Raw genomic sequence first — 71,534 nt, 5'->3', positions numbered from 1 at the left:
ATGTTCTGAAAGGTTTAAACATGCACCTGTTACCCAGCCCAGCCATTCCAAGCCTAGTCTTTATCAAGAGAGGTGAAACATATGTCCATCTAAAGCTTAGTGCATGTGTGTTCACAGCAGCTTTATTTTTAATGCCAACAGTCCACCGAGAGGACAATGAATAAATTGTGGTACCTCCGTAAAATGTAAAGTCACTTAGCAGAACAAAGCAAGGAGTTACCGTTCTACTCAATAGATTGGATGAATCTCAGAGGTTATGCCTCATGCAAAAAGGCAGACACACGAGCATCATACCACGTGATTCAAAGCATACATATTCAGCTGTAAAGACTGTGAGTCAACTATAGGGCAAATGGGTGGGAGGGATAACAAAGCACCAGGAGGGGTCTGAGGGGTGAGGACAGGTCCACTGACTTGACTGTGGTTCCCTAGGCATATATATGTGTCAAAACTTAGCTCATTGTGCAGTGAAGTGTGTGCCATTTATTCTGCACAAACCAACCCTAATAGACTTGTTTGAAGAAAAGGAAGAAGGGAGAGGGGGTGAGGAAGAGTACCCCAAATAGAGGGAGCAACTTGGGCAGAGGCCTGGCTGGAGAAGAAGGTCATGAAGTGGGGAGGGGAGACTTGGATGTTACTGTCCCTGTAGCCTGCTTTCAAAACATCCCATGCTTAGTGTCTTCAAGACTCCTGACTGTACCTGGCATGGCCATCTCCCCCTACACATGTTCAAATGAGCCCCATGGTAAGAGTTTGAAGATCTGGATACTGAGGCAGGCCCTGAAAGAGAAAGAGAAGGTGCCATCAGGGCTGAGGGAAATGAGCCCCAAACCTCCCTACAGTCCAGAGGAAGATCTGTGATGAGTCACAAAAGCCAGTGTGTGGACAAGTTGTTTGCAGACACGATTCTTTTGAATGGGCCATCAGATACACAGCTTAGATTGTCTGGCAGGGCTGTCTGCAGCCATTCAAAGTCTAAAGGCCACGGGGCTGGGGAGGCAGCTCAGTGGGTGAAGTGCACGCCCGGCAAGCATGAGGACCTTACTTCAAAGAGCTAGCACCCACGTAAAAAGCTGGGCATAGTGACACCCGTGTGCCATCCCAGTGCTGAGGAGGCAAAGACAGGCAAACCCTGGATCAGCAGGGCCAGTCAACATTGCTGAATTCATCCATGAGCTACAGGTTCAGTCAAACCCCTGTCTTAACACGTAAGATGGAGAGTGATCGAGGAAGAAACATGTCAAAATTTGGCCTGCAATGCACACATGGGCACGTGTTCCTGCAAACACACGTACACACACACACGTACACACTCACATAAAAGCAAAGTCCAAAGGCTGGAGGTGGAGGTAGAATTTGTGGCCAGCTCATTTACTTGGGATAAGAATAGCTTGAAGGGTCCAAGGAAAACAAACTTCCTAAAGCAAGCCCAAGAGGCTGGGTCAGCCTGTCATGTGCTGAACTGGACTCCTGCGAATTGGCTTTCGGGGAACCCACTTTTACAGCTCAGTCTGAAAACTGCAAAGCAATTTTCCACTTCTCCAGGGAAAGCAGGCAAGTGCTGGTGGGGTTTTCCCAGAGAGAGCAGATGTTGCTCACAGCCCAGTGCTGAAGCTGGAAGATGCTTTTGTAGGGCACGATGGCGTGTGGTCTGGAGCCAAGCAGAGGCTCAATCCCTCAAGGCAGAGAAGAAAAAGAGAGTGGGGCTGGAGGTGGTTCTTTGTGGATGCCTTCTGGGGAGACAAGATGGCATGGGCTTGAGAGGAGAATTCAGATTTGGATTAAGATGGAAGAAGAAATGTCCAGCCCGCACTGTGTGACATTCAGCTGCAAGCGTCGCTTGCTCTGAAACGACCCTCCTGACATTAAACTCGCCCTGGACAGGGTAAATACAAGGTGTTCACAAGCTTGCTGGTGCAGATGTTTGTGTGTTTTGTATGTATGGAGCTTTCCATCATGTTTGCGTATTACCTGTGTGTTTAAAACATGCAAACAAATGTAAACATTTTTCTTGCTGATTCAAAGATGAGGCTTTGCTTGGACAGTAGCTTAAAGGCAGATGGAGTCTCTTAAGATATGAGCCACAAAGTGTTCAGCCCTCAGCTGTTGGAGGCCACTCAGGAGCCCTGTGTGTTCCTACCAGGCCATGGGTTTTACTGGACACGGGCCAGGTGGAAAGGAATGGGAGAGCATTGCAAGGTGCCAGGCGCACCTGAGCAGCTGGACAGGTGTGACAGCTGCCCGGATTGCATGGAGCTGGCTGTGCCCACCCGTCCCCATCTCGCCTCCCAGTCCACTCTCCCCACCTTCCAGGCTAGCTCAGGTGTGGTGCATCTGCGGCCCGTTGGCAGCGCTCACGCCTGCAGTGCTAGAGAGCTGTCAGGTTAAAAGCTGGCTTGCTCGACTTGATCCCACATGCGAGCTGTTTTATTTCCCCTCTCTCCCTTACACAGCTTCGGTGTGCTTTTATAAATATTTCACTAGCCTTGCTAAAGTCTATTTCATCTCTCTCTTAAATTTATTAAATATAAATGCAGCGACAACTCTACCATAAGTCTCTCTTTGCTGTCAAAATCTCCGGCTCCTGAGGAAGTAAATAGAATTTGCTTTGTTTACCATGGGTAGCTTGGAATCCTATCTGCTTAACAGGTTCCTCCCAGGCCCCCCAAACCTCCCCATTTTTGTTGGAAAGGGCCTGTTTCATCTCTGCATAGGGTACAGGAACATGGTCCCATTTTGAAGATAAGCATGACAAAAGGACTTACTAGGGGCTCTTGTCTGAGATTTGGCCTGGGAGTACCTGTGTTGATCAACTCCTTCATAATCTTTTCCTTCAGCAACTATGGCTGCCTTTTATCACCAATCAGACTTGATCAACCCAAAGGCCCATCTGGGCAGAGTTCTGCCCTCACCTCTCTTTTGAAATAGAGGGCCCATTTGTCATAGCAGGAGACCTGGCCATAAAAGACACAGACCCCCTATGAAATGACACCCCTTCCTACCTCTCCACATATCTAGAGCCAAGAGAACAAGGAATGAGGCAGGAATTTCAGCCCCCCAAAACAATCCACAAAGCACCACCCCAAGCCCCCTGCTACTTCCTTTGTTTTTTGTTAATTACAAAATAAACACAACCCCGCTCACCGACTGTGGAAAGAGATGTCTGCCAGCTGGGGACCAGCAGGCACTGGGCACACTGTCATGCCTTCTGGCATTTGCCCTCTGTCCAACACATGCGATTTCACAGAGGATCCAGGGGGGTAGAGTGGGGTTGGAAGGACCTAGCTTGGGGAAGGCAAGCAAGTGAGGTCCTACTTTATTTGCCTATGAAGCTCTGAGAACGGTTTTCTTTTCTACAAAAGAATGGACTCTTTTTTTACATAAAAGTGGTGTATCTTGTTTGGCCAAGATGTGGGTGTAGAAAGTACTGAATTTCTATCATAAACAAACAAACAAACAAACAAACAAATAATAGAGCATAAGGTTTAGGCCCATATTCAGACTCCCAGAATCTTCTCTCACATTTGAAGATTCGGGGTGGTTGGTACAAAGGCTCAGTCATAAGAGGTGGTGTTAAATGTTTATGTTGAATGTGTAGAATCAGCTTCTGAGTACACCTAAGGGACCCAGGTTAGTGTCATTTGTTAGAGACCAAATCCCATGGCTCAGGGTCTCTCTGGGTCTCTGGGTCCAGTCTGTACATCCAGTGAGGACACTCTATGCCGGCCTCACTGTCCCATGAACACATGTGGATGTGAAAGGAAGCCCACGTTCTGGGCCAGCTGAAGATGGGAGCCCCCCCCCTTTCTAGGCCATGAATTATATTTGACTCAGCTCACACTGAGTACAATAGTTCAATAAAACAATTTTGCTTTAAAATATGAAAAAAAAATGTGTTTGTACTCTTGAAATGACTAATAATTTCGATTTTACAGTTTTCTTTCCATATTTTAGACTTACAACTCCTTAGAAAATGATTTCAAGCTGTTTAATGGTCGGGGGCAGGAGCATAGGGCTGTACATTGACTCCTGTGCTTAAGCTGGAAGAGCCACAGAGCAAGCTTCTGGGCCTCTTCCACCCACTGCCATCCTGAGCCCCAGCAGTCGGCTGGCAATGTAGGCGGCTGAGAGTCCCCAGAGGGAAGTGACAGGCTAGTGAAGGCTCCCTGTGTTAGTCACAGGACGGCTCTCTGGAACGGGGCTGCAGTTTCCCGTCACTGTTGGGAGTGGAGCTATTTCAGGACCACGATGGCTGTTTCCCTCTGGCTTGGCGAGGGTGGGAAGGAGGCAGGGAAGACAGCCACAGGAAGTCTTGCCGTCCTCCAGGTGTTGTCAAGGCAAACTTCTGATTCTGCTGCCCACTGCTGGCGGAACGTGTCTGTCAAGGTGGCATCACTCTTTGATAGGCATTTAGTTCACATTCTTCTTGGAATTAAAAACAGCAACAGGCGTGTTCCACACTTTTACTGCATTCTACCCACGGTTGGGGTGTGTCACTGTATACGGCGAGTTTTCCTGAAGTGAAAATAAAATAAAATTCCCGTTTTTGTTTTTTAGGATTTCATGGTTTCTGGGCAGTTAATATACCTTGTTCTTTGAGCAAATGTAAATCGAGGGAGTATAGCTATCTGCCTGCCTGCCTGCCTGCCTGCCTGTCTGCTCATTCTCCAACCCCTCTTGGCTGTGCTCCCGCAGCTGAGCCTGGGTGTGTTGAATGTACATGCCTCCTCCAGTGTTCTGTGCGAGGACTCTGCTCACCTGTGCATCACACCATTGGTCTGCAGGGCCCCCCGAGGATGGGTGTCTCCATAGCCCACCTAAGGCTGCAGAGCTGGGAGAAGCGAGCCTACTGTCCATGCTGTGGAAGGAGTCTCTGGGACTTGACTACAAGCCTAACTCTTTGGGCTGGCTCCTCCCATACCTCACACCACCAGCTGGCCAGCCTTGGGATTCCACCCCCCCCCACACACACACACACACCCAGAAGGCCTGGCAAGGCCCTGGTCAGCTTTTGCCCCACCTCCCAATCTGTGGCTGCAGTCAGGGTGCAGGTTCTCAATGACAGGAAGATTTGTTCTCAGGTGCCTAGAAACCCCGTTTGCTGCCCCCCACTGGGGTGGGTTCTTGGCATCAATTAGATCTCCTCCAACCTATACTCTGCAGATCCCCATGTTGGGTCAGCAGTGCCAGGTAATGAGGCTCTGATCCGGGAAACTTCATTTCATGTGGCTGGTCACCCAGCCACAGCTTCTTCCTGTTCTCTGTGCTCTCAGATCACGACACAGACACACAGCAAAGGGTTACCGGGGACTTGCCACGGGCAGGGGGAGGGCTCTAGATCCCCCGACTCAGGGATCACATTATATTTGTAAAGCATATGATTAAGGTGGTTCTCTGTATCAGGTAAGAGTGGTAGGGCTCAGGAATGTCTTCTGGGAGGCGGGAGACAAGAAACTGAGGCAGGCTGAGGTGGAGGTCCCCATGGTGCCATGTCTTCTGGAGCCTTGGTGTGCTCGTGGTCCTACAGAGACAGTCCACATTCGGGTGAGGAACCAAAGCCCGCTGACGTCACCCACCAGCTGTGGGCTCTTTCCTGGAGGGGGTGGTCAGATGTGAAGTGCTTTTTTTTTTTTTTTTTTTTTGGCAGAGGACAAGTTCCTGACATCTACTTATCCCAAAACAGCCACCAGTTCTTGACAAAGAGTATCTAGACTTGCAGACAAACCCTCCCTCCTTAGCATTTTTAACCTCTTACGTCCTGGCAGGATTTGTCTCCCACAGCAGAAAATGTGTAATTTTGCCATGCTGCAGCACTCTAAGTTAAGGAGGTCTCACATAGAGTTCTGACTTCTAATTTTCACTGAACACCGGGAAGTCTTGTCACTCGGGACTGGTTTGCTGTGGAGGCTGGCCTCTTTTATGCAGGATGTCCCCGTGACCCTCGGCTACTCACTTTTGTCTTTAATCTCAGTGCAGCCCCTGCTGGAACCTGATGTTTCTCCACCAAGCATTGGTGATTTCTCTACCAGCGCTGGGCTTTGTGCGTTCTGACCTTGCCCTTCCCTCTGTCTCCTTTCCCACAGCAGACTTTGAGGCAAACCTCAAGAATCACAGGACAAACTTCTCAATGAACCAATCGGCCTTTTGTTCTGGGATGCCCTACCATTCTGGCTGATTCTGAGGTCCCCTGCTCAGTCACTCTTCTGTTTCTCCAGGCGGCTGTGGGTTTGTGGGTGGTTTGCTATGGGGAGCCACCCCGACAGCAGGGTGGGGACTGTTGGCAGGCTTTTGAGCGAGTGCTTCCGAGGTAGCGGCTTCATCACGCGGTGGAGAGTGACCCATATTTCCTCACCTGATTTCCCTGCTGTAACTCAAATTGAGTTCATGTTATTCTAATGATATCAGTTGACCTTGAGAATTAGACCAAGAAGCCTGGGGTTATTCTTCCAGCTTCCACTGCAGATTCCGGCGATGTGTTTGAAAACACGCTCGGCTCCTCATTGCCCTCAGTGGGCGGGGGAAAATAGAAAACAAAGATTCTGACCTGCTCTTATTTCTAGAAAATGCATCAGGGCGGTTGCAGACGATGGGAGGTTTCCTCCCTCTCATTAGGTTCTGTGCCTGCCTGGTTCACAGCTGGGGTGTTCTTGGCATCCACACCGCCTGGCCCCTGTCTGCTCTGGCCTCTCCCTAAGGCTCCTCACTCACTTTCTATTCCTGTTGGTGAAGTCCAGGTCCCTCAGTCTGATGACGGTTCACACCTTGGTCCTTCTTGTCCTTGTAACCCCTGCCATGCACAGCACAGCATGGCTGACGGCCTGCTTCGCCCCCCACACTGTTACCCTTCATGCCTTCATTCCCTGGTTCTCAGAACCAGTCTCTCAGTTCTCATGTCTTTCCTGTTCAAGGCCATATCACTCTCCTCGTGCCCACAGATCTCCACATGCATTGTGGAGCTCAGGCTACTTTGGATGTTGAGGTTTGCAGCTGGGAAGGAGGCAACGGAGTGAGCTTCCATTGCAGGGGGGAGGGAGTAGACCAGAATACAGATGGCAAGTAGCAAGGAAGCTTCTATTGTGCAAGCCATGAGGAGCATAGCAGTGTGGAGTGGCTTAGGGAAAGAGCCCCGAAGAGCACGTTTAAGACTACGCTGCTAGAAAGGCAGTTAGTCCCTAAACTCTGCAGGAAAAGGGCTTAGATGTCCTCCTCGGTGCCAACCTGGAGTGGGCTCTGCGCAGCGTTCATGGCTTAGGGGAGCAGAAGTGCCAGCCAGAAAATGCCCAAGTGTAACGCTGGAGGTGATTCAGCGTAGATGGGTTCAAGTTCCCCTCAGGTGGCGGTGTGAGCTGGCAAGTCGTATGTTTCCTGTGCCTCAGCCTCCTTGTCTATAGACTGGGAAACCACCACTGTCAGAGCGGTTATAGTCATTCATTCACTGAATCCATGACCATGTCTACTCTCCCAAACCGAAACTGAGCGAAACACAGCTGCAAACAGCTTGCACTTGATCTCAGAACAGAGCAGAACAAAATAAAGAGTACAAAACTTGGGAGATGGAGCTGTCTGCCCACGGCCATGTATTGGGCACCCTGGCTGCTGAGAAAGTGAAAACCTTGTTTGGGGCTCCCCAACCTTCCATGCCAGGGAAGCGAAACCAGTGAGAGGAGTCCAGGTGCACCCCCTCCTGAGGGAACTCCAGCCCTCCAGGGAGAAGAGAGCATGTTAGCCAGACAGGCACAGTGCATGATAAGCCGGGCACAATGAGGCTTGAGCCTTCGCCCTTGCTGAGCGGGAATGCAGAATTAAGCATTCAGACCTGGAAACCGTGTCCCGGAGGAGTAAGCTCGGCTCATTTGGAAGACGCACCTCTTTCAGCACAAAAGAACAGGCAGACAGGCTGAAGGAGAGACTTCCTGTGGCAAAGGAGGGTCCTGGGATCACAGCAGGGAGGGATAGAGGAGATGAGAGGGAGATTGGAAGGGAGAGAGCGAAGAGGACAGAGAAGGAGGACCGAGACCCTGAGTGGGACCAACACACAGAAAGTATCCGAGAACAAAAGCCAACCCCTCCCCCGCCTCCACAGGAAGAGACAGTGGGGAAAATGGAAACGAAAGACCAGACAAATGAGTCCCGAGCCCAAGGGACATCCCGGCTGACCCCCTTCGCCTCCCACCATGTACTCGGAATGGTTCCTGGAAACACTCCCCCCTTTCATTGCCACATCTAGTACCTCAGCCAGCATTGCATGGACATGGGTGTGTGTGGACGGGGTACTTACACTCTCACACATCCAAACCCTCGCTCACAAATCACACGCTGACACATACACACATTCACTCCCACACACTCTCACATTCACCGCTCTTACCCGAGTCACTATCCAAGTGATACACACACATTCATATATATATATATATATTCATTCACATCTAAACATTTACTCACATAGTCACCTACAAATAAGCTTCCACACACATACGCTACAACACACATACGCTACAATCACATTTGACACATACACACAATTCACTCTTACACTGACACATATACACACGCTCACACACATTGAGACATGCGCACGCACACGCTCGTTCACATGCTCATGCATGCTCTCACACACATCCGTTCAACACACATACACACACTCCCACACGTCTGTTCGCCCAGTCGGCTTGCGCACATTAATGCGCACGCGCCACATTCCCACCCACTCATATACACTCTCACTCATGCACACCCCCATACGGATTTATAAACACGCTCCTGCGTACCAACACACATCAGCATAGGCACATGTATTCACATACATAATGCTCGCACACATGCTCATTCGCACGCACACGCACACATGCACGCACAAGCACACAATGTCCCAAGAAGCCACATGCAAACCTCTTTCTCCAGAACAGTGGTTCTCAACCTTCCTAATGCTGTGAGCCTTTAGCCTCATGTCGTGGTGAGCCCCAACCGTAAAATTATTCCACTGCTGCTTCATGACTGTAATTTTGCTACTGTTGTGAATCGTAATGTAACTATCTGACATAGAGGATATCTGATATGCGACCTCAGATGGGTCTCGGGCCTACTGCTTGAGAACCTCTGATGGAGAGCCTGAGGCACCTTCTCTTGGGAGTCATTCCCTCCGGTTCATCCAGTCTGCGTTTGGAAAGTTTGCTTTGAGTGTGGAGACAGGCTATTCCTTTGGAGCCTGGATTTTTCTGTGAGCCTTTGCTGCCCCCTGCCCTCTGGTGTGCGTCCTTGTCCTTGGTGGCTGTCCATGGGATGCTGCTGCCGCCACTGAGGCTATTTCTCCCTGGGAATGGTTGTGGCACATTTGGCTGGAAGCATGGTTCCTGGGAAACCCAGCACCTGGTCTAGGCAGAGAGAACAGATCTCATTCCCTGAAAGGTGAAGTTCGGGACCCTGCTCTCTCCTTTCCCTTCCAAGGCAAGTTCTGGTCCCCGGTGTGACCTCAGTGGTCCCCCAGTGGCCTGCTTTCTGATGCAGGCTATGACTCTGTAGGTAAGGAGCAGTGCTGGGCTGGCTCAGGGAAAGCGGGACACAGTGACTCGCCTTGCATGTAGTCTCAGCACTTTGCAGAAGTGCAGCTTTCCTCAGGCTTGGCTATGATGTCACCGTGACACAGCTGCCCCTGCTGGCCCATCTGCAGTGCAGCAAGCAGGCTCACAATGCCATTGCCCAGACAACCTTGTTCTGAGTGCCACACCTCGGAACAAATGCATCATAGTAACTTGTGTCTGTGAAAGAGTCTATCCTCAGTGTGCCTGTAGGACAGCCACACAGCCTTCCTTCCAGCTGCTGTGCTATGCTGGGGTTGCCTGGTGGTGGAGGATTGCTTGTCGTGTATCAGACCCTAGGCTCCATCCCCCGCACATGCACAGACACAGACACACACAGACATATATACACACAGAGAGACACAGACATACAGACACACAGAGAGACACAGACATACAGACACACACACACAGACATATGTACACACAGAGAGACACAGACATACAGACACACACACAGGCACACACAGACATATACACACACAGAAATACATACACACAATCAAGATGTGCTCATGATCTGAACCCATAAACCACTAACAGAATTTAAAAAGCTGCTTTCTGTTTGGAGAATAAGGGGGTTGAGTCCTAGGTAGGGTTACTCTTGGTGTGAAAGCAAAATCCTGGTCTTCAAAAAGTTTCTGCATCTAATTCCTTGGAAGGACCTTGACTCATGAGACAATTCCCTCTGTGATGTGGAGGCCTGTCTGCTTGGCCCTCAAATTGTTTTTCTTTTTCCTGTCACAAGCTCCTAAAGATCTCTTGATGCCCACACTGACCTGGAGTCTCTGTGGTAGTGATGAGCTGTCTTTTGTGTTAGGACTGAACTTAAACTTATGTTCTTTTTGCTATAGTTGGACTATGGTTTGGCTGCTCCAGGTCCATTGTACTTGGTGCCTTGGCCAGAGTGTTAGCAATGGGAGGTGCTATAACATTGGGTGGTGGGGTCTGGTGGGGATCCTGCCCTTGGGAGGAAGCTCTCCAGATGTGGCTCGCAGGCATTCCTACCATTGTGATCCACCACAGGGTGACCAGATGTTGGAGCTAAGTGGATGGAGGAACCTTACCCGTGAGCCTTCAAAACGGCTGAATAAATCTCCCTTCTTCCGGAGTCTCAGGCATCTCATTATGGAGACAAAACGCTGGTCCACACCCTCTTCTCATTTAACTGTGCCTCCACAGGGGTAAGAGACTGGTCTAAGTTGCTTGACAAAGCTTCCAGGGGCTTTGTGTCCGGCACACTGCGAAGTTCCTCTCTCCACCTCCCCTGCTCCACCTGGCTGGTCCCATGGCTGCTGATGCCTTACAGTGGCAGGCCGAACCCCTCAGCTCTTCCCTGCCCCCAGACCTTAGCCTGCTGTCCTAGCTTCCTTTCTGTTGCTGTGATAGATGCCACAAGCGAGAGCACCTTGGGAGGAAGGGTTCATTGCGGCTTGCACTCTACAGCCCCTCACCATGGGAAAACAGGGCAAGAGCTTGAGCTTGAGTCAGGAACCTGGAGGCAGGAGCTGAAATAGGAACCATGGTATGCTGCTCACTGGCTTGCTTCTCTTGGCTCTTACTCAGCTGGCTGTGTTAGACTATTTCACAGGACCACGTGCTCAGAGGTGGTACCTTCCACACAGATCAACAGTCAGAACAACTGGGCTGGAGAGAGAGATGGTTCAGTGGTTAAGAGCACTTGTTCTTGTAGAGGCTATGGGTTTGGTTCCCACACGGCAGCTAACTACTGTGACTCCAATTCCAGAGAATCCAACTGTTTTTTTCTGCCCCCTGTGGGCAGTAGGCTCTCAGATGGTGCTCACACACACATGCAGGCAAAACATTCATACATGTAAAGTGAATAAATCCAAAAAATAATATGTGGAGAGGGAGGGGGAGGGAAGAAATAACTGAGATCTTCATGCTTAGGTGGAGCTAAGTATGGCTTTATCATGTCTAACTATGATGTCATTGAAAAGAGCTGTGGGGGAGGGGAAGATATGATCAAAACATAGTGTACAGAATTATCAAAGAACTAATAACAATGAGGAAAAAGAATCTAAATCACTTGATGTGTTGGCTAGTTTTTATGTCAACTTTATACAACTATCTTAAGTGACGAAATGGCTGAATAGGATTGTTCTGTAGGCAAGTCTGTAGAGCATTTTCCTTGATGGGTGATTGACAGGAGTGGGCCCAGCTCACTGTAGGCAGTGCCGCCCTAGACAAGCAGTCCTGAAAGGTGTAAGAGAGCAGGCTGAGCAGGATGTGGGAGCCAGCCGGTATGCAGCACTCCTTCATAGACCTTGCCTCTGTCTGTCTCCAGATTCCTGCCCTGGCTTTCCTCAGTAAGAGACCATTATGTGGAACCATAAGCTGAAATAAACCCTTTCCTCCCCAAATGGCCTTTGGTCACGATGCTTTATCCCAGCAGTAGAAACCCAGCGAAGACACTTACCTGCTCTAGATCATGTTCTGTCGTCCTGGACCATCCCCGATGCCCATCACTCCAGCTCTCATGCTTGTCCTCACTGCTCATCCTGCTTGGCTCGCTTAGCTTCTTGTTTGTGCTCTTAAGCACCATGTGGTTAGGGCTCTTCCCTATTGCTGCTGTGTCCCCAGGGACAGAAAGAAGGGAACAGAAAAAAAAAAGAGCCAGGTACCTCGTAGCTGCACCTAGAACATTTACAGATAATAAACAAGGTCTGATTCGATAGGCTTGTGCCATCTGGAGGTGAGAGTGGGCTTTCCCTGCAGCAGTTGAGGTAATATCCCACTGAGCCCATTGTCTGCATCACCTTGAGGGATGATAAGTTCCTCAGAAGTGGGGACAGCAGTCATTTAGCTTAACACCCTAAGACCTCTTTAGAGTCAGGCACATTCTGGGGTGTGTGTCCCACTGAGAGGCTGGTGGTGAGTGAGATTCTCTCTTCGGGCACTGCCACTCAGCAGCCAGCTGCAGGCCTGTCACTGGGGTGACCAGGGGCATCTGACCAGAGAAGCTCCTTTGTAAGGCCCCGAGCCCCGACGGGAAGCAGACTAAGCACAGCAGTGCTCACTCTCCCGAGTTCCTACCATTGGAAGCAAATGTAGTGTGGGATTGGTGTGAGAAACATCTTGGGCCTGTTTCCTCTGGGGATACAAAGCGGGAGAATTCGATTTGTGCTACCTAGCAAATTAAAAAGAAAAAAAAAACAATTTCCAAATCAATAAACAAACAGGACAAAACAAATAAAAACACAAAGCAAAGGAAAACAAACAAGTCGAGATAAAACAAAACAAACCCCGGCGGGCAGTGTGCCCACAGAGCCTAGGACCAGGAGCACGGACATCAAGATGTCCTCAGGGTGGGTGGTCAGGGTTTGGCTTAGCTCCTCTGCATGTTATAAAGAATGCATGTGCTGCTGGCTATCTGAGGAAGGCTTTGTTTGAACACAGCATGCCCTGTAGTCCGCGGGGGCGGGGGTGGGCACACAGTCTCCTGAAATATTCCAAATCAAGTGTGCCATGGGCCAAGAGTGCCAGAGGTCAGGGAAGGCTTCCAATGGAGAGGAGGGAGCGGGCAGGAGGCAGCAGGGAGAGGAGCAGAACCAGGGAGGGCGTGTCCTTGTGGGGATATTCCAGTGGTGAGGAGCAGATGCTGGCCTTCCTCCTTTCTGTCACCTACACATCAAGTTCCTGGCTGCCTGAGTCCCACTGAGTGGTAAGCTTCTGGGGAAAGAATATAGTTCTCTCTGACAATGAATTCTGCATGTGAGGCACAAAGTGGGGTTCATAAAACATCGTGTATGGAGGAAGCAAAATTCACATCATGACGTTGCTGATCCAGGTGGAGCAGTGCAGATCAGCCACTCTGCCTGCTCCTGGCCTAGTTTGGAGGAGAGGGACGCAGAAGTGGCAGCGCCAGGCAGGTTCACACCTGGCCTGACAGGACTGATGAAACACTCTGGGGTCCAGACTGCTGTCAAGAGGCCACAGTGACCAGTCACTTTGGCCTTTGTGGGCCAGAGAACATCTGCTGTCCTCGAGGCAGCCCAAGCATGGCAAATGCTCTTGGAAATGGAAAATGGGGGCTTCTAGGAGAACCCTAGCTATGTGGCATATGGTGTGGGGTGCCCTGACCCCTCCCTGTTAGCTCTGTGATGTTAGCACTTCTCATACATCAGGAGCAGGGGGTCAGGTTATTCAGCAGAGGGTGTGAGCCCTTTCCTGAACTTGGAGCCAGCTCCTTCCTTTACAACCTGGGCTAAAAGTTAGGTACCCAAATTCCAGAAAAAGGATGGAATAAGGTAATCAACACCCGCACCAATCTACTGGTGACACTAGTCTTTAGCTGTCCACACTATGGGACCCCATGTATTATCCATGGGAAGAGTTGGAGAGCAAACCCCCTTCCCCCAGGCTGCCCCCTTTCTGTGCTGGCTCCCAGTCCATTTTTCAGAAGCTCTAAGCCCTCAGTGTGAGGAGTGAGTATGTGTGCGGGGGATAACAAGAGTCTACCTGCTGTGTTGTTGGCAGGATTAAGAGAGAAAAACCACTGTGCTGCCCAAGGCTAGAGACCTGCACTGACCTGTGTGGAAGGAGATGCAGCTTCAGGGTTCAAAGAACACGGCAGAGAGGGGCAAAGGCTTCTTGGGGGGGGGGGGCTCTGTGTGCTGTGTGTGGATACAGGGACCCGTGCTCTCCTGGTGCAGGGGTGCTTGGGATGTGCTCTGCTATGTTGATTCTGGGGTGCTCTGGGCCGCTTACCGACCTTGGGAACCATGATCTGAAGTATAGAAGGAGGAGAATGCAGAGCTGGAGCTCATGGTTCCCCGACTGAGCAAGACTCTGATGCTGGGTACAATACTTGATCCACCTGAGCTCAAACCACTTAGGCATCCGTTAAACAGCTGTGCCTCTTAGCTACTGTGTAGCAACTTCCAAGCCTGAGGGCTACTTGACCGAGAAATTGAATCCCATTCCAAGCCTGATATTCTTAATGATGACCCATCTGGCCACCTAATGCAAAGAGTCTAGAAGGAGGGAGGGACCTACTATGTAGCTGGCAATGTCTGCAGAGAGAACAAGCAAACACAGGGCAGAGACTGCAGGTGCCAAGCACTCTGCTGAGGGGCTCCCCACAGGAAGAAGGAGGGGCAAGGAGGAGTGTGGCCTGGGGGAAAGGCTTGGTGAAAGAGAAGTTTGATGATGGTCTTGCTTTCACATCTGATTTTGGCCAGACACATCTGTATGTTGGTATAATTGCCAGCTTTTGTGACTGTCATGAAGTACGTGAGCAAGCTACTTTTTTAAAAAGGCTAAGAAGTTTATTCTGCTGTGTGGTTCTAGAAGCTCAGCGTCCCAATGGCAGGGCAGGATCTTGCAAGGGTGCCCCTTTGGCTGCATTGCAACACGGCAGGACTATATGTGTCTTTATCTCTCTCTCTAGAATGCTCTGCCCTAATGACCTAAATCAATTTAACAACTCTTCAAAGCCCCTAAACATCACAGTGGGATTCTCTCTCTCTCTCTCTGTTTGGTTTTTCAAGGCAGAGTTTCTCTGTGTTGGCTTGGCTATCCTGGACTTGATTTGCAGACCAGGCTAGCCTTGAACTCACAGAGATTCCCACCTGCCTCTACCTCCCTGAGTGCTGGGATTAAAGGCGTGCGCCACCAAGCCTGTCTGGTTCCATTCTCTTAACTCCTTTACATCAGACCCTTCGAAACAAACTTCTGTGGGAATTTGGGGACAGCCACCTCAGATCCTAACATTGGAGCTGGCCAAAGATCTCCCTGTTTCTGCTCTCAGAGCCTAGAGAGCCCCTGCCCTCACTGTGGCAGGAGATGCTTGAGTGTGGTGTGGAACTGCTTCCTTGAGCTGTGCTCCCGGGGCCGTGGAGCCATGTGTACGTTCGTTCTGCTGCGAAATGTAAGTGTTCTAAATGAAACCACTTGGAGAGCACAGCCAAGTTTTGTGAGCTGGATGGGGAGGTAGATGCCTAAGGTCAAAGATAAAGGCAGCCAGGCCCCCTCTCCTAACCCAGGACCTTGCTCCCTGCAACATCGCAAACTGTAGTTCCCCTTTGTCAGTCCTCTGCAAGGGCACCAGGGTGGCCCACAGTCCCCACAAAGAGATGAAGGATATGAATATTTTATCTCCTCTCCATTCTTGTCAAAACCTATAATATTGCTTTCCATAAATCAATTTCACCCGAGCACGCTGTTCGGGGTACAGCATGACTTTATGCACTTAGTCTTTGATTTGGTCTCTGGCCTGCCTTATGAACAGCGGCCTCTCAGAGATCCTTCAGAGCTGGGACATTCTGATGGCGAGTGGCTTGGTGACTTCTTGTCAACTTCATTGCTTTTACATTAAAATAATCATTTCTGCTGGGGCAGCCGAGGGCTGAGCAATAGCTACTTAATTGCGCCCACCTTTTGGACCTCTTCTTGGAGATTGATTCCACGGCTTTCTTAGCATAATACACGGCAGGATGTGGAGAAGCAGAAAGCGGCAGCCCTCTTAGCCGGAGAAGCAAAGCCAATTGACGCGTTTCTCCTGTTAAATTTACTGGCGTTATTGAAAGGTCTTTGGGGAGTTGCTTGCTCATTAAATACACCAAATACAAAACCTCGCTTAATATAGTATTATCTTGGTAATATGGAAGATTCCCCCATGTGAGCTCAGAGAGATGGAATTGTCAGTGCTTTGGAGGCCCTTGCTACAGGAGGTTCAGCAGCAGCTCGGAGCAGCTGCATTTTGGGGCACCATACCCTGCCTCATCTAATCTAGTATGCCACCTTTAAATTGCCCACTCTGTCCCTGTCATGGTCCCTGTCAAATGTGCCATGCTATGGAGTATCACAGCTCGTAGAAATTGTAGAGGATGCTGTGTCAGATCTCCCCAACTTTTAGTGCTGCGAAATGGCTTAGAAATGGCCCCACAGACCTTGTAATTTCTGCAGAAGGTGGGCAGTGGGGGCAGGAGGTAGCTGAGAGTGTGTGGGAGTAGGGGAGATGACATTGTCTTTTTTTCTAACCCCCAAATGCCCAGGAGGGACTCTAACTTCAATGAACTTTTGGGGTATATGTGATCCTGGCTGATCCCTGGCACCCATGGGACACACGTGGGGCAACTAGGGCCAGAAGACCTGCCCTAGGGCAGGCATGCAGAGCCTGTGGTCCTTCCACTCTGACGTGACATGCCTGTCAAGACACTTGTTACGTTCTGGCTGCCAGTTCCTTTCTGAGTAAAATCAGGTTAGTAATGCCTTTCTCTCTGTTGTTAAGTTTGGCTCAAAAAAAATTCCATCCATTTCCTTAAAGAATATGGGTCAGTGAACTGCACAGGAAGTTTTGGATAATTTTAACAGACCAGAAATAGAAGGGAGGCCTGTCATGGAGGGGAGAAAGTGTGCTCGTAGTCAGTGGAAAGGGCATAGGAGTAGGAGGGGCTGCCATAAGAGACAGCCCTTTACAGCATCCCTTTACTGCTAAGCTCCACACCTCGGCCCACCCAACTCCAGCACCTTTCCTTCCTTCCAATTCCCCTTAGAAACCCATTTTTGTGTTTATAGGGCAACTCTGAAAGTGTCACCAGTCCATGGAACCTCCATACGATTCTTTCCCTGACCTCCTGGTCTGGGCAAATGTCTTAGGTTGAACAGAAGTCTATTCCCTACTCTTTTTCTCATTCCTTCCAGCATCCCACCTGCATACAGCATATCAAAACAGAGAAAGAAAGCAGTGCTTATAAGTCAGTGTGATTTGGGGGTGTTTGTTATCTTAGCAGAATGCTGACCGATGTACATTGGGACCAAGGTCCTATCTTACAAATACATTTCATTGAAAGCTGTGACAAATTTGTGAAAGGCAGGTCCTTGCTGATTGGCAGCATGTGTTGGAGGGAGCCAGTATGGTGGCAGCAACAAGAGCAAGGGAGGTGATATGCAAAGGGACAAGTTCTCCAGGGCCCTGTGGAAGTCCCCGGTGAGGAGAGGCTAGGACCAGGGAACATTGGAGGAACAAGAAGTTGAGAGGACCGAGGTAAGGGAGACAGCTGTGCTGTGAGGTTGGCAAGGAAGGTGAGGGTCATGGGCAACACTGAATATAAGGTTGCAGAGGCCCAGGAGATCTTCAGGCCCCAGGAGCCTTTGTTGGGCCTTATGGGGGTGGGAGATGGGGTAGGGGCTAGGGAAGATAGGTCAGGTTTGTACTAACACCAGCTACCTCTGATCATCTGCCATCAGATGAAAGATAGCAGGGTCCCCAACTCTGCATTGTTCTCACCCACTGAAGAAGCAGATCTTAACCTTTATCATGCTATAGACCCTTTGGCAGTTGCAGAGCAATGCTTTTAAAGGCAGAAATAAAAGAAAGAACACTGCATGGGAAGTACAGTTGCCTGAGTGTTTCTTTCGAATTTTGGTTTAGCAATGTGCTTCCTCGTGAGCACATTGCACAACACCTGTGTCGGGTCTGGTGAGGACTGTCATGTGAAAGCTGTGACACATGTTGTGCCATCTTGAGGGCTCTGTGATGCTTGTTGCCTGCACTCTTCATCTGAAAGAATGACAGATCTCCCTCAGGGGATAGTGAGAAGGAAGAGGGCCTTTTCTTGTTCATGTTGGTAGGCTGTGTAGCACCAAGCCTCAGTGTGTCATGTTGTTGTCTTGCAGGGTAGGAACCAAAAGCCATCTCATTTCAGAGACTGACACAAGCTTCCTCAACCCCAGGAGAGGTACAGGCTCCAAGCTGGAGCTCTGTTCTCCTGGCTCAGCTCTCAGACGTCCTGCATGCTTCCTCTCCCAGCTGCGAGTCTGTTGGGGCCCTGGCTCTGTTTGATCCCTCACCATCCTCCCTGCTTGTCCCCAGACACTGCTGTCAGCATCCTTCCAACCTGCAGTCACCACTTCTGGAGAGGCTTCTTGCCCTGTGACATGATTTGGGCCCGTAGGGAGCCCATTGAAGGAGCAGAGCAGCTTCTGGGAGTTAAAGGACAGACAGGCAAAAAACCCAGTTGCAAAACCATTCCCTGAACAGGCTTGGCTTTCCAGAAAACGGAGGTCATTTCTGACTTGTGGGAGCCCATCAGTGTAAACACATTCAGTGAAGACAAACAGCACAGACATTCAGCATAGACACACTCAGTCCGTGACCCCAGCTGTTCCTGATGATACTGGCAACTGGTCCCAGGAGACAGTCTAGCCCACAAAGGGCCCTAAGACTTCTGTGCCTCTGTCTTTGCACGTTTCGGATGAGCCCTTGTCTGAACCCTGTTATCTCCCTACTGGACTCTCAGGGGGCAATGACAGTCAGGTGAAGGCCCAGCCTCACCATGTACTAGCTTATACACTCAGAGCCTGTGAGAGCTCAGGCCCATCATATAAATTGTCTGTAGCCTAGGCTAGCCGGGATCTCTCAATGTTCCTGCTTCATCTTCCTTCGGTGTAGGTGTCATAGGAGTATGTTGCCACCATAACTGGCTCCCCACTTGATGTTTTGACGCCCCATCCATGTGTCCATACCAGGCTTGCTCCTACTCTGTCCAACCTATCCTGGGATTCAGGTAGTACTGAGACCCCTGAGAGTCCTTTCTTCCCTGCTGCCACTGAGGCTGGCTTTTTCCTGTACAGGGCCTTCCTCCCTGCTGCTCCTCTGCCAGTGTTTCCCACCTACCCCTTTCTAACTAGTCAGTGTCATTTCCTGACAGAGGCCTCTGGGCCTGAGCCACTTGCCCCAGCCCTTAGTTTCTCCCCCAAATTTGTCTTTGAATTGCACCCTGGGCCTTGCACTGGCATGTCTTCTTCCAGACAGTGTCCCATGAAGAGAAGGTCTCTGTCTTCTTCTGCAGTAGCTCGTGCCTGGTAACACAAAGGATGAATGTAAAACTGGGAATGAACCACTAGGCCTGATAACAGTGCTGGGCTTCTGGACCAAGCGGTTTCTGATGACCGACTGGCTAGAGACGAGTCAGATCATAAGAGGTAATTAAGCGTGACCTTTTCACTTAATCCTGTGACCCTGGTTGCTTCACTGTATGAGCCAGGTTGTGGTCACTTGCCACTGAAGGAGCTCTAATAGCTACAATGTATATAAATGCCAATAAGACCAGCTTGGGAGGACCTTCAGGAGGCGCTGCAAGTTTCTGAGTGGAGGAGGGGCTGGTAAAGAGCCCCACTCCACGGGAAATCTGGTTGTGCTTCTGGGAGGAGGCAGGAGCAAGGTGGCTCACAACCCCATGGGGAATTGCCTAGGAGACAAGAACCTGAACATCTACGAGTCCTGTGTTGGCTTCATGTCTGTGAGACAACAAACCCAAATGCCCAGCAGTGTGCCTTCCTTAAGCAAAACAGCCCTGTTCCTCCCTGCTGCCTTGCACAGGCAAGACGCTTCATTTAGCCACCCACCAGTTGCCTTTCATGATCTCACGTCATTAAGGGAATGCTTTGATGAGGCTGGGGCAGGGATGGGGAGACACAGTCTATCATCACAATTAACTCGTTAGGGACAACCAAGGCTCTTGTCTGCTGGGTGTTGGGTGGGTATGAACACAGGGCCAACTGTGAGGATGGGTATGGGGATCTGTTCCTTGCTCTTTGTGGTAAGTAGCCAGGCCTCAGGCTTTTGGGGTGGAGAGCACTGAGGGAGGATTTATGTGTGCACCAGGTAGTGTTCTCAAGGCCAAAGGCAGTCTGGTTGCTCCATGCTGAATGCCAGCCACCAGTCTCCTTGCTGTGGCCCAAGAAGCCATCAGCTCATCACTGGCTGGAGGAGCTCTCCAGCTCTGGGCTGTTGTCAGCACAGGTCACTTCCCTGGGCCTGGGTCCTTTGAGTTTGTAGCTCTGGATTCCACATCCTGGGTCATGCGTGTCATCGTTAGTGTTCTACCTCTAAATGTACCCACTCCTCAGTCTGTTGTGCAACTGTTCTCATGGCAGAGAGCTACTGGCCTCTCTGGTTTGGCTGTCATTCCTCTCTGCAGCCTCAGAAGCTCAGCATGGCACCCTTGCCCACCACAGGCCATGGACATCGGACAAATGTCCATAGTCAGGGATGATTAACATGTGTTCCTGGGTCCCAGCCCTGCTCCTCTCAGGGCTGTGCGTGGGTTACTGTTGGGGAAGGCTACTCTCTAGCCATGACCATTGCTATCTCCAGCTCATCCCCTGAGACTCTTTCATCCACTGGCTCAGCGAATTACTGAATTATCAGGATTGGGAGGGTCCGGAGGTTGGCTTCAGGAGCCTGCCTCCTGTCCAGCCAGTGCTAGCTTCTAGTTCACTCACTTGCCTTCTAATGTGCAGGTCTGAGGCCTGCAGAAAGCTCAGGCCTTATTCAGAGAGGGGACAGTGGTTGCTGGGGATGCCTTTCTCTCTTCTGCCTGACACCTTCTCCAGGAAGCCTCCTGGGAAGCAAGGGCAAGCCTACTCTTAGCTCTTCTGTCCCCAGTAGGCATGAGCCGTTCTCTGTCCCTAGCATCCACGCAATGCCGATTAGGGCAAACATGAAGGGCCAGGGTCCTCCTCTGTGGCAGTTGTCCTTTTTGTTGCTGAGACAGAAATACACCTGACAGATCAACAGAAGAGAGGACAAGATCACCTTGGCTCAGTTTCAGAAGTTTCCGTTCATGTTCTCTTGTCCCTGCGAGCTTGGGTGGGACATCATGGTGTTGGATGCATGCAGCAGCTTTGCTTTGTTATTGCATGGTGGACAGGGGGAGAAGGGAGGGGGGAGGGGCAGGATGGGGAGGAAGATTTGGTACCAGGTATATTTTTCAAGGCAGGTTCCCTGCAACCCACTTCCTCCAGCCAGGCCTGCCCACAGTGAAAAGTTTCCACCAACTTCTCCAAACAGCAGCACAAGCTGTGGGCACCAGTGCTCAACTCAAGAGCCTGTGGGCAACACTCAGAGGCAAACCGTAGCAGCTCCGTCATCCACAGCTGAGCAGAGGGGTAACTAACAGGGACCCTGGAGAGTTTTTCATCTCTAGTGTTAACAGTTCCCAATGCTCTGGTCTTCACTTTCTCTCCCCCTACTGGGTCCTCCTGCCTGGTCTCATTCCCGGCCTCATTGCCATCAGCATGGTGGTTCAGCAGAGCTGGAGAAGGTGCCAAGTCCATCCCATCACAGATGTGTGGCATGAACAGTATATTTGTGAGTGTGCACCCAGGAGGCTGGAGGTCAGTGTTGAGAATCTATCGCTCTCCACCTTCTTTTTTTGAGATAGAGTCTCACACTGAAGCTGGTGCTTGCCCATCTCACTAGATCTGCTGGCTGGTGAGTTCCAGGGATCCCCCATCTCTGTCTCCCAGAGCCAGGCTTACAAGAAGGTTATCACCACACCTCACCCAGCTTCTATGTGAGTGCTAGGGATCTGAACTCAAGCCTTTATGCTCGTGTGAAGCAAGTGCCTTGCCCAGAACCATCTCCCAGCACCCTCTTTTGTTTTCAAAGCACACCCACCTTCAAGGCCTGCCTGCTGCAGTTCCCCTCACGTGCCTGCATCCCTGCACCTCCAAACTTCCGTGGGGCCTCCCTCTGCGGCCTTTGCGCATGCTGTTCTCACTGCTAGTTCCAGGCCCTCCCCTAGCATGTCAGAAAGGCTGGAACATCTCTGATCCAGGGTCTCACTGGAATCTGGTGGAACCATTCTGGCTCATCTAGTCACAGGATGGCAGCTGAATATTTAGCTCTCTAATGAGAGAGGCTTTCGGTAGAGGCTCCGTGCAGGCTCACTGGTAATGAGGCTGTTCACCGAAGGGCCTCACCCTCCCAGCATACTCGTCACAGCGCTCCTGATCATCCGGGTATAACCCACTCTCAGCTTCTCCCAGGGGCTCGTGGCTCACTGACCCCTGCCTCCGCCCAGGGCAGCCTATTCGTGCTGGGGCGGATCTGCACTGAAATCCAGCCTTGTCCTCCACAGCATCCCTGACCAGCACCTCTGTGCTGTAGTGAGGTGGTGCCTACCAGGGGATGTCTCATGCAAGACGCCCTCCTTATGCAGCTACACCAACTGGCACAGCCTCGGAAACCTTCAGGTTCACGAACATGAAGACTTAATTGCCTTATGGACATCGGAAGAATGGAGGGCTTCTCCAGGGAGCCAGTCCTCGCCTCACTCTGACTCTCTCCCCCACCGGATAATGACAAGACTTGCGGCTGATTAAAGGGGGAAGACAAACTCCCCTCTAGGGGGCCTGTGACAGTTCCACCTACATTGAATGCCTATCCCCTCCTGGCTTCCCTCCTCCTCCCACCGACTTTTCAGAGGTGATTTTTAATTGCGTTTTCCCAGGTGGAGAGAGGAAGTGGAGATGAGAGGGGTGGGTCAGGGATGTCTCCCAGCATCCTCCTGCTTACTGGGCCAAGCACTGTGGGGCTCCAGTGCTCAGCCAGTTTGTGACCAGGTCAGAGAAGGCATTCTCCCTCTGACCTCTCCTCCCTCCAGGCACCTCCCAGCTCTCTGCCCCGGGCAGACTGGTTTCTTTGTTCTCGGACTTTCTTTTGGGAACTCCCTCCACCTCCAAGAAGTCATAACTATCTTGACCCCAAGTCCTGTGGCACGTCAAAGCATAGTCCATGGATCTGCTGGGGAAGGTATCTGGAGCCACAATGCTTGAACGCCTTTTGTAATATGGCATTGTGTTTGCAAACAACCTGTGCATCAAACTTTAAACCACCCCCTAGACGACTTGTAATCTCTACTGCTGTGCAAACTCCATGAGGTCATTGTTAGTCTGCATTGTTTAGATCATGACCAGAGAAAAAGTCTGTATATGTCCAGTGTAGGCCCAATCTTTAAAAAAAAATCTTTTCTATGCATGTTTGGTTGATATGGGGCCAGTGGATATGCAAGAGTGTGTGCCACCCAGAGGTCACCGCTGTCCATCATTCACTGTCCAGCTTTGACTGTACCTATTTGTGCTTAGCCCCTCCCCATTTGTGATTTGTTAAACACCAGTCAGCTTGTGTTAAAATGTGAACTTCAAGATGCAGGCTGGGGTGCCCCTGTGACTCCCCAGTGCTTCCTGCTGTGCCTGGCTCACATTGGCTGTGGGAGAATAGAAGGAAGGTTCCCTTATAGACCTGAGCATGCTCTCTGAGCCCCTTAGGTCTTAGCAGCAAGCCTTGCTTTGTCTGGTTGGAAACAGGCTGCTCCGAGGACTTTGCCATTGACAATGGCACCTTCTGGAAGTCACCTCCATTTCCTAGCTGGCCCAGTGGGGCCGGGATAACGAAGCTGCTTTAACATAAATAATTTGCTTCCAAGGTATAAGAAATGGGGAATATTTTTAGAAGGCCTGCCCTCCTAGGGGAAGTAAATGACTTTTAAAAATGGGATTTTTCAAAGTGGCCTTCAAGAGAAAAGGGGGCCGTGTGTGATGGTCAAATGGAATCCTGTGAATTAGTGCGACTCATTATTCTGGCCGTCCTCACACAGATGCACACTTGCTCGCTCACTCACTTTTCCTCCTGCCTTCCATTTCATGGTCTTAGCTCAATCTGAAATAAAACCCCCAGCAGCCCTCCTCCCTGGCCCTCAGCGGCGGCCGTCTGATTGGATGCCTCCCACAGCCCCGAAGACCAGAGCTTCAAGGAGGAAGCAGCCGGGGACACGCTGAGTCCTCGCTTCTTAAAGTGTGCGTCGCAAGTTACCTTGAAATGTTATTTTTTTTTTGAAAAAAAGTATTTTAGGTTCAACAGACACTTGGGTTCCTGTTAACAACTCATTTAAGGCAAAAGTGGGGGAAGGCGTTCAGATCAAGGCTTCTCTGACAACGTGAACCTCCTTACTTTGAACCCTTACAATGTCGATGGGATGAAAGATTCAGTGGCGACGTGCATGGGTAAACGCACAGGTGAGAAAGGACAGATGTTAGTGACAAACGGAGACGAGGGATCTTGGGATGGGCTTTGTCTGGCCAATAATGGAGAATAGATATGGGCGGGGGAGGGAGGCCCAGAAAAACCAAGACACAAAACCCACTTTGTGGCCATTGTGTTTGCACAGGAGTCTTGATCTGGGGAAGATGTGCTGTTGTGAGAACTAACAAGGAGGCTGGCTTCTTTGAACAGACAGGTTCTGAAAATCATCCACCATTGGTACCCTGGGGTGTCTTTCCCCTTCTTTCAAAATCTGGCCCCTTGTTGGCACGGGTATGTTTCCTGCCAATCACTCCTGGAACCTCCAGGGATCCCAGCTCTAGAAGGCTCATGTAGCCTCCCAGCACCCATGTATTCAACTTGAAACCACTCAGTCTAAGAACAGAAGTCTACCATGAGCGCCACTTCAACTTTTCTTTCTAGTTCCCTCCAAGGGGAACCCTGCTCCCCAAGACTCCTACTGGTATCAGGCTGATCCCATTTATTCCTACTCTGTAAGGCGCTTTTTTTCTGAGAGTCCCTTCTCCACTTGCCCACGGTCCACCTGTCCTGTGCCTCTGAGCTTCACCGTCTTCCCAGATATGTCTCCAAGTTTTGATGCTGACCTTCGAGCATTTGACACACCTCCTTCACTGCGTATCTAATTCACTGTCTTCCCAGGAACACAGGTCCTGCCTGCAGATGTGAGTAAGCCGCAAGGGACAGAGAGAGAGGCTCAGGAAGGAGTACCGGCCTCTTCAAACAACAGGAAGTGATCTGACTAGATGCTGAGAGGGTGCGCTTGCCTCTGCCTGGAGCGCTCCCATCCCCAATGCTTAGGAGCGAAGATTCCTCTTGGCTGCTGTCACCCTCTGCCAGCCACCCAGCCAGAGCCAATGAATGGTGTATGAGGTGAGGTCCAAACTTTCAGTCTTCTCTCATTCAGCAAGAAACTGAAAACCCGTCCAATCTCTGTGGGCACTAGGTATTCGGTGGCGAATACACACAGTTCTTGGTGTAAGGACAATTGAGGGTCACAGAAAGAACTGACTCATCTGTGACGGGCTGGAAAGGTAAGCGCAGGCTGAGCTAGCCCTTGCTTCTTAAGGCAGCTTGCTCACATCCAGTGGACTTTGAGCAGGCCACCTACATGTAGCAACAGAAAAGGAAGCCAGGGGACACGTTGGTGGAGCACCCAATGGGGTACTGAGCAGAACAGAGCTGATGGGAAAGGTCATTTCCACTTGGCAGCCTGAAACAGGGCTGGCACTCTGAGAGCAAGTCTACACAGGCATGTGACTGTGGACAGGCTCAGTTGTTCTTCCCACAAAGGCTCAGTCCCCATGCTAAGCACTGCCATCTTTTCAATATGCCTCAACTTCCAAGCTCCAATATGCCTCAAATTCCATACTGGGGCTCTTCAAGACTTGGCTAACATCTTCCCGGTGGACAGTGTCTCCCTCAAAGGTTCTCATTCGCTTCCTTGAATTTTCTACTGATGAGGTTAGTGTAATTGCCTTGGCTCATGGTTCTACTGGAGTCCTCTCTGGCTCATGATAGACTGAGAAGTAGAGGTATGTCTGTTTTTTTTGCAAAGCAATGGTTCTAGAGAGGGCACAAAGCTGAGGAAGCAAAGGAGTGTCTGGAGCACCCACCCACTTCCAAATCCAGGGACCGGAAGCAGACGTTGTTAATTGATCCCAATGCTCATTCCTGCTATTCCTGGACAGGGTACCCGCCTGCCAGCCAGCTCGCCCGCTTCCTTTGTAAAGCAGCACTGTTTCCTTCACACACAGCAATCACACGTTTAAAAAGATTTAAGATGGGTTCCCAGCTAAGCCCCAAAGATCCTTGATTTGCAACAATGTATGGATTTGCATTTCAGAGTCTCTGGGGCTGGGCACCCAGCATCTAGGCAAGAAGGCTCAGGTGGTGGCTGTAGCTGGAGAAAATGGCAGTTTAAGGAGAGAGCCCAGGGCTCCTGTGAAAATTGCTAATTTGCCCTGGTCCTTCAACATCCTAATTCTGCACATTTGGGCAACTCTTTCCCCTTTTCTGGGCCTCGGTTTCTCTATGAACAAAATGAAGATGAAATTGCTACCTTCTTGGAGCCCCAGTATGTACACAGAGTGTCGGGGGATGAAAGCACATTGTGAGACCCGAGCAGAGCTGTGTCACAACCCTTCTCCCTACCAAGGCCATGAGCTGGCTGAGCAGGTTTCTGTTCTGGAGGTTTCTGAGGCTCTGGAGTTGTTTCCCCTAAGTGGCATGGCTTTAGGGAAGTCTACTGATATGCGAGTTGGTTTACTGTGAACCTACAGGTTGGTGGCCAGTGTGGCCTCCCCTCTCTTGGCTCCAGAAAAGCTGCCTGGGTCCTGAGGACCCTGTAGAACAGCAGTTCTCAACCTGTGGGTCACAGGGGTGGGGTGGGGGTTGAGTGACTCTGTCACAGGGGTCGCCTCAGACCACTGGAAAACACAGCTATTTACATTACGATTCATAACAGCAAAATTACAGTCGTAAAGTAGCAATGGAAGCAGGTTTATAGCTGGTGCCACCACAACATGGGGAACTGTTTTAAAGAGCAGCAGCATTAGCAAGGTTGAGAGCCACTGCTGCAGAGAATGGTCCCTAACCCTCCTCCATGCAGTGGTACACACAGGGGTTAGGCAGCCCCATAGCATCCGCTGCATCTTAGTTTTCCTCCCCACTTCTCCAGCACTCCTACTCTCTATCTCCCTCCTCAGGCCTTTCTTCTCTCCACTGTGAAGAAGGGGGAGGGAGGGCTCTGTGGGCCCTTCTGTTGTTTCCCCAACCAGTCCCAGTGGCTTCCCCACTGGGACGGTGCCCCCAGAGCCTGTGTCTCTGCAGGACTTGAAGCCTGCTCTTCTCTGACCAGTGGAGCCTGCCTAATGCATCCTGGGGGAGGCAGATGCCTTAGGCAAGGCAGCCTGCCCTGAGAGCTGAGGGCCCTGCAGCCCAAGCCCTGGGAATTCTGCGCATGTATGCTGGATGCTTGCCTGCAGTCCCAGAAAGGGCCTCATGCCAGAGAAACAGACTCACTGCTCTGTCTTCCACTCTTAGCTGTATGGACTTGTCTTCTCGGGGGATTAGTGAACTGTGGACGTCGGTGCTCGAAGGCAGAAGCCAAGGCCACTTACCTTGACCACCAGAGACCTTGAGTTCTAGCATCAGAACACAAAGGAGGGTCCAGGGAGCATGGCCCTCAGGTTCAGAAGGGCCCGGACATTTCAGAGGCTGCTAACGCCCACTCTGCAGCCTCTCCTAGGTCTCAGAAGGGCCCAGGCCCCGCTCTGCCCCTCCACAGTGCATCCTAGCTCTTTATCTACAAGTTCTCAATGAGGTGCCACTACTTCAGGGGCCCCTGCTCTGCTCAGGGTGGCTGCCCACCCTAGGGGAAACAGCGCCTCTGACTTGACCTTCCTCTAGCCCGGGAGTTCAAGGGTGTGGTCACAACTTCACCTTCTTGTCTCCTCTTCCCATAATGCCACTCTTAACAGCCAGCTCCCATAGGTGCCTCCTGATAGGTGCCTGGGACTCTGGATCTGCATACCATTGTTATTTCCTTTTCTGTTGACTGGGCCTGAGTTGTGTGACAAACAGGACACCACAGATGCACGTGGTGGTGACTGGTAAGCTTTGGGGCCTCACGTTTTTACCTGCTCCCTGTGGACTGCTTGACCTGAGGAAAGCATTCATTTTGATGTCTATGCTGCCTAGTGAAGGAGGCAGCCCTTAAGACAATGGCCAGTCTGGGACAGCTGTTCCACACACACACATTGAAAGTGACAGAGCCGGAGCTCCCATCTAGTTGCTTCTGTGTCCTGCTCTAATGCTCAGGCACCCTATGGAAGGCTGAGGGTCATTGCTCAGGGCTGTGACATCAAGCCTTGGATAACTAAGATGCTCAGTGCTCTGTAGGAGGTTTCCCATCTTCCAGCACGTGGCTTTGGTTAGGAGCAGCCCTCAATTGATTCAGCCCTTCTTGACACAACAGGTGGAGGCTGTCCCTTCAGAGGACATGAACTCTCCTTGGCGTTTGTACCTTGAGCGCAAACACTGATTCTGGAAACTTCTTGATATTACACACAAACACATACGTACACATATACACATAAACACACATATAAATAAACATACACACACAAACACACACTTATATACATATGTAGACGCACACAAACATATACATATACACACATGCACACAAACAAACATGCACATACACATATACACATACCCTGAGAATGTATGTAAGCATGTATGTGGTGTGTGTGTGTGTGTGTGTGTGTGTGTACATGCCTGTGTGTGCTCATTCAGAAGCCAGAGAAAGACGTGGAATGTTTTTTTCTATTGCTCCCCACCTTATTCTCTTGAGAAAGGGACTCTTGCTGAACCCAAGGCTTTCCCCTTCAGGTAGGTAGAGCAGCCAACCAGCCACAGGATCCACCTGTCTCCACCCCTTGTCGCTGGTCCCTGGGGCTACAGGCACTCCACGCCTGGCTGGGATTTAACTGGGATTCTCATACTTGCCCAGCAAGGACTCTTACCCACTGTGCCATCTCCCAGGCTCCAGGCTCCCCCCCCCCTTTGCCAAAGATATGCATGGCCAATGCTAACGTCTTCCTCAGATCATTTGCAGTCACAACACCGATCAAAGCTGCCAGTGCCCGGAACATCCGCCACTCAGCAACATCAGTATGCTTGATAAATTAGCTGTCCAGGAGCGTGGCTGATATGAGGGATATCTGTTGCCATTTTAATTTGTGTTTTGTTCACAGCCTTGGAAAAGAATTTAAAAGCTGCGAATTCACGGTGCTCAGTTCCCCGAATCTCTCTCCCGCCTTCCCCCAGGACAGCAGCTTCAAGTTGGCTAGCTGCGGCAGCACGAAGCTGCTTTCCCAGGCAAAGAGCTGAAGGCACGTGCACACAGAAGACCAGAGTCTGGAAGCCAGGCGTCTTGAGGTGCGCTCTGGCTGACAGACAGCAGTCCTGGAGAGAGAGTGGGGTGGCAGGGAGGTGCTGCCTTTGTTGCCGGGAGAGGACTGTGGTGCCCCCAGGCGCACTGTCACAGCGGTGGCGAATCCTGGAGCCGTCCTGGAGGCAGCTCTGGATGGTGACTGGCAGAATTTGGTAGTCCCTTGAGACTGATGTCAGATGCTGCTCCTGTCAAGCCCCGCCTCAGGGCGTGAGGATTATATCCGGGTCACATCCTGGATTTCCCACTGCCCAGCAAGACTGGGTACAAAACCAGATGCAGCAATCATAAACCTAGGAGAGGTTGTCACCTTTCTTGCTCACAAGTGTGGAAAAATGCTGAAGGCGGGTGACACGTCATCTCCAGGTGGTGGAGTTTGGTTTTGGTCTGTTGTGTCGGTTACTCTGGGTTGCTGTGTGCGCACCCTGCCTGACACAGGGCAGACAGCCACAATCTGCCTGTACCCCAGGGCACAGCAGAGAAGACGATCACCACCTGCTAGAGAAACTTCGTCAGACTTCTTCTCACAGGAGCCCTGGACTGGATGCCCACTCATCCATGCCCTCTCCCACCCTCCCTCCCCCTCTCCTCTTCACTCTGGTCATCTTAAGGCATCTAATTTACTGTGCATATAATTTACTGTATTGGGATGTGTGTGTAGGCTTACGGTGTGCGTGAAGTCTAGAATGCTACTTGTAGTATTTCACATCTTCTACCCATCACGTTGTGCCATCCATGATGCCAGATATGAATGGCCTCTAGGACCCTGCAGATCCCATGTGTCCTGGGGTTAGTGTCTCTCCGTAAATCTGTATAGACCTTTCGGTTTTACACTCAGGCCAGGGCCATCTGCTTGTCTCAGAGGGTAGGCTTTATCTCGGATCGTGTACTCCGCTACCGCAAGGCACGAGGGTCCCCCTTGGTGATGGCAGACCTGCCCGCTGCCCGCATTCACGTTAAGTCCTGTCTAGTTGGTATACGTGGATGCCATCTTGTTCTAAAATACCTACTTGATCCTATTCTGGGGGAAGAATCAGCCTCAGGGAAGTGACGTGCCCAGGGGCCCTCAGCTGGGGTGTGAACTGCTGCATGTGTGCCACTCTGAGCTCAACTGGAATGTCCAGCCACCCTCGGATGGGCCTGCGGCTCTGTCAGCAGCCGAGTGGACGCCTGTGGGTGCCTCCAGCAGAGCATCTTGCGCTGGGATCGAGCGCCACCTGGTGGCCTCTAGAGGGAACATGCTTGGAAAGGAAGACCGGGGACGGGCAGGTGGGGACCGGCAGGTGGGGACCGCCTTTAAGGTTGAGGCTTTTGATTTTCAAATATAAAACCAGAACATTGTTACTAAAAGTCAGAGTATAAATCTGTTTTACATACACTTTTCTTGTGTGTTTGATACAGGGTCTAACTATGTAGCCCCAGTTGGCTTTAAACTCACAATCTTCCCGCTTTAGTCACCTGAGTGCAGGTTGGCAGACATACTTTTCTACAACTGGCTTAACTCTGTGGGGACAGGCGAATGTGTGTGTGTGTGTGTGTGTGTGTGTGTGTGAGAGAGAGAGAGAGAGAGAGAGAGAGAGAGAGAGAGAGAGAGGCAGGGCATGCCACCGCATGCGTGTGGAGGTCAGAGGAGAACCCTGGGTTTTCATCTTCCACGTTGTTTGGACATGGTCTCTTTTGCTGTTCACTGTTATGGACACCAGGCTAGCTGACCCAAGGGTTTCCAGGGATTCTCCTGTCTCCAGGTCAGGAATAGTCCCGTGATTACAGATGTGCTACTGCATACAGCTTTCACATGGGTACTGGACATTTGAACTCAGGCCCTCATGCGTGCCGGGCAAACACTTTAGCCACTGAGGCATCTCTCCTGCCCTGGTGTACTTTAAAGCTTGGCACACCTACACAAAAGGCCCAAACTGCCCAGGGAACAGCTCATTGAGTGTTCACTGTCCCCCCTCCTGCAGTCCACAGGGCAATCCTGCCCTGGCTTCTAACACTCAGCTACTGGGCTGGCGGCTGTGTTAAATGAGAATCAAGGTGCAATCCCTTGGGTTTTGTTACCTTTGCGTGATGCTCTTTGTACTTTTTGACCTGGTCAATTTCTACATGGGTTCTGGTTTCTCTGTAGCAGTCTGTGAACAGACTTCAGTTCTTTCCTTGTATTGATGGTGCCCAGGCGTGATTTCAGCCTTCGGTTACACCAAACAAGGATGCTATGAACAGCTACCATGTTTCTGGTGCCCACGTGACCATGCGTGCCAATGTGAACCAAGAGGAAACACTGGTCCATGGCATCACTGCAGTTGGCCTTAGCATGCGCCACGTTTTCAGGTAGTTGGCCGGCTTACGGTATCCAGGGCTGCGCATGAAATTTCTGCTTGCTTCATAAAGCCCCCTGGCACTTGCCACTGTCCTCTGTGGTCATCCTGCCTGGTATGCGGTGGCACTTCATTTGTAGACATTGTGCGTTTGTGCCCTATCGTTTGTATATCCTGAGGACTGAACATTTTAGGTTTACTAGTCACTTAATTACCCTCTCTCATGAAATGTCTTCACGCTAGCTAGATTTTTGACTGTCTCCAGTTTGGTGACCTTTTCTTGATGTGTATGTACATGGAGATGGATCATCTGGAGTGTGTGTGTCAGACAGGCACTTCCTCCTTGGAGAAGATGATTTTTCACCCTCACTGATGCCCTTTGCTGAGCAGAGTTTTTCATTTTGATACTTCATTTTGTTACATGTTGTGCGTGTGTACGTGCGCGCGCGCGCGCGTGTTTTTCCCTTCTCTAAGGTCATGGACCGTGTCTGGTAAGCTTGTCCTCAAAGCATCTGCCACCTGCATCCATCTGGAATTGAGTTTTGCTTATGGCGGGGCTGAGGGTCAATGCATTTCCATATGGATACTGGAGCGGCCTGTCTGAGGGTGTCTAACTTCTGCTGTGTCGTCTCATTGTCATGACGCAGTGACTCTGTTTCCAATATGCGTTTCTGGGGAGAGGGATGCGACTGTCCTGCTTGCGGTGAATCCAGAGTTTATGAGGTCCTGGGAAGACCCAGTGCAGTGTGGGTGATGCTGAGCCCAGCTTGGGGCTGGCTGGGGCGTAGTTCTTTTTCTGCGCTGTCTGTACTGTGGGCTTGGACTCATTGTGGGCTGTTAGGCCAGGCTATCAGGAAGCTGAATGTGCTCTGTGGGCCTCCTTCCTGGAAAACCTCTGGCCTCACAGGGCATCCATGAAGCCTCCTCAGTTACAGGTGAAACACAGCCTGTCTTCCTCCAGCCTGAGCTGAGCTCCATGGAAGGGGCAGCTTCGCTCTTCTGGTAGGTTTGTCTGTCTCTGGAAGATGGCTCCCCACTGCCCTCAATAGGGCCTAGAGGTGCAGAGCCTCTCCTGGGGATGTGGCTCAGGTCAAGCAGGAGTGAGTTCAACCTTCCACTGTACTACTAGTGAAAACCGCACACGGATTCTCTACCTGGGGTTCTGGAGCCCCTCCCCCCCACACCCTGAGATTATGGTTCTGGGTTTCTACTGAGAAACAGCGGGTGGTTCTGCCACAAGGAGTTGCTAGGCCAGTGGGAGATAGAGGGCCAGAGAGGGTGGTGGGTGTGGGTTCAAGCGGGAGCTCTGCCACCAGCTCGGGAGGACCTTGAGGAAACAGTGCCTCCAGCTCCCTCCATCTCTCCATGCTGTGGGTTGGATTATGATCTGCTGAAATCCTCAAACACCACCTTATTTGAAAATAGCGCCTTCGTAAGATTGGTAGGTTGAGATGGGGTCATTCAGGTGAGCCCTGATTGGCTATGACTCAGGAGACAGAAACGCAGAGAAGTGAGCCATGTGACAGACGTGGAAGCAGGGCTTGCTGGCCTGCTGCCAGGAACACCTGTGGCTTAGGAAATGAGAGCAGAAAGGTTTTCCTCAGACTTTTGAGCTTTAGAGCCACATTGTTACCTTGATTTTGAACCCCCCCAGCCCCCACCCAGACCTCTGCAACAGGAGGCCTTGTGGTCAATACTCCTGCAACAAGCCCTCCCCACACTCTCCTGTCTGTCTCTGGCTGACTGCGGGAGACAGTAGGGTCTCAGAGTGACTCCCATCTAACTGATCCCAAAAGAATCCATTGCTAGGCCATCTTGCTGCAAACCCTCAGCTAATCTTTGGCCTGACAAACCACATTTAGTCCCAGGATGACTCAAGCGCCACCCAGAGACCTGTCCCTGATGCTCATGCCCAGTTAAATGCGTCATTTGCTCTCAACACGATTGCCTGGTTTTAGCCTCCTAACTTTCTTGTTAATCCCAACAGTGGCTGGTCTCTTATGCTTGCTGACCCAGCCAGGCCCTTTGCAAGGTTACTTTATTATTCTTTCTTTCTATGGATCCAGGTTAGTCTAACCCTTTGAATCTGAGCTCACTTTGGCCACTATAGACAAGCATGAGCTCGAACACAATGTAATTATGCCCTAGTCCCAAGCAGTGTCCTCAAGGCCTTGCCCCCTCTTAGCACACACAGACACTCTATTAACATACAAGCCCAGGCTTGTCTGTTAGAGAAGAAACAGCCATCCTGTGCAGGACTGTCCAGAGCCAACCTGCCCTAGCTGACTCACTGAGCCCAGACACAGGCATGCAGCCTAGGTCTGCCAAGGCCACTCACAGCACCACCACTCAGTGGATGGTATAAAGTGGGTGCTTTTATTGTTACATGGCAATAGCTCATTGTTACAATTCCAGATGTTAACTTCCAGTTAACTTCCAGATGTTCCTTTCTTTCTATGAACATTTCCTCCAAGGGGGCAGAGGAGAGGTCTCCCCTACTACTCCCATCCCTCTCATGGGGACTCCAGAAGGAAGGCCACAGGCCCAGTCGGTCCTACCCCTCTCCTTCCTCACATCTTTAGATATGTCAGGCTGGCCCTTGTCACCACAGATGCTGGGCCACCTCTGTAGTTTCCTGTAGTGTGATTGTGGTACTTATGGATTCCTGTTGATGAGCATTTTAAGTCTCCCCTCTCTCCAGAGTTCGAGTCATACAGAGGCAGGAGCATGCACGCTCCTACTCACACCATTCCTCAGCCTTGTAATGGGCCGTCACCCAACAGTGGGTACCCACTGGAGAGTTGCAAAGCAAGGCTTACAACCTCCATACACCTGACTTTCTTCAGTGTCCCCTCCACCACACTTAACTACAGGTTCCTAACTGCTGTATTGTCCTAGCCCCCGAGGCCCTGCAAGCTCTGTTTCCTCTGCCTGCCCGTACCACTCTCATACAGATCCGGGCCCTCTTATTTCTCAGTTAAAGTAGACACCTCCTCTGGGAAGCCTTTCTTCTTTAGCACACTAAGATCTCCTCTCCAGGGATTTGACCTCACTTTGTGCCCAGGGTTCCTCCCTGCTCACCCTTCTGTCTTTGGGATTAGCAGGATCCCAGGCACCCTCTAGGGATTACCCAGCCTGTGCACTTCCCTGGGAGTGAGGGCTGTACTAGCTTTCCCCTGGCAACTTCAGGTTTCACAGAGGTCCCAGAGCGCGTGCAACAGAGCTTCTGTACAACCAGATGAGCTCTGCAGGTGGACGTGGGGCTTTAGTGGACCATGAGAGGAATCCAGCAAGCCATGCAGCACGCCCAGTGAGGAAAGGTGAATGATAAAATCTGTGTTGTCATGGAGTCAGCCCTTGCAAGAGAGAACTTCAGCCACCAGCCTCAGGCCTACATGAGGGCCTGTTCCCTACAGTTATGTCCCTCATACGGCAGTGATGTGTCTCCAGACAGCTGTCCGACTTTTTCTCCTCTCTGAGCTTCCCATGGGGACTTAAAACCTACTTTCTTGCTTAAGAAATGTTTTCTTCTGAGAGGCAAAAACAAAACAAAATCCCCAAAACAGAAAACCCAAACAACAAAACAAACAACTTTTGTACTCCCCCCAGTCCATTCTGATGTCCTAGACAGGGCCTTCTTGGAGCCCCAATCTGGCTTTGAACTGGAGCCCTTGATCCCCTTGGTCTCTACCTGTGCTGGCAGACAGGAGAATGCCACTATGTCCAGCAAGCTTTCTCTTCCCAGTTACTCCCCAGGTGATGTAGTGTAGAGCCGAGGACAAAGATGACACCTGCAAGTGATGATGCATTTGACTTGTTCTCCTGGCGAGGTCTACAGAAGCTGGTCTACAAGGTGGCTGGCCCTCATGGGGTGAGCCTCCAGCTGGCAGTGCAGCTACAGTGATACGGCATGCTGATTCTTGAATATGGTCTTTGAGTCTATGTCGCTCTCCACCATGTGTGGATGGATGTCCACATCCATCCCCGCATCCTTGCACAGCTTGATCAAGGTCTTGATGTTGTTCTTGGACAAACGCAGGTACCTTCAAGAGAAGGTAGGGAGAGGTGACAAGGGGCCATGGGATTTGACTTTCACTGAAAAGGGGTTGGCTTTTGGGCTGTGTAGTGGCCCACAGCTCACAGATCTCTCTGAGTCTGAAGCCAGCTTGGTCTACATAGTGAGTTCTGGGACAGCTAGAGCTACATAGTGAGACCCTGTTTCAACAAACAAACAAACAAACAAAACAAAAGAAGAAGAAAAGGAGGAGGGAGGGGCTGGGGTATCTCCAAAGGAAACAGGCTGATTTTCATCGAGTCAAGCATGACACCTAGCATGAAACTTAACAGAAGCCATGCTATGTAAAGACAGGTGCTCATTTGGGGAACGAGGTAGCCCATCTGCAGAGTGACAGTCAGGTAAAGAGTGGGCCACCGCATTGAGAGGGCTCTATTAAAACGGCACCAGGAAGAAAGAGAACACGACTAATGTGAGGGTGTGGCCATGTGGAAGTGGGTGGGATGTGGGAAGCCGAGTTCTGCTGCAGGCAGAGGATTTGAGCCAAGGCTGGGGGCCCTCAAGTGTGCACATGCGGAGCTTCAGGAGCAGGCGTATGTGCCTTCCTTCAATGCGCATACACAGTTAAACAAGGCCATTGATTTAAAGTGTTTTCTGAAGCCTTGCAATCCTGCCTTCTGCTGAAGAGTGAAATTGATCCCATCTGTGCTGTGGGATCCAGACAGAGCTCCTCATTTCACTGTCAACCTTGGCCTTGGAGCCAACTTTATATTTAATTACTTCATTTATCTCTTTATGTTGAGACAGGAGCTCATTATGTAGCTCAGAAAGCCTCAAACACAATCCTCCTGCCTCAGCTCCTGAGTACTGGGATGACAGTGTGTGCGACCCTGCTGACTTCTTGGTCCCAGTGTTATTAGAGGGTGGACGCTACTGGCCACCTGCTGGCTAGTTAAGGGTGACAAGGGGGGCTGTATTGCCATTCCTGGGCTTTCTGCCATGCTTGTGGGCTTTTGGGCTCTGCCCCTCTACTGCTTTGGCTTGTGGCTCCAGTTCCCCCTTTCTCAAGGGTAGCCTGCCAGGGTGGTGTGGGTGGACTGGCGCTTTCACACATCTCTTTCTTACGACATCATTGTGCTGTCTCACTGTGGTCTTACATGTCTCCCCGGTGACTTCACAGCTGTCTGTCCCAGTGCTCCTGACTTCTCTGGGAAAGAAGCCCCCCCCCTACTGTGAAGCAAGGGGCTATTAGAGCCATATCATTGCTCTGTATGGGCAGCTGGTCTGGTGTTGCTTCTCATTGGCTCTATCCCTGCTTCATCTCTTAGTCTTCAGGAGCAATGGGCAGCACTGACCTGGGAAGTGTGGCTGGTCAATTTCTAGGCCTTGAGGTCGACTTTCACCCAAGATGGTTCTATTGCTGCCAGCAATTATCCTGTTGCCTCTATTTCTCCTCAGCTAAATGTTTTTCAACTTTGCCTGCTATAGCTTCTGTTGTGAAGCAAATGGAAAATATTTCTTTACTGTCTCTGACTGCTGGGAAACCCAGGGCTTTAGCCTTGTAGCAATCCTTTGCCAACTAGAGGCAGGTAAGGCTAGAAACTGGCCCTCTGCATGTCCAGGCACGTGTTCACAGCCTATTGACCTAGGCCTGGCTCCTCTGTGTGTCCAGGTGTGTGTCTATGGCCTTACGTCCCTCTCCTCACCCCTCCACGTTCAGGCATGCATTCACAGCCTGCTGTCCTGGGTCTACCCATGTACCCAGTGGTGCTCACCGGCAGCTCAGCACCTCCTCTGGCTTCAGCATCTTGGAGCTCTCTATCTTGGGCTCTGTACCCTTCTCCATGAGGCTCTTCAGCTTGCGTTCATAAGGGTTTTCAGGAGCCTTGTTTGCCCAGAGGCCCACCCTCCGGTTGCCAAACATGGTTTCCTGAAGTATAGGGTCTACGGAGCTCTGTCTGCGGAATGGGCTTACCCGGGTGTTGGTTTCTAATGCGATGACATCCTTGATGTCTAATTCTGAAATTGGAAGATGCCCCCAGTAAGTTAGATCGTGTGAGAGGTTAGCGTTGGGCAGGGAAGGGTGGTGGTAGTGGGAAAGAGGAAGCTAGAAAAGTGAGTGGACTCCTTATGGCTGATCTGAGGTCTTGGCGAGAGCTCCCGCGAGGCTGTGCCTAGCCTTAGCCCAGCCTTTCTTCTCCAACTGCCTTCCTGCTCAGCTTTTCTTTTGCCCATTTCTTTCAATCTTTTCTGTCCGTTCTTTCCAGAGGAAGGGTATCTAAAGAGAATTAGCCTAGAAGAAGAAATCAGAAGAGGTGAGCCTTGAGCTGGGATTAAAAGGGCAGTAGATTATGGTGTGGAGACAAACTGCAAATGGCAGGCGTGGGTGGAGGAATAGTGTACAGCTGCATAGACAGTGAAACTGGAAATGTCTGACATGACTCAAATGTGAAGCTAAATCTGGGGCGCCTTCGCTTCTCCTTTCCGGTTCTACACCAGTGGCTCTACATTGCAACCCTTTGGGGGTGGAACCAACCTTTCCTAGGGGTTGCATTATCAGATATCCTGCACATCAGATATTTACATTGTGATTCATAAGAGCAGCAACATTACAGTTTTGAGGTAGCAGCGAAAATAATTTTATGGTTGGGTGTCACCACAACATGAACTGTATTAAAGGGCTGTGGCATCAGGAAGGTTGAGAACCACTGGTCTACAAGTTTTATGAACTACCAAATTGCACACTGTCTAGTCATTCTTCTTCATGGTGTGACTGGTGCAGAGAACAGTCCATTGCTTCTTGATGTCTGCAAATATTTTGGAAAAATCAAAGTATCTTCCTCCCAGTATTCATAAAAACTACATGTTCTCCTCCCCTTCCATCTGACCCTAGCCTATCAGGTCTCATCAGGACTGGCTGCATTGTCTTCCTCTGTGGCCTGGTAAGGCTCCCCTGGGGGGAGGTGATCAAAGAGCCAGCCACTGAGTTCATGTCAGAGACAGCTCCTGTTCCCCTTACTAAGGATCCCACTTGGAGACTGAGCTGCTATGGGCTACCTCTGTAGAGGTTCTAGGTTATCTCCATGCATGGTCCTTGGTTGGAGTAACAGTCTCAGGAAAGACCCCTGGGCCCAGACTTTTTTGGTTCTGTTGCTCTCCTTGTGGAGCGCCAGTCCTCTCTAGGTCTTTAAGGGGCATGGAAGAAGAGGGAAGAAGGGAGGGCAGGATTGGGAGGGGCTGAGGGAGGGGGCTACAGTTGGGATACAAAGTGAATAATTTTTAATAAATAATAAAATTTAAAAAAACTACATGTTCTTCTTGGCATACTGTATTTGACAGCTACAACAGCAAGAATGATAGGCGGAAGCACACCCTACTTAAAGGTCCAGCCTTTAATTAAAACAACTTTAGCATCCCATCATCTCAAATGAGATTGGCCATATATTTTCTAATTCTTATTAATTAGGTTGACTTATTTTATGTGTGCTTTATTTTTTGCCTATGGTTCGGCTTCTTCATGAGTTGCTTGCTGTGAGTCCTGGCTGTGAAGGGTCCCTCACCCACTGCATGCAGCCTGCTCAGTCATCAGGGGCTAGTGTTTTCACTTCAGACACTAGAGCAATCAGTGTATTTTCTCGAATGAGGTCTATTTGCCAAAGTGCTTTTAGTATTTCTCGCATGTCTCTGACTGTGAGTTTGGTGCAGTACTTCTTGGTGTAATGTCACTGTAGAGTTATAATGGTTTGTGAAGTTAATGCTGAGGGGTCCAGATTTACATGCTCTGTAATGCTAGAGCGGCAGTGGGTTGTTGGCTCCTTACAGGCCAGTTACAAGCCATTAGTGGGCAGGCTGCACTCTGCAACAACGCAGATACCAAACCCTTAAGGCCTGCAAACATGCTTAGTAGACAAGCGCATGAATTTCTTGTTCCCCTGCCTTAGGTTTTTGCTTTGTTGTGATATCTTCCTGTTCGCTGTCACTTGCTTTTCCAGAAAGCATTGTATTTAACCTCCTTGTCATCTGTCATCTCTGTTTTTCACTCATTTCAGCTAGGATTTAATCTCCCTTTTTCATAGTAATCCTGTCTCTACTTATTAAGTCACTGCTCTTACTCTTTGTTTTACTTCTGTATTTTGTTTCACTGTCAGTTTCTTTGTGCAGAGGTTTGGATTGAAATAGGCTTGTTTGCATTAGTGTCTGATATGTGGGTAATTTTGTTATGAATTTCTTAGTCTTCACTTTTCTTTAAGACTGAAGTGTATCTTTCAGCGTTATTTCCCATGATTGTTTTAGGATAAAATAGAGCTCTCTAAAATCTTAACTTTATTTCTTATGATTGTTTTAGGATGAAGTAGAGCTCTCTAAAATCCTCTGTTTTAGGAAGCTGGAGCGATGACTCAGTTTTTAAAGCTCCTTATTGCTTTTGCAGAGGATCCAAGTTCAGTTTCCAGCACCCATACAGGGTGGCTCACAACCAGCTGTAACCCCAGCTCTGATACCTTCCGGCCTTTGAAGACACTGTACGGCCCATGCACAAAACCACACTAAATACATGAGCATATACATAATCTGAAAGATAAAAATAAATCTTTAAAAATAAACAAAATATTTATGCTTTAAGATGAAAATTTTTTTGGTTGTGATGAAGTATATAGGTGATGCTGACAAATAATTGGTGATGTAAGATTTATGGTGTTTAGATGTGAGTCCATACCATCTGTATCTGCACGAGTTATAGCTCCCTGTTACAGCTTTTTATTTTGAAAGAGGAATCCTTAGCATTTCTGAGTATTCATACTTTAGAAAAAGATTCATTTTTTTACTTTATGTGTATGACTGTTTTGCCTGTTTGTATGCATGTATGTATGTATGTACACTGTGTGTGTATGTGCCTGGTGCCCAAGGACTCCAGAGGTTGGTGCCAGATCCCCTGGAATTGAAGTTACAGTTCTGAGCAACCACATGACTGCTGGAAACTGAATCCCAGGTCTCTGCAAGAACAAGCAGTGCTCCTAACCACTGAGGCATCCCCGCAGCCTTGTAATGTGTTTTAAAAGATTCTCTTGATTTCTTCTCCTTTCCCTAATTAATGGCCATTTCTGGTGCCTGTGGCTGTTTAAGGTTCTTACTGACTTTAACATATAAGAATATCTATCTCTGCTGTTTCCTGTGTTTCTTTCTACTCAGTTCTGCCTCATCTCATTTGCATTTCCTTGTTATCTCCACATTAGCCTTTATCTTTACTTATTTTTTAACCATTTGGTTTTAAGAATGCGTCTGAATTTTGACTTTTAAATCCACTATTTCCTAATTTGATAGAATTGCTTTTGTTGGTGTACAGAGATGTACATGACTATGCATTTTAAATATTTCCAAACTTTCAGATATCACCCAGTCATCTTGAAGTGATGAGGATGTGCCCTGGGCAGGTTTACAATTTGTGGACTTTCCTTTATAATCTATAGACTAAAGGCACCATGGCTTTCAGCATCATGCCAGGTTGATTCTTTTTTCCTTCTGAGTAAACTTCTCTGTAAGCATACACATTTTTACTAACAGCGTTCAGGAGTTCTATCAGCATGTGGCTATGGGGAATGGATCCAGACTCCCTGGGAGGGCCAGTGGACTTAACTTGGAGAGAGACTTAACTTGCCCAAGGTCTCAGATGCATACGAAGTAGCCAAGGAACACTTCATGCCCCATATGCTGTTCTGGCCTGTGGCTGGTCCCTGATGGCTGGGTTAGGTGGCCTTATCTGTGTCTGCTTATGAGGTTGGTGCTATGCTCCAGGGAGCCCACTGTCTCAGTGTCCACTTTGAAAATCAGGGGTCTTAGAGCAACCACATATACTTTCCTGTGATCTCTGATCCTTTTCTCGATCCAGGCGTGCCTACAGTGGAAAGAACAGCAACACTATTAAAGGTTATGGCAACTCAAAGGCTTTCTCGAGGTCACTCTAGTTTTACAACCATATCATAGACATAGCTAGTGAGCATGCTAGAGGTCTTGCACCAAGACCCCACTTCTAATTCATGGTGAACCCATGGTGTGAATCCAGGATGTTGGTGTCCTGGAAGCCTGCACTGACCTGATGGGCACTTCTGGTATATAACTGAACAGGTAAGTTAGATTTTTAGCGGGCCACATTTGGGACTCAGGATGACTCGTTATTCATGTAGACAAGGGATGTATATGCACATCCCATTAGAAATGCACCTTTGGCCCGAGAGCCAGAGTACATGATGGCACTTCCAGGAAAATGGCCACAAAAGCCTCATCTTATTAGTATTTGGACTTCTCCCGGAGATTTGTCATGGAATATGTTTTCCTAGGAGTTTTCTCTGGCCTATATCAAGGGTGACCATTCTAAAATTCAAACCCTCAGTGGCTTGCCATTGTATTTCAAGCAGGCTTACGTTCTAGAAAACTCAATGGATACTTTTGCTTTCAGCCAAGGTTGGATATCAGAAAGTGGGGTTCTTCTTTTTAACACAATTAGAGACCCGGACATTGTGAGCGATTGCAGCAATGAGACTTTGGACAACAGGCAACATGGGCAGTGAAAGAAAGAAATGTTGTAAGGCCCGTGACTGCCCCAGGTCGCAGCAGGTACATCCTTTCAGGACAAAACAGGGAGAGCTCTCTTGAGTTGAGCAAGACTGGGTCCTTAGGGAAAACCAGGCAGCAACAGAAGACATCTCTATGGGTTGTTGCAGACTGTTGAAAGCCCCTCCTAGCACAGTGGTGATTAGCCAGCGCAGGACAGGAAGGGACATAGTGGGAGAAATGGTAGATCAGAACACAAATGTATCCACACTTGGGATAGGAAGTCGCATGTAGCCTGGGATGGCCTTGATTCTATCTGTGTGTAAGAGAATGACCTTGAATTTCAGATATGTTAAACGAAAAGCTTTAAGAGAAGGAAAATGACTCCAGACAGAATTCTGGATCTATGTAAGGGAGTGAAGAATACTTAGAATGCAGGTAAATGCATGTCTTGTCTAAACGTAGTTTTTTCTTTTTTTAAAATCCCAATGCTACATTGTGGGCTATAACATGGAGAGGTGTGATAGTGACAGCACACATGAAGGCACTGGGGGCCATGGAAAGGTCTTCTTGTAGGTGCCTTCTGCCGGCAGGAGGGGAGAGTGGCTATGAGAAGTCAGGCGAATGCTCAGGCCAGACTGTGTCACTACAACTGTACAACAGGGTTCCAGTTGACAGACCAAGGAAAATGGGACAGAAACAAAATCACACCCAGCTGCAGAAGAAAACGAAGCAGGGATGGACAGAATCCGCTAGAAACAAATTCCAGTGTTTCAGGGTATTAACTCAGCCACATCGGCAATATTGGTGTGTTTATTTAATTTGGCTCAATTTTTATAGCTCTGTTGAGGTATAGCTGACAAATACTTTTGCTTGTGTTTAAGTGCATACAATGATGATTTAATGTACACATAAATTGAGATATGGCTACAGTCATCATGTTAATTCATCTAACAGCAGGGTTACATTCTGTTTGTAGACAGTTAAGCTCAATTCTCTTATGAAAGCTGAAGTTTTTAACACTGGACCTTTTTTTTTTTTAACAATAGTGTAATAACTTTCAAGTGTGTAATACAGGGCTGCTAACTACACTCACCATGAATACAATTGTATTAGATCCCAAGTGTGTGTGTGTGTGGGGGGGCAGGAAGGTATTTGTGCTTGCACAAGCATTAGGGGAACCTGAAATATTAAGCACAAAGGGCTGCTCCTTCAAGGGGTGTGCAATGCCTGTCATTTACCCAGAAGGCTGCAGTGGACTGCTCTCTAGCCTGGTGACCTTTGCTCTATCATCTATGTGTCTGGAGACTTTCCCAGCACTGGGTCCTCCCAGTTTGTTTTTCTTAGTTGATCTATAGAATCTATCTTTATGGACTTCACAGGGAGTTTTCTTTTTTTTTTTGGGGGGGGGGAGTTTTTATTAAGTCACATCTGAGCTGTATTTAGCTTATTCTGTTCCTCATGGAGGTTTACGTATGCTTTGTTGTGCACTAGGGATTGAGTTAATTATCTGCAGAATGCTTTTTACCAAATTGTGTTGTGCTTAAATATGCCTTAAATAAATCCTTGGAGTCAGCCTCCTGAAGTTTGAACCATCATTGGCTACTGACTCATGTTGAACAAATCGCCTTCTTGCCTCCCATCGCTTGTCACTAGGGCTCTCCGTGAAGGTCTCAAGAGACCCCAGCACCCAGGAACTTTATGTTGTACTGGATGCCTATACTTTTGACATGAATGTCCCCATTTTGCCACTCCAAGCCCTTGGCAACCACCATTTTCCTACTTCTAGAAGCTCAAGCATTTAGATCCATTTAGACAGAAGCTCACACAATGTTTGTCACTGTCCAAACTTTCACTTAGTCCAAAGCCTCTCAATTCATCTGTGCTGTTAATGACACTGGTTATTTCTTTCCCATGCCTGATTAACATTCTACTTTAGGCACACATCTGATCTTCTTATCCACTGACCCACCAATGCACACTTAGGTTGTCCCTCTTGACTGCTCTGGCCAGTCCTGCTTTGAGGGTAAGAGTCCTTCGGTGTCTTTGGGACTCTACTTTCTCTTCCCCTGGCTGTGTATCATGGGTGGGATTGTCAGACCGTATGTCAATTTGTTTTTTTAATTAAAAAAAAAAACAAAAAAATGAGTTTTCCAATATGCTCTGCCAATTTATAATCTCACCAACAGCATGAAGCTCTCTTCTTTCCATATCTTTCCTTACACTTATTTTTGTTTGTCTTTTGAGTCTGGTCATCCTGTGAGGTCTGAGGTGGTATCCTCTGTGGCTTTGGCTACTATATTAGTCAGGGCTCTCTAGAGAAATAGAACTTATCGAATGAATGACTCTCTCTCTTCTCTCTCTTTATATATATAAAATTTATAATTATAATATATTTTAATAAATAGAATTTATTATTCTAATAAGTCCCACTTATATAATATATATACATATAATCTATGTAGACATATAATTTATAATATTTATGCACATAATTCATAATAGTAAAATACATAGACATGTTACATAATATATACACATATACTATATAGATATATAATAAACATAGATACATATAATATATTATAATACATAAACATATCAACACATGTATATATCTCCTTTATATACAATATATATTATAATATATAACATACAATATATATTATAATACATTCACACACACATATCTTAGCTGAAGGTTCATGGATTCTAAGATGAACCCAAACCTGTGGTGAGTTTCTTAAGTGATTTTGTTCTTTAATCCAGTTTGCTGCCTCAGGAGATGATTCTCTACAGTAAATGACAGATTTTGCAACTATTTAATCATTCAGACTTCCACTCACGCCAGCATAGCTACAGAAGACACGGGTGCATAGGCACCAGAATCATAGCAAAATTGCTTGGGGTGTTTAATTGTTCAGTTATTTTCACTTGATTATTAAATGTATATATATATATAAACATATATATATATATATATATATATATATATATGGGGATATATGCATGCACATGTTTGCATACACACACATTGGATGTTGTATTATTTAGTCTTTCTATCACTGTGTTAATAAATACCTGAGAAAATTAACTCGAGGGAAAAAGGATTTATTTTTGGTGCATGACTTCAGACGGTCTGAGGTCAGCTGGCTCCACTCTTTCTGGGCCTGTGGTGAAGCAAGTCATCGTGGCAGAGGGTATGGTTGAGTGGGTCATTCACCTTACAGTAGCCATGATGCCCCCAGCAGGTGAGGGAGTCCCTGGGCAGCAGGGGAGACCTTCCCAGCACACACCCAAACCTGATCTAGGCTCCACCTCCTGCTTTCCAACACTCCCAACCATGCCTTTGTGTCAGGAGTCACCAGTGGATTAGCCTAGTGATGGAGCCAGAGTTCCCAGGCCCCAGTCATCCGTGCACAACAACTGGCTCTAATGGCTGGGACCAAGCCTTCAGCATGTGAGACTCTAGGGGCCACTTCATCACCAAGCCACAATGGTTATCAACCCTTCCCTGGCAGGCCGGTTGCTAGCTCTCCCTCCCTCCTGGTTCTTTACTTTGTAGATCCAGTTTACCATGTAGATGTCTTTTATTTTGGTATGGTCCTTTGGTTTATATTTTGCATTTATTATCTCTCTCCCTCCCCCCACCCTCTCTCTGTGTGTGGGTGTGCGAGATGTGAAAAAGCCATTGGTAAGACCAACATTGAAGTTCCCCCCTGTGATTAATTAGACAAGTTTGGTAAGTTTCAGGCCTTACACTTCAATCTTCAACCTCCTGAGAGATTTTTGTCTTTGTTTTTTGCTTTGAGTGGGATAAGGTACATTCCTTTCTGTTTATCCATTTCTCCAAGATAGACTACTCTTTCTCTTTTGTATATTCTTGGCACCCTTGTCAAGTGCTTGTTAATGGTATATGTGGGATTGTTTCTAGACTGTTTTGTTATGTTGTTTCAATGTATCTGTTTTTAGGCTGATACCACACTGCTTTGATTACTACCGCTTTGGAGAATAGTTTGAAATCGGGAAGTCTGATGCCTCTGACTTTTTTCTTCTTCCTTACTGTTTTTGTGAAAATGCAATAGGAAAGTTGAGAGATCTTATATTGACTCTGTAGATTGCTTTGGGCAAAACAGAAAATCTGAGAGTATCTCTCCAATCTGAACACAAGGTCCCTTTTCGTTTGTTTGTGGCTTCATCACGGTCTCTTGTGGTTTTCAAAGTACTGTCTCTTACCTTCTAACTATTTTATTGTTTAGATGCCAGTACAAGTGTTATTCCTTTTCAGGGGATGAAGAGATGGTTCAGGGGTTAAGAGTTCTTACAGTTTGGCTCCCAGCAACTGCTCACAACCACCTGTAACATCAGCTCTAGGGGGTCTGGTGAACTCTTTTGGCATCACTGGGCACCACACACAAGGATACACACACATATGGGTGCATACACACACATATACAAGCACACAAGTATAAATGACAATAAAATCATAAAAATCCTTTTTAGCATTTGTCAAGAAATACAACATCATATTAAGCAAAATAAGCTAGACTGACAAATACAATGTTTTCTCTTACGTGGATAGAATTTTATATATATGTGTGTATGTATGTGTGTGTGTACATAAATTCATTTCTGTTTAAACAAAAATGAAAGTAGATGGGGACCCTCTGGGAAAAGAAAGACTAGCAAGGAAACAGCACAGAGGGCGGATGTAGTTAAAATACACGACATAGTTGAAAATGTGCTTATGAAACCATTGCTGTGGGAGATAAATACATGCCATAAAATCAATTCTAATTTTTTTACTTTTAATTTGCTCATTAATTCTGTTGTTTTTTGCTTGTTTGTTTTTGAAGTCTTTAAAAGCTTTGTGACCATGACATCTAAAAGATGATTTTATTTCTTCCTCTCTGATTTTGGTCTCTTGTGTTTCTTTTTCTTGTCTCATTGCTATGGCCATGGCGTCCAGTGTCATGGTGAACAGAGATGGCAAGTGGGCACTCTTGCCCTGTTCCCGGTCTCAGCTTTTCACAGTGATGTTAGCTGTGGGCTTGCCCTGCATGGTCTTTACTCTGTTGAGGTGATTTCCTGAGCCTGTATCGTGAAATGATGTTGACTCCTGACAGAAGCTCTTGACCTGGTTTCTGTTCTTCATCCTGATAGTGCAGTACACTCTGTGTGTGGATTTTCCTGTGCTGTTCATCCTTTCATGTTGAGAGTAGCTTGTGCTTGGCCACTGTGCAGCCTTTCTAGTGTGGTATTAAATCCAGCTGGTACCATGAAGATTGGCCTGTGAGGTTCCTCTTTGCTCTTCGGTGTCTTATCAAAGCTTGGGAAGGATTGGCATTGATTCCCATTTAAATGTTTGATAGGGCTCCCCAGGAACCCAGCAGGCCCTGGGCTTGTCTTTGTTTTGATTATTGATTCAATCTCCTTCCTATTGGTCTGATTCTTCATGATTTGATCTCGACAGGTTTCATATGTCTAGGATTATCTACCAAGCAGTAATCTATCGCTGCAAGGTCATTTATAACAGTCCTTCACTCTTCTGTGGCATCTGAAATGTAGACTTTTTCTTTACAAAGGCTCCTTTTTTGGTAAGCTTAGCTAGAGATTTATCAATTGTTTACCTTTTTGAAAATTCAACTGTCAGTTTCACTGATCATCTTATTGTTTGCGCGTCTGAATAATAATTATTATTTTTATTATTTACTTTGTTCTGTTAAGTTGATCTTAGGTTTTTCCCATTTGTCACTTTCTCTTCCTACAGTGCAGCACCTGTAGTTATAGATGTCACGCGTGCAGTTGCGAGCTCCCCTCAGCTTTAGTGTGTGTTGCTTCTATTCTCACATGTCTCTGGATTCGGACCGTGTACTCTTGGACCTCTTCTGAGATACCTTGTTGGGAAGAGCAATATTTAATTCATCGCTTTCCTTTGATTCTGGTCGAATGCAGGCAAGGTGTCCATCGTGCTTGAGAAGCTGTGTGCAGCTGCCACTCTCAGAGAGGTGGGATGCTCTGTACACATCTATTAGGTCCTTTGGTCTTGTGTTTTTCCAATCTGCTGTTTCCCGATTGATTTTTTGTCTAGATGATGTATCATTTTTCCTCCTCTTTAGGCTATTAAATCCCCTACTATTATTGCCTTGCTGTTTGTTTCTGCTTTCAGTGCTGTTAACATTTGTTTTTATCTATTCAGGTGATCCAAGGTTAGATGCATAGATATTTGCAACTGTTAGGTCTTCTGACGAACTGACCTCTTCACTGCTATATAAGAACCTTTGTGGTCTATTTCATTTGATGCCAGTACAGCTACCTCCTGCCTTTTCCATTCACACAGAGCTTCTTTTTCTCCAGCCCCTTACTTTCAGCCCATGTGTGTTCTTAAAAGTTGATATGAGTCTCTGTGGGCAGAATAGTTAGATCTTTAAGCTTTCCAGCCACTCCGTTTTGATTAGCAAATGTTATAGTTTACATGTGCTCCCCAAATTCACACTTGATCCTCATTTGGGTGGTGTTGGGAAGTGGGTTGTGCAGGGAGGTGTCTGATTAATATTGCCAGGAGAGCATGTTGTCATGTAGTGAGTCCATTCTCCACACTTCCTTTCCTGCACACACCAGCTGCCCTTCATCTTCAACCACTTACGATACAGCAGAAAGGACCTTGGCGGGTGCTGCCGCTGGCATGTCCTTGACCTTGCATTCTCCAAAGTAAGGTAAATAAGCCTTTCTCCTACCCAATGTATGCTGCTGTCGCAACACAAATGGATAGAAGAGACTTTCCTTTTATAGAGAGAAGGACTTACTATTGCTGTTTTGTCTTTGATGGCTTGCATGCCCTTTGTTTCTTTCCTCTTGTCTTTCCTTGTGTGTTGATGGTGTGTTTTGACCGCTTTCTCTTAATATCTAGCATATCTACTGCAGGTTTTTCTTCTGTGGTGCAACGCAGCTTACTCAATCCATCTGAAAGTTATGCTATTTTACACTATTTTATGCTAGTGACAGGTAGCCTTGATGGCATACAAATGGCTTCTTCTTCTGGTGCTGGGCACTGAACCTTGGCCTCCTGTACTCGGCAAGGTCTCTACCCCTGAGCTACTTCCGAAGCCCACAATTTAAAGTTTTTAATTCTGTGTACTCATTAGCAAGGCATTGCAGTTATAGCTATTTTTCTAAGTATATTGAAATTTATTAACTTTTTTCAGGAAATAATAACTCACTTAATAATTATAAGTAGCTCATAAAAATGTGTTAGTGGACATACAAGATAGCACATATATGACTCACAATGAACTCACAATAATTTGGTAAGTTCTGTGATTAGTGTAAATATGTACCAATATTATGCAGTCAATTAAAGGACAAAAATATTTAAAAGCTTTGTCCTTATAAGATGCAATTGAGTGGTAGCTTTAAAGATGTTTGATTTGGGGATACAGCAATGCTTAATTGTTAAGAGCAATACTGTTCTTGCAGAGGACCTGAGTTAGGTTCCTGGAACCCCAAATTGGTAGCTCACAAGCACCTGGAACACCAGCTTCAGGGGATCGGATACTGACCTTCCCAGGCATCTGCACTCATGTGCACACATCCACACACAGACTATGTGCACATACCTACATATCGACTATACGCCACATAAGTGCACACAGTTAAGTTTTAAAAGATGTTTACTTGTGGACATGATTTACATATAACCATTATGTTACATTACGTTACAACCATTACAATGCCACAGAATTCCTGTTACCAGCAAGAGTTCTATATCCATTAGTTTGTACATTGTTAATACATATCCTCTTATTTCTGTTGAGAAACACCCTCTAGTTTTAATACAGATGAACTCCCTCAAAATTTGCCTGTTTGAACCAACAAGCAAAATAATCCAATTAAAAAAAATTGGGCACAGAGCTAAACAGAGAACTCTCAACGGAGGAATAGCGAATGGCAGAGAAGCACTTAAGAAATGCTAGGTGTCCTTAGCCATCAGGGAGATGCAAATCAAAACGACTCTGAGCTTCCTTATTACAACCATCAGAATGGCTAAGATCAAAAACTCAAGTGACAGCACATGCTGGCAAGGACGTGGAGAAAGAGGAACCCTCCTCCATTGCTGGTGGGGGTGCAAACTTGTACAACCACTTTGGAAATCAGTCTGACATTTTCTCAGAAAATTAGGAATCACTCTACCTCAAGACCCAGCTTTACCACTCCTGAGTATATACTCAAAAGATGCTCCACCATACAACAAGGGCACTTGCTCAACTATGTTCATAGCAGCTTTATTCATAATAACCAGAAACTGGAAACTTAGATGCCTCTCAGTCTAATAATGGATAAATAAACTGTGGTACATTTACACAGTGGAATGCTACTCAGCTATTAAAAACAAAGAAATCATGAAATTTGCAGGCAAATGGATGGAACTAGAAAAGATCACCCTGAGTGAGGTAACCCAGACCCAGAAAGACACACACGTTATGTACTCACTTATAGTGGATTTTAGCCATATAATACAGGATAAACATACATGCACAGACCCAAAGATAAGTAATAAGGAGGATCCAAGGGAGAATGCTTAAATCTCACTGAGAAGAAGAAAAAGGTAATGTTTGAAGAGAGGGAACAAGGTAGGAGAGGAATCATAGAGAGATATAAGGGTGGATATCAGACATGGGGAGAGAGGGGGCAGGAGGACAAAAGGCCTGGAGAGAAACTGTGGGAGAGGGCATCTCTCTGACAAGCTTGAGACCTAAATCAGAATCAGGGTAGGCTCCTGGGGAGATATGAGAGGGTCTCCAGTAGAAATTCCTAGTAGCAGATGGAAGACAGGACCCATAGAGATGGAAGAGGACACCCCCTAATTAGATAAGTCTCCTATAGTAAAGGGAGGGGAACACCAACCCACCCACAAAAATTTTGACTTAAAATTCACCCTATCTATAAAATGCGCAGGAATTAAGATAGAGGAAATATAGCAGAGACTGAGGGAAGGTCCGACCAATGCCTGGCCTAAACCAAGCCCACCCCATGGGAGAAAACCAAGCCAAACACTATCAATGATAGTCTGCTATGCTTGCAGACAAGAGTCAAGCAGAGTTGTCCTCTGAGAGGCTCCATCCAGCAGTGCCTCGAAACAGATGCTGAGACTTACAGGCAAACATTGGGCGAGGTGTACGAAGTCTTGTGGAAAAGTGGGGGAAGGAGAAAAGGACCTGGATGTGATAGGAGCTTCACAAGAAGACCAACGGAGACAATTAACCGGGGCCAAGAGGGGCCTGCTGAGACTGAAGCACCAACCAAGGACTTTGCATGGATTGGACCTAGACATAGCTGATCGGTAGCTCAGGCCTCATGTGGGTCCCTTAGTAAGGGGAGAAGGGGCTGTCTCTTACATGGACTTTCTTGCAAGCTTTTCAAGTACTTCCCTCTGAAAGGACTACCTTGCAGGCCACAAGGAAAAAGGACATGCTCAGCCCTGATGTGACTTGATGAGCTGGGGTGAATGAGAAGGGGTCTCCCCTTTTCTGAGGAATAGGGGAAGAGAATGAGGGGGAGAAAGAGGGAGGGTGGGACTGGGAAGTGAGGAGGGATGGGATGGGGCTATGACCAGGATTAAAGTGAATGAATGAATGAATGAATGAATGAATGAATGAATAATTTGCATGTTTGGGAAAATACCTACTTCCCCCTCCCTTTTCTCTGATATATGGTCTCATGTAGTCCAGGCTGGCCTTGAATTGTGACTCTCCAAATTCAGCCCCTGAGTGCTGGGATTATAGATGTGTGCCATTGTGTTTGGTTGTCTCTTCCACTTCTAAAGTGCAGCTTTCATGGGCTTAGTATTTTGGGGTATCAGGTATCCTTTCTTTTGACAGTTTGAGTATGTCCTTTACCTATGAGCTGGTCTGCAACATTTTCACTTAGAAATTCAGTCTTCTGCAAGCTCCCTGTGTGTGAAAAGTCACTTTTCTATTGCTTTCAAACTCTTTGTTTAGATTTGGGATTTAATGTACTTTGGGGCCTCATGAATTGGAAGATTTTTCTCCTCCCAAGTTTTGGAAGTTTTCATTAATTTATTTCTGTTTGTTTGTTTGGTTGGAGGCAGGGTATCTTTACATAGCCTTGGCTGGCCTGAAGCTTGCTATCTAGACCGGACTGGGCTCAGAGTCACAGAGACCCACCTGCTTCTGCCTTCTGAGTATTGGGATTAAAGGTGCACGCCACCATGCCTGGTTCATTTATTTCATAGATGATCTTCCTCCAGACTTTCTTCTCTTTCTCAGATAGCCATACTGCATGCATTATTTTATTTTCTTTAAGTGCCTCTCACTAGATCACATCAAAAGTGTCTCTGAATTGAAATGTCTTCTATTTCATTGGTTATGCTATTAAAATGCTCCTTTTCAGGTTTCATTTCAAACACTGTGTGCTTCTCAATCCTTTAGATTTCTGTTTTCTTAAAACAATTCTGCTTCTTTGCTGCACTTCTCATTTTATTCAAACATGATTTTCCTAATATTATTTTGTTGTTTGTTTTATTTTTTAGTATTCTGTTTTTTATTGAATTTTTTTTCATACAATGTATTCAATTCATGGTTTCCTCTCCCTCACCTCAGGCACATCTCAGATCCTCCTCACCCATTCAACTCTATACTGTTCCCTTTCCTTCTTTTCTTCCTTCTTTCTTTCCTTCTTTCCTTCGTTCCTTCTTTTGCTCGTTGGTTTCTTCCTTCCTTCCTTCCTTTGTTCCCTCCCTTCCTCCTCTCTCTCGAAATCAAACAAGCAAATCAACCAACCATACAAAAAAAAAAAACACCAGAATTTAAAAATAAAACAAAACAAAGAAAAGGCACAAGAAACACAAACACCCACCCACCCACCACCACCACCACCCAAATAGAACCCATAAAAATACAAAACCAGAAACCATAATATACAAGCTAAAGACAAATAAGGTGGTAAATTCCCAGACAAAGCAACAAATATGGGACAAAAAAAATCTTCAAGAATAGCACTGAGTTTGTCTTTAATGTGGTTTTCTTCTCTAATGAAGTCTTACTGGGCATACGAACTACGTTTAAGACACCGTGCCCAGCAGTACATGGCCCACACAAAATAAACACACATGACGCCTGAGCACAGGTAACCAGCCACATGGCAGAATGTAGATTAGTATAGTGGGTTATTTTAAATTATTAGCTGGTCAGAGAAGAGCCTAGATATATGGCATAGGTATTTGTAAAGAATTATGTTGAGCCTCATGAGTCGTTAATCTGGGAGCTTAAGGACAGGACAAAAGAACTCACTTTCTACTCACACAAATTAGTTAGTAAGGTAAAGGTGGCAGCCACGGAAGCCAAAGCTTCAAGAGGATTGTTCAGTGGAGCACTATGTACAAATTAAGACAACAGTGGGGAAGACAAAAAGAAGAAAAACAGATGAAGGCAAAAAGATAGGAGAAGCATCAGACCAAGCCATGAAGGCTGAAGGAAGAGGATACAAAGAAGGATGGATCTCTTCTGCTTGGCAATTCCACTGTCCTCCTACAAGGAGGACAAAGCTTGTTGAGCCCGTATAGTTCAAAGTAACTTTGGGAGTTGGGTACATAACTGGCTCCATGCCCTCTCTAAGGCTGCTTGATCTCCATCTTGTATTCCAGTCCAGATCCAGCCTGCTTGTCTGAGGTCACTTGTAAGACTGCATGGGAATATATCCTTTCTGCGGCTAAACTCGGCCTGACTCAGTCCTGGGTGCCAGATGTGGACCAGGTGCAGGTGCTTCTTAACTGCCTCTGACTGCCTGCTCCAGTGCTTGAATGGACCCGTTTACTGCCCTCCAGTGGTCATGGGTTGTTTCACATCAGAAAAAAGCAAGACTTCCCCATCTCAGATATGGTAAATTTGTCTTGGATGGCAGGAAAGAGAAAAAGAGGACAAAAGAGGACCAAGGTTCCTGCAACTCAGCCTTCATGTCCGCATCTTGTACAGTGAGGTGAAACCATTACTCTGCTACCAAGAGATTCATTTGGGGAAGAGACAGATTGTGTTTAGGAAAAGATCTTGATAGCATACTTTAGGAATGAGATAGAAGAAATAAAAATCAGACTAAGTAAAAAGCCAGCGGCACTGAATGCAGAGTGCAGAGGTGGAGGCGAAGGTAGAGGAAAGGGAGTGGAAGGCGTGCCTTCGAGGCCTGGCACCAATGAGGGCTCCTCATTCAGGCTTTTGCTCTCTGCCTCCTGCAAGCAGAGCTGGCAATGATGAATACCAGTGCTTCCAGTCGCTTCACTCTAAACGCAGCCTGGAACTTTCAGAGAGCCCCAGGAAGCTTTCCCTACCTGCAAGTACAGTCAGAAAAAAAAAATCTTTGTGGGGTTTGGAGACAAAGGACTCTGAAGTATGAAAGTGAGGCCTCATGATCAACCTCTGATTTGTGTGCGTTGTGCCTCTGTGATGTGATTCTTAACCTCTGCTGCCCCTCAAAGTTTCAGTAAAGTCTGCTCACACACAAAGGCTTCTTATACGAAGTCTGGGAAGGAATCACAGTAGAAGGCTTCAGGAGTTTTGCTGGAAGCAAGATCTAAGAAAGCTCATGAACCCAATGGGACCAACACAGTGGCTGCAGTGACAATGGCAGTCACAGAGTGTGGCTGAAGTATGGAGCTTCCCATCTTGAATTTATCTCTACAGTAACTTTGTAATTTTTTTTCAGAATAATTAAGAATTTATATAGCTTTATATAATAAGAAGAATTAGAATAGCTTTAAAGAAAAGAGGGCTTCTATTACCATTCACTCAGTTTTCTTGAGTGCTAATAGCTCATATAACTCTAATGACATATTTGAGACTTCTAGAATTTTGATTTCTTTGAAAAACACAGAAACAAGCCAGGCCTTGTGGTGCATGCCTTTAATCCCAGCACTCTTGGAGGCAAAGGCAAGAGGATCTCTGTGAGTTCGAGGCCAGCCTGGTCTACAAAGCAAGTCCAGGATAGCCAAAGCTACACAGAAAAACCCTGTCTCAAACAACAACAGCCAAAATAAAAACAAAAACTCCTAAAACAAAACAAAACAACCCACAGAAATATTACAATAAGAAGGTGTCTTCATTTTAATCCCAGGTATAGAGATATGGGGCTGCTTTGGACTATCTGCAGCAGCTATGATTTGCCTTGTGCTCTAGCTCAAGTGTGGTTTTGCCATCTTCAGATAGTTTCTGCAATTGTGTGATGTTTGGAATTCTCAGAACTTTTCAGAGGGTACATAAATGCTAGGGGCCCGGAGAGGTGGGGATGGGTGTTTGTTGGTTGCATTTTGTTAGTAGCCATGGTCAAAGAATCAAAAGGAAAGAAATTAGAGATTCAGGGCTCTCTTTCTCTCTCCTCTCTCCTTCTTTCTTTCCTGTCCAGTGTTAGAGGAAGAAACCAGGGGATGAGAAGAACCCACAAAGTAGCAAAGACTGGCTACATATAACCACAGTGTGTTCACCAAGAGCAAAGGATCTGTGGCCAACGATTCACAGAGCTTCTTTGGATTAGATGAGTGTTCTCATCTGATGCTGTGGGTTCAATCTAGGGTCCCGCAATGCTTTTAGCACTGCAGCCCTCATAGAAATCCTCGGTCACACGGACCTGGGACAGCCCAGGGGCTTCAGTTTGCATACCATCCTTCAGTGTACCAAATGAAAAGATAGGGAAAATGTTTCTTTGGGGACATGAAGGGACAACAACTGAGTGACTCTCCAAGCTCCTTCTCCTAGCTCCTGCCCACTTTCTACATGGTCAAGTAGAAATGCCTTCTAGATTTCACCTTCACCACTAGCTTGTGTCCCAAGAGGCCAAGCACAGCAAAAGCTCACTCTGTCTGTTTTCTAACCCCCCAGCACAACCTCACCCTGCACTTCTTTGTGTCAGGTACATCCCCCCATTACCCCTCCCCCATCACTGCAGGCCCACAGCCACACTACAGAGAAAGGAGGGTTACTCTATTATCTTATATGTGACAAACCTAGGCCCAGAGCTGAGGGCATGGCCAGGACGATACAACCAGGTTGCTATGGTGGTGGCGCGGGGCTGTGAACTGCAATCCAGGCCTGTCGCTTTTGAAGGATGCACACCAATTGGCAGGTCTCCGGTCACCACTATATCCAGGTCTCTACGACCTTCTGTAGTAGACATTGTCACAGTGTTTCATTGAGTAAATTTGGAAGGCATGAAGGAAGTGTCACTGAAATAGTTCAGGAACATGCAGCACACTGTGCTGGAGAGTCCTGAGAATACCTGGGGATAAGTGAAGCTCAACAAGCCACGCCCCTGTTTATCCAGCGCATGCCCAGATTGTCAAGTGCTAGCCTGGGTGTGATTCCCTAAGAACCCTGCATGCTGGCTCCCAGCTCCTGTGTGCACAGGTTTGATTGACACGGGTGCTGCAGATTTCCCACTGCCTCTTAGAAACTGGACCAGGGAGGACAATTCTAGTATCCCAGGACCCATGTCTTTCCTTACCAGACTTCTTAAGAGTATCCCTGCTGAAGCTGGAAGAGGTCAAGCTTGTGCGCTTGACCTTTAAGTCTGGCCCTTTGTGGTAAGCACTGACGTCCTGCTTCTTGACCGTACGTGGAACTAGGGTCTTGGAGAGCGGGAGAGAAGTTAAGTTCTGCTTATAGGGCCTCACTCAGCATCCTCTAAACCCAAACTGAGAAATTTCCACAGCTTACTCAGGGACCTGCCCTGAGCCCAAGAAGAGCTTGAGGGAGCAGGAGTGCCCTTTATGCTGGCTTACTGAGACTTTTGTTTCACCTTATCTCCTTATCTCCTATCTCCTTATCTCCTAGGGGTATATGCAGCCCATTCCTGCAGGCAGGTCTGGGATACCCTGAAGCCACAGGGTTCTCTGGGCTCTGGCATCACTGAGTGTTGAGAGGTATGGGTGGAGAAAGGTGAGACACTTGCCCTGATACTGGACCTCAGGAAAGCAGGGGTTGTTGGTGAGGCTGCAGAGGGTGGGGGTGGTGCAGGAGACTCGTCTATTGAGGTGGCCTTATGGGACAGAGAGGCATTATGGGACATAAACCATGTGGCAGACACTACAGCTGAGGAACAGCTATGGAGAAAGGTAGAAGGGTGGTTACCTTGTGGAAGGTTACTTTGTGCCCAGGTCTGTCTAGCTTCTTCTTAGGGGCTGGGGTTTTCTTTCCGATCTTCTCGTTTGTCTGGCTTGCTTCTTCTTCCTTTTTCTGAAAAGGCAAGAGAAAGAGCTCTGCAACCACCCTGAGGGTTCCACCAACTGTCTCTAAATAGGAGAACATTTTTGGCAAGCGAGGAACCACGTCTTAGTACCTACATTCTAGAGCCTCTTGTCCCTTCACTGTCCCTTTGCCTATGGACCGCCCTGGCATCTATCCCTTGTATCTGTGACAACACCCCAGAAGTACCTCTTCTTCTTCTTCTTTTTTTTTTTTTTTTGGCGTGTGTGTACCTCTGTGTATGCGGATACTTGGCAATGCTAGTACATGTGGGAGGCCACAAAGGTTGACATCCAGTTGTCTTCGTCAAGTTATTCTCAACCTTATTTTTGAGACAGTCTCTCACTGAGCATGGAGTTCAACATTTTGGCTAGGCTGGCTGGCCACCAAGTACTCAGGATCTGTGTATTTCCAGCCTCCAGTGGTAAGATTTAAGGGAGCCACCATGTCTGGCTTTATATATGGGTTCTGAGATATGCTGATGATTGAGTAGCCCTGCTGTGAACTGAGTTGTTGTTGGCCTGTGATGGCCTTGCTGTTCCATAGTGGAAGCAGAGAGGACAGTTCCTGGGGATCTCCAAGCTCTCATGAACAAAGGGCCCAGCAGAACACGTTAAGGGTGACACCACCTTGGAAGTGGCCTATCCATCCTTATCAAGATGGGAAAAGGATGTTGAACTATGGTGGGAAAGATCAGATTGACTAACTTCCCTTGGGGGTATGCCACTCATGGTTCTTAGGGTTGAATAGCCCAGGCTTTCAGCTCCAGGTCGCCCTACTTACTGTCATTTGCTCAATGGCTTAACTACCCTGGGACAAATGCCTGCCCTCTCCATGGCTCAGTTTAGGGTTCATGAGCAACAATTGACCTCTGGATGTGACATGAAGCCCCTGAGAGGGCTGTGGGCTGGTTGCTGAGCTGGTGAGGGACAACACAGAAAATCCAGGGTCTATCTGTCCTAGTTCAATATCTATGGTTTTCATAAAACACCATGAACAAAAGCAACTTGGGAGAAAAGGGTTTATATGTCTTATATGTCCTGATAACGGTTCATCACGAAAGGAAGCAGTACAGAAACCCAAGCAGGAACCTGGAGGCAGGAACTGCTATAGAAGCCATGGAGGAATGCTGCTTATTGGCTTGCTTCCCACAGCTTGCTCAGCCTGCTTTCTTATACCATTCACGACCCTAGTGTGCCTATAGCTAGCACTGCCCACAGGAAGTCGCATACTCGCACACAATCATTAATAAAACATCCCACATACTTGCCCATGGGCTAATCTGATGAAGGCATTTTCTCAGTTGGACTTGTGTCTTCCCAGAAAATCCTGGCTTGTTTCAAATTGACAGAAAAACTACCCAGCACAGTATCCACAGTCAGGAGTCATACAGCTGCCTTCTAAGGAGGGTATCTGGTTTTATTTATCTGAATGGAAATAGGAGTCAGGGTTTGGACCAAGGCTAGATTTGCAGGTAAAGTAAGGAGTAGGGGATTTCCTCCTCCAGCATGCACTCCACCACCCTGGAGCCTGTGTTCCCATAGTGACACTCAGAACAGTTCTATTACAATTAGTTTTGGGGAATTCTAAGAAGGTGATGTGGTAAAGCCTTAGACTCGAACAAGGTGCAGAAGAGCTCTGTGACAGAGAAAATTCTGGCCCTAAAGGGCTCTACGGCCCAGGTGGATCCCATGATGTCAGCAGCATCATAAGGAGTCTGGAAGGGGACTGTGCTGTTCAATCAAGACTGTCCACTTGACTGGACTGACAGTCACCTGGGAGGTCAGCAAAGTGTGCGCTAGGGAGAAAGTGAATGGTAAGGCCCAGTGGGAGAAGTAGGTCCCTGGAGCTATATATTAGAAGCAGTATCTTACCCTGGCCCTTTCTGGTGTTTTTTCTTTTTCCTGGTTCCATGATGCGAACTGCTCATCTCCACTGCACCCTCTCTAATAGGATGGTCTGACCCCACTGGAACTGCGGCCCAAAGAAATTTTCCCTCCTGTTAGCTGTTTCTGTCAGGTGTTGCCACAGTGCTCAGAAATAGTGAGGGGCAAAGTCAGGATTGCAGGCCTGTATAGGCATAAGGTTATTGTGTAATTCAAATGCTGATTTCCATAACCCTCCCACCCCCATATCGGGTTGCAATCCTTGTTCTGAGAATCTCTTGTGTCAATGTTGTGTACACACTGCTCCCTAATTGTCCCCTAATATACCAATAAAGCAGCTCACAGCCAATTGCTGAGCAGGGGAAAGAATAGGGCTGGATTTTTTGCCAACCAGGGGAGGAGGACTTAAAGAAGGGATTCAGCCACAGGAGCGGTCCAAGAGACAACAGAAGGAGCTGGAGCCTGCTACAAAGTGCTACAAAGTGCAAGTATCTCTGGGATGTACGCTGGGAGGAAACCAGATTAGATTAAAGGGCTAAGAATACAGTAATAACTGCTCAGTTATTGTGTTGTGAAGCATATTATTAAGCAAATGGGTCTCAATTATTTGTATGATAGCTGGGTTAAGATAGAAGCTGATAAACAAACACACTTTTATAAATATAATTTTAACAGGCCTGACCCTGCCCATGAAAGCAGAATCCTGCCATGTCATTTTTTTTTAATTTTTAGAAACCTAGATGCTTCTGCTGCACATGATGATGGATAGAAATTTCCATTTTAAATGTAAATTTGTATCCTATGTAGGTTTCAAAATATTTCTAGTGAAGCCACATGTAAGGCAAAGCTGCTGAAACTCTAAACTATAATCTCTCTGAAAGGAGATGAGGACCTAATAACCATGAAAAAGCATTCCCAAGACTAATAATGAATCTCAAGAGATCCAGCAACCAGCCCTCTACCATCTTCAAGCCCAGATGATGAGAGGAGCAGGCTAAAAGATTTTTTTCTGGCTGCACCAAACAAGCAGGTGAGCATGCAAGCATCTGCTAAAAGCAGAGTATAGAAAGCAGAGAGAATGGAGGCAGCTGTAACAAAGCCCAGATATGTGGAAATTGGCTAAATCTGATATATCACCTTGTCCATTATTAACACTGTGACCTTTATGTATTGCAGTTTCCATGTTTTTCAGCTGGGGGTAATCATGACCTTACAGCCTGGCTAGGAGCAGTAGATGACAGTAAAAATTAGCTAAAGGATCAGTGCAAACCTTAGTCATGTTATCTTTGCTCTCGGCCTGGAGGCTATAAGATCCAAGCATCCTCTGCAGCTGGGAGATGTGGGCTATGAATATCTTCTGAAGAGGGTACCACTTTCCATAGGCCTGACTTGATTTTCATGGACGATGGGCCCAGGGGACCCATAGCTCTAGAGATGACCAAGGTAAATTTGATACTTAAGACTCTTGGACAAAAAGGAATGGGTTGGTGAGAGCAGCCCCTGAAGTCAGGAAGGAAGGAGGTATATGCTAGTAGGAATCTCAGTGGAAAATTGGCAGTAGGAATGAATGATCTATCCCAGAACCATCAGGAGTTGGGAGGAGGCTGGGGATAGTGGAAAGGCTCCTATGTCGCCCACGTGGGGAACCCATATTCCAGTGCCTGTGACTGCTGACAGATACTAGCAATGCCCAGTTTAATCAGATGTTAGACAGATGTTTTCCTTACTACAGACTCTGCCTCAGGTGCCTTCTAGAGTGTCTACTTCAGAACACTTGTATTTGGGCAATCTCTTTTCCTTCTCCTCTGAGATCTAAATCTGTTAGCCTCATCCTACATTTTCCATAGAGAAGCATCTTTCTCAAGGGTCTGGAGCCACCTTTTAAAATATGGTCACCAGGAAAGTCTATAATCATGTCTTTGGTGGCAGAGGAGGGGCCCAATCATGACAACTGCCATTCGAAAACAAAGATAGCCTGTTGGTATAATGTTCTTTCAGAATGTATACACTTTACCCTTGTTCATTCAAATGCTGATTTCTCTCCCCCAATCTCTGATTTCAATCCAGACATTGCATCCTGATACTTATTCTAAGCATCACCTGTCTCAACTTTGTGTAAACATGCCAAAATAAAGCAACCAGCCACAATGCTGAGCAATGGAAAGGAAGCAGGAAGAGAGGGAGGAGCCAGAGGAGAGGAAAGTGTGGGAGGCAGAGGAGGAGAGAAGGGCAGGAGAGAACTGGGAGAGCAGGCTGGAGGAGAGATCTTGGAATGACATGGAGAATGAACCGGACCTAAGATTTCACTAAAGGCAAGTATAATGTGGGAAATCTAAATGTTAGGAAACTGTGAGGGCTTGGAGGTTTAGGATGGCGTAACTATTTCCCAGCATTGTTCTAGGTTAATTAAAGAAATCATAGTCTCTTGTATGGTGAGTTGATTATACAGCTGTTTAGGATTAACAGCAGCTTTAATAAAAGATAAACCAATAATAAATATTAATCGTCACCTACAACAATAGCCTAACTGCGGTCAGCAATCTCTACTCTAGGACTTTCTCACTAGCTTACTCCAGTTTGTTTTTGTTTTTGTTTTGTTTTTTTAAATGATCCCCCTTTGCATGGAGGTATTGAATTCCAATTCTCTCGCCTGTTAATAATCTTGAATAAAGTCTTCTACCAATTTCTTCCAATATACACACCTGGAGGGCACGCTTCTTCTTTCCCTGCCTCCGCTCCAGCCACTCCAGCACTCGGGTGAGGTCAGACATTCGTCTCTCCTCAGCTGACCTCCAGGTGGACTTCCTCTCAGTGGGCATCAGATTTTTGGTGTCCTCTATGTCTTCTGTTATGTTCATGTTTCACCTGTGCCCTACAGGAGAACCTGTGACTATTTTCTCTTGACCCCTGGATCTGCTGGGTGACTCGGAGGCAGGATGTTACCTCTGGATGTAATGATAAATGGCAGAGGAAGGAAACAGATGTTGGCCTTGGGGTTAAAAAGCCTGAAGAGTAATTGTGAGGTCACTGTTGAGGTAGCAACTGTCCCCTGGGTCAGCGGTCAGAGTGGGGTACAATGTAAGCTATCTCCCACCCTTTCCCACAAGATCTCTTGGGTTCCCTGGATTAATAGAGAGATTACAGTCTCTCTATTAAAGTTATGTGAGCTACATAGATATATATTCCTAAATACAAAACAACCAGCTCAGTCCATCTAGTTACTTGTATGCATGTTTTTAGGCTGACCATTTCGTATTGCATAACCAGTTGATGTGCTCTTCTCTGGGGAAGACTATTTCTCCTGCTCTCAGCCAGAGCACAAAATGAAGGAACCTTTGCACTGCCTTGCCCTGTCATACTGCCTCTTCCCCTGGCTTTTATAATCTTCCTGTCCCCTCTTCTACAATGATCTCCAAGACTTTGGTTCAAGAGTTGTATTGTAGATGTATCATTTGGAACTGGGCTTCACAACTCTGCATTTTGATTGGTTGTGGTTGTTTCCAGTAATGGTCTCTATTTATTGCAAAGAGAAGTTTTCTTGATGAGGGATGAAGACTACACTTATCTGTTGGTGTAAGAATATTTAGAATGTGGAATTATGCTGGTTTAGTAAAATGGAAGTTGTAGGTTCTCCTCTAAGATTCATGACTTCACTAGTCCTAGGTAGCTGAATGGGTTTTAAGCCCAATTAGGGAGATGTTTGTTACTGCCAAGGTATGGATCCCACCACTGCACTTTTGGAGTCACTGAGCAGTGCTAGTCACAGTTACAGTTCCTGAGCATCATAGCTGGGTAGGACTATTGGTTGCTTCCATCCTTTGAAAGCTTGCATAGTGCTTTCTGGTATTATGAACGCTAGACGTCAGAGAGAAGGCTTTTGGGCTAGGTCCAGCCCAGGAGGCATCTGGGCCCTTGTAGACACATATTTCTTTAAAAGGCTACTTTATTGGCTTCTTATATCTACCACCCTTCCCCACCCCAAACCCTTCCAACCCCCCAACAATAGGCAGGCAAGAAAGAAGGTTAGAGGGTAGAGTGTATGTAGACCTCTTTGGACAGTTATGCTGATGAGGGATGTTGGATTCCTAGGGGCAAGTCCAATCACTGTCAGAATATCCATCAAACCAGCAATAGCAAATGCAGCAGCAGGAGGAGCTGCTGACACCTTCATCCCTCTCAGAGCTCTTCCATTTATACCCTCTTCAGAGTTCCTAGAATTAAACTATCTGCAGCTGGGAAAAATCGTGTCCCTCCTAGAGCACGAGACAATCATAGTTAACAGCTGGCTGTAGGCAATCTGAAGCAGCCCCATATCTCACACCTGGAATGAAAAAAAAAACATAGTCATATAACATAACTGGGTTTTTAAAGGAACCAAAATTCTCACCACAGGCCCTAGATCCAAAGTATAAGGTGTCTTCAGCAATAGGGACTTACTGTATATCTTCTGGGGGCAAACAAAAGCAACATCAATAGCCCATAATGTTTTGAGAATCTTTTGGGCAATGCTCATGACTAGTGTTGGGGTTTTTGTTAGATGGTCTATAGCTTTGGATAAAGCATTGTCAACCCAGATGGAAAATTTTATTTCAATTATATCTGCATATTTATATACAGTCTTACATATATCACAGCTATTTTTAGGTAGATAGTTAATAGTATTATTTTTATGACTTTTTTAGACACCCTTGCTATTATTTTACCCTTCCCATTTCCTTTTTCTGTTTTTATCTCCCTTCTCTCCCTAATTAGAGCCCCCCATTTTCTTCTTTTCTTCAAATCATTTGTACCTTATTATTGCCCCATCTTTTGTCCCTCCCTGCCACATAATGGCACATTTTAACTTCCTGACTTCTACAGTTACTCCAGATGACCAAGCAATTGTTTATTGGGTATCTACCTTTTGGGAGGGCCCTGTGTGTCTTGTTCCTTTCAGGAACTTCTTGAGACTCCTGAGTTATTTGTTCCTGAGGCTCATGAACCTTTCTCCAACCTCTTTCATGGAGGGTATGTGTCAATTTAGAACTTCCTGAATCTTAAGAAGCCTTGCTGGCAGGGTGAATTATTTCAACTTTGAGGAAATAAACCAGCTTCATGCCTGGAGCTGGTTTCTAGATTCTTTTGCTTTCCTCTTCCATAATGTTCCATGTGTCTTATGGAGGGTGGCACAAATGACGCTGGACTACTTTTTTAGGAGCTTCCTCTGGGGATTATGAGTCTCGGTGGTACACCATCCACTGTAAAAGGAAGCTTCCTTCCATGTTCAATTGTGGCTAACAGCAACACTGACCTAGGGGCTTACGCATAAATGTTTATAAGGCAGTTTGATAGGCATACTACACCCATGTAACAAAACAGCAGTGGCCTTTGTACTGTTCCCTCATAGGATGCTTTTAGGGAGAATCATCTATTTACCATCTTAGGCTTATACATTAATAGGCATGCATATGATAAACATCAGATGCATTATGGGAAGAGATTTATGAGGTGGGGAAATGGTTATATAACTCAATCTGTCAGTCAAAATAGAGAACCACCTCCTACATCCCTCGTTCCCAAACTCCTAGCCCCAAACAATAACCAGACCCTGGGAGTAACTGCACTCAAGGTCCTGCTGTAAATCTAGACCGTCTTTCTAATCTTTATTATCACTTTGCTTTGAATAACACTCTCCGTGACACTTTGTGATCTATATGCACCTTTATTTCAGTTCCTTGAATAAAAGGCCAAGAACCTGAAAGCACCCAGCCCAGACCCCAACCACCTGGGTAACAGAAGCACAGATGTCACAAGTTCCAGAGATCTGGTTGGCCTTATGACTATAGGTTTAAGACTGAGCTGTGGAATACCAGCTTCCTTTGCCCCTCCCCCACTGCCTTCCCTAGGAGCCTGCTAGCCAGAAATATGACAGAGGCAACATTTAAAAGAAATTAACTTGTTGATGCCTGTGGTCAGGGCTGCAGCCAAGGGACATGTTGATGGCTGTGGGCTGTCCTCACACTACAGACCATGCTGAGGTTCACGGCTCATGCTGATCCCGGAGGCCATGTGGAAGTCCAGTGTTCTATGCTGCTGCTCACTGTAAGGGGCAAGAAGCTTCTTCTTCAGTGACATCGATGACTGTGGACTCACCATTGAGAAAGAGAGATATAGAAGGCTTCTGTGACAACCTCTCTCCCCAGACAAGTTATTTCTGTGTTTCCAGACAGAGACAGAGGCTCAATCATTGCTACAGAAGGGCACAGAGACACCTTTAGACCAGTGGAAAAAAGGAAGAGGGGATCGCTGGGTGAGACACCCTCAACCCTAATAAAACCCAGACTCCCTCAGTGTTGGTCCGGACTCTCCATCTCTGGAGGGCGAGAGGCTTGACCACTGCAGAGTCTGTAACGCTTGCTAATAAACTTGCACTTTGAGCCAAGCCTTTCCCTGTCTTTGAGTTCTTTGGTTGATGGAGAACAGAACCCTCCTGTTAGCTGGCATCACGGCAACCTCAGGGTTGCCAGCTCTGAATAGAGCACTATTATAGAATCTATAATCATTTTTCTAAACAGACAGAATTGAACCACCTCCTAATGACTCATCTCTATACCTGCAGATTAATGCACGTCAGGACCCTCATCGGAGAAGCTGCCTTCTGTAGTAAAAAATGGAGACTGCAGAATGCTCGGCCCCAAACAGGGGATCTGCCACATCCCCTCCCCCCAAGGCTCAGGGGTCACTGGGAAAAAGGACAGAAAGATTGTAAGAACCAGAGGTGATTCGTGACTACAAGAAAATCTTTTCTGGATATGCCCGGCCACTTGCTCATATGAACTCACATTTGTTGTGATAGTATGCACAAGACCCAGGCAAGGTCAAGCTAAACCAAATCCCAGCATGGAGAATGAGCGGATATAAAGTCCCACCCCTAGCTGAGCAGCTATTGCTTAATTCTGGGAGCTGGAGAGTCAGGTTATGTTTGTTTGTCTTTTAAGGGTGTGGGCTCACAAAGGTCAACCACACTCCAGTGGGCAGCTACACACCTAAGAGTAAATGGGCAGTATAATTTGAACTTGATAGGATTTAAAAAAAATAAAAAGAGGACACAGAGGTGGGTAGTGAAATACATTGTATGAAATTTTCAAAGAATTAATTTTAAAAAAATCATTTGTTTCTGCTCATAGGCATTTTTGCTACCAGGCAGTGTGAGCGCTGGTATTCTGGTTCCACCAATACACAATCCACATCCAGATGGACAAGCATGTGCCCTGGGGTGAGGATGGGGGCATATCATACTCAAGGAACAACAAAGGCAGTGATGGCTAGATGGGAAATGATGCTGATAGAGGACCTTGGAGGTCAGAAGTCCTGCTCCGATGGGAAATGCCAGGGAAACACAGGAAGCAATAAGGTATCCCAACAGGGGAGGGCTAATACGATCAGCTTTTTGGGTAAACTATGAATGCAGTCAGTCTGCTAGACTCACAACTGAAAACATTGTTGGGGATTGCTCTGGTGCTGGTATTTTGATGCTAATTACTGGTCCTCAGGATCTGATTACTGCCCAGATGCACTTTGTCCTGTCCTGTAAAACTGCCTAATTGGTAAATTAAAGAAGGGGACCTGGGCAGGGAAAAGGTGAGGTGAGTGGAGCTAAGGTTAGAGGGCTTGAGACAGAGAGGATCTTGGGAAGGAGTCAGAGGAGAGGAGGAAGCCACCATGGGCTAGGTGGAGAGAGAACCACATGGGCTGGCTGGGAGGAAGGACTCCGAGGATGGTGTGGATGGAGAAAGTGACCCAGATAAAGAATAAGCAAGTACTTAAGGAATTCTGAATGGGAGATAGTCCAGCTGGGAATGACTAAAGCAGGCGGAATGGGATGCAGCCTGGGAGATGAGAGAGAGCATAGGTGAATTATCCGCCAAGCCCAAGGTGAAGTAAGGCAAATCTAAAATGTAACTGTGTCTGTCTCTTCTTGATTACAATCACAGGTTAAATAACACTGCCAGAATAATTATAGGACAAATAATAAGCATATTTAACTAAATACCACTTGTTTTTGGCAACAAAACATTAATGGGATTAGCACCTTGGCACCTCCCCTGGAACACTGCTCACTGGCTACCTTCAGGGGCAGCTAACTTCTAAGTTACAGGGTTTGCCTGTTTTGGTTGTTGTATAAATGGGCTCATAGGTAGGGTGGGTTTGTTTGTTTGTTTTTGGAGATAACATTATTCACTTTTCAGATTTTGACGATGAGTTTTGTCGCTATGTGGCAATCCGTTTTATTCCCTTCATTTTTAAAGAAAGCATTGCTAGGAGGTGGAATTCTTGGGCCAGGTGTCTTTGAATCCCTTGTTGATGTTGCTACCCTGTCTGTGTTCAGGATTGCCTTCTTTCTTGATGACCTCTACCATTGTTTTCATGTTTTATGTGTGGCATATACCATTTTTTAATTTATTATTTTGGGAGCTTTTTGGAACTGCTCAGAATTGTATTAAAAGTTACTTTTTCATCACTGTGGCCAACTGCCTAGGACAAACAGCTTTAAAAGGCAAGATTTATTTTGATTCCTGGCTCCAGACTTCTAGTCCATGGCCCTTGGCTCCATGATTCTGGGTGCATTATAAGTTGATAGAAGTGGGGGCCCCACTCCAATGACCTGCTTCTTTCTCCTGGGTCTGCTTCTTGTAGTTTCTACCAATTCTCAAAATAACCCTACCAGCTGGAGATAAAGCATTGGGTCTCATTGAGGCTGTGGGGACATTCTTATTTAATCCGCAAAAGTATTTAATGTTTTGGACTATTGTTATTCTCCAACATTTTCCTGTGCCTTTTTCTTTTGTTCTCTTTTGCATTTCTTGTTTCTGGGACTCCCGTCATGCCTTGGGCTTCTTGATGCTGTCTCACTACTTCCTAAAGCTCCTAATTTTTCTTGAATTGTGTTCTTAATTTCCATCCTTTAAACAAGCATAGTTTTTAACTACTATGTCTTCAGGTTCACTGGTCCTTCCTTCTGCCATGTAGAATCTGCTTCATAATATTTCTAGTAAGTGCTGTATTTCCGTAGTACCTTTCAATTCCAGAATTTCCATTTATTTTCATAGCATCTATCTCTTTATTTTAATTGTGTTATTATTGTGTTATTATTGATACCATTTTATTTAAAATTTAAAACATGAGACCCTCTAATTCTTTGAATGTAGTCCTTGCTAAACACATTTGTGGACACTTAAGGACAATTTCCCCTTGCAATATTCTCCTAAATATGTGTCTCACATTGATGCTCTTTTTGTACACCTAAATATTTATTTATTTACAGAGGGTCTCACTATGTAGCCCAAGCTAGCCTCAAGTTTAAGATCCTCCTGTCTCATGTTCCCAGGTTCAGGGGTTACAGGCATGCCTCCCCACACCCAGTGTGTACTTCATAGGTTTTTCTTGTGGTTGTTGTTGTTGTTGGAAGCTGGACACTAAAATATTGTCACAACACACTAATAAGTACAGACTGTGTAGGCTAAATACCCTGCTTGGGCAATTCTGTAATATATACATACAGCAAGAGCTTATACTACCTATGAGAAATATGGAAAACTTCTTCAGATTTAGTCTTCTTGGATTCTGATCCCCCGTCTGTATCAATTCCGTTTACCCATTTATTTTCTTTGCCTCAGAAATTACCTGGGTTTTAGGAACCATGCAGTCCCTGCCTGGAGACAGGCTATGAATTCTCTGCCTTAAAATGAACCTAAACATTTTTATATTTTTGTTTTTCACATGTAGGGACAGTAGTTCCCACTGACTTTGCCTCTGCATGACTGGTTGACAGGACCTGATCACGTACTTCAGTCAAAGCTATGGGTTCTCTGCTGAGGGTCTCCATGTGGCGAGGGACTGTACCAGTGACAAGTTATCCCCCAGCTCAACGGCTTAAAACAAACACTGGTGACCTCACAGTTTCTGTGGGTCAGGAATCAGGAGGCCTTCACTGGGTCTTCCTCGTCTCGTTATTGGTTTGACATGGGGGAGGTCTGCTTTCAGTTTCCTCGTGTGCAGACTGGCAGTGAACACCAGTTCTTTGCTTAAATTGGCAGTTGGCCATCTGAGGTTCCTAAGAGATGTGCCACTCTCCACATGCACCTTGATTCAATCCAAGAAGCAAGAGAGAAGAAAGAGAGAAAAAAAGAAGAGTTAAGCAAAATCCAGGGGTTTGGACCATCACCTTGGAAGAGACACCCGTCATTCATGCCATATTCTGTTTATGAGAAGCAAGTCACTCTGTCAGCTGCTCCCAGACAAGGAATGACACCGGGTGAGGATACAAGAAGGCAAGCACCATGGGAGCCATTTTAAAAGCAGCCTACTGCAGGAGTGCTTTCAAGGCCCAGGCTTCTCAGTGTGTTCTCTGTCTCTTTCTGCTGGGCTCTTTTTCATCTTTGTGCTAATGTGTAAGCCCAGGGCTGGCAGGAGAACATGGCTACATGGAGCCTATCTAGGTTTTCCTGTGCATGTGTCCAGCTGAGGCCAGCGAAGTATGTGGCCCAGCAAGCCATGTCCAAAGTACCAGGCCAACAGAGCTCTTAGCTTACCAGCAGTTCATTTAGGCCCAGCAAAGCTGCCAAGAGTGGGTGCTGTGCAAAGCTACTGGACATCAGAGGCTGGGGTCCTCACTGCCTGGGACTGGGCTGGGAGGGGCACAGACAGCCTCAGGTTAGAATGCCTCAGAGATTCAGCACTGTGGCCTGGATTTCTAGTTTCGGGCACAAATGCCGCTTCAGCAGCATGCTTCCTCTGTGCCATTTTATATGGACTCATAGAGATTTGCAAGGCCAAGGGTGTGCTTTCTCTCTGCCTGGATGCAGCATTCTTGCCTGTGGCCTCTGTGTCCTGCTGTGCTATCATCTTTGCTGTCATGAAATAAAATCTGCATGAACAACCCATATGTGTACGCGTACCTTAAAACTTAAACTGGAGCAAAGTATTTCTCGTTTTGTTTTTGAGGTAAAAAAAATTGAAAAAAATTCTTCCATACATGAATACAATGAAATATGACCATGTCTACTCTCCATTTCCCCCTCTAACTCCTCTGACTCCTCTTCAACACCCCCTCCCACCTTAATGATCTCTTCTTCCTTTCCCTCCTCCTCCATTTTTTCCTTTTTCTTATTTTAAATAACCCACTAAGTCCAGTTCATTCTGTCCATATGTGCATGGATGTGCAGCCACCCCCTGGAGCATAGGCAATGTGCCAGGACCACAATCTCAATGAAGAATGCTTCTTCCTCCTCCAGAAGCTGTCAGTTGCCAATACCCTAAGACTGAAGGAAAGTTTGAAGAAGTTTCCCTTTGTGTATATTTCAACATTTTAGTGCCTGGTCACAATTACAATAGAGGCTAACACAGTAGAGTTCCCACAGGTAGGCTGGGCATCACAATCACAGGGAGGAGGTCACTGCAACCATAGGGGTAGTGGTCATGGCAACCACCAGGTGGGGCATGGTCATCACAAACACAGAGGTAGGGTCCTAGCCACCACAGGTAGGATGGCTCAGCTCAGTGCTGTTATAAAAAGTGTAACAAAATGCAAAGCATATCATAGGCAGTCAGCATGGGAGGATCAGAGAAGACCCCATGAACTAGACCTTGAAGAATGCTGAGAACCTGGCAAGGAGGACTGTGAGGGCTGGAAAGTGGGCAGTATGGAGCAAATGTACCGAAGAGGGGAAACCCCTGGGACAGAAAGTGACCTGAGTAGGATTCAGCAATGGAAGGGGAGTGAGTGTCTGGCTGCTTTGGAAAGCTGTCTTGGTCTGTTTACTATGGTTATAACCGAATACCCCAAATTAGGAAAACTGTGAGCCTTAGGGGTTTATTTAGCTCTGTAGTCTGGGAAGTCTAAGATGAAGAACCAGCACAGGGATGGCCTTCATGCTGTATAACATTATGGCAGAAAGGTAAGCAGGTGTAAGATAAAGAGAGTCAAGTGGGGGCTGAGCAGAGAAAAGACCCACTCATGACATCTGACTCACTGACCCATGTACCTTCTGACACAGCGATAGCATTGATTGTTCCCGAGAACAGAGCTCTTAAGACCTAGCCACCTCTCAAAGGCCTGGCCTCCTAAAATTGCTG

At 47.2% G+C, this 71,534-nt stretch overlaps 1 protein-coding gene and 1 long non-coding RNA gene across 2 annotated transcripts in view; both read right to left on the bottom strand.

Moving 5' to 3' along the window:
• Nucleotides 1–34,091: 34,091 nt before the first annotated feature.
• Nucleotides 34,092–62,422, bottom strand: CUNH16orf78 (chromosome unknown C16orf78 homolog). Its single transcript, XM_055621541.1, has 6 exons — nucleotides 62,123–62,422; nucleotides 57,421–57,525; nucleotides 56,795–56,918; nucleotides 48,068–48,106; nucleotides 37,519–37,762; nucleotides 34,092–35,771 (listed from the first exon to the last, which is right to left on the bottom strand). Exons 1-6 carry the CDS (start codon nucleotides 62,276–62,278, stop codon nucleotides 35,624–35,626), a joined length of 816 nt encoding a protein of 271 aa, XP_055477516.1. The 5' UTR covers nucleotides 62,279–62,422; the 3' UTR covers nucleotides 34,092–35,623.
• A 3,048-nt stretch (nucleotides 62,423–65,470) lies between these two features.
• LOC129687212 (uncharacterized) overlaps nucleotides 65,471–71,534 on the bottom strand; it is an 86,658-nt gene continuing 80,594 nt past the window's right edge. The window contains exon 3 of the long non-coding RNA XR_008721747.1: nucleotides 65,471–65,499. This is a non-coding gene — a long non-coding RNA (uncharacterized LOC129687212). The remainder of the gene's footprint in view (nucleotides 65,500–71,534) is intronic.

This window comes from Psammomys obesus, unplaced genomic scaffold (assembly GCF_907164565.1).
Source record: "Psammomys obesus unplaced genomic scaffold, mPsaObe1.curated_primary_1811, whole genome shotgun sequence".
Taxonomy (NCBI): Eukaryota; Metazoa; Chordata; class Mammalia; order Rodentia; family Muridae; genus Psammomys; species Psammomys obesus.
This window is presented reverse-complemented; position numbering and strand designations above follow the sequence as displayed.

Excerpts from the sequence above, each read along its gene's own strand:
- CUNH16orf78 (XM_055621541.1), bottom strand. The coding sequence starts at position 62,278 with ATGAACATAACAGAAGACATAGAGGACACCAAAAATCTGATGCCCACT. Across the intron at positions 56,919-57,420 it reads ACAAAGTAACCTTCCACAAG|ACCCTAGTTCCACGTACGGT; the intron begins GTAACCACCCTT and ends CCGCTCTCCAAG. Across the intron at positions 48,107-56,794 it reads GGATACTCTTAAGAAGTCTG|GGGAGCTCGCAACTGCACGC; the intron begins GTAAGGAAAGAC and ends ACTAAAGCTGAG.